Source organism: Antechinus flavipes, chromosome 3 (assembly GCF_016432865.1).
Source record: "Antechinus flavipes isolate AdamAnt ecotype Samford, QLD, Australia chromosome 3, AdamAnt_v2, whole genome shotgun sequence".
In the NCBI taxonomy this organism is placed as follows: Eukaryota; Metazoa; Chordata; class Mammalia; order Dasyuromorphia; family Dasyuridae; genus Antechinus; species Antechinus flavipes.
This window is the reverse complement of record NC_067400.1, coordinates 21,849,012-21,921,100: the sequence shown is the minus strand read 5'-3', so window position 1 is coordinate 21,921,100 and position 72,089 is coordinate 21,849,012.

Below are 72,089 nucleotides of genomic sequence, written 5' to 3'. Positions count from 1 at the left end.
TCTGTATTTCGTGACATCTTGTTTACCCCAAGATATATTTTTCTCTTCCTTTTCCTCCTTTCCCTCCTCCCCAGTATTTTGTCAAATAGCCCTCCCCTTTTGCAGCCCCACCTTTTTTATACCTTTCCCTTTCTACTTCCTTTCTACCTTCCATTAGCCTCCCCTGCTTTCTTTCCTCCTTCCCCTTCTACTTCCCTACAGGGTGAAATAAGCTTTTCTTTGAAGCTAAATGTGTCTGATAATCTATCATTGAGCAAAATCTGATTTGAGTAAGGTTTGCACAATGCTCATCTCCCTCCCTTCTTTCCCTCAGTTGCAAGAGGTCATTTTTGCCTCCTCAAGAGATATAGTTTACTGCATTTTAACTCCATTTTCCTCTTCTTCCAGGAGAATCACTGTTCTAAATTATTTTTAAATCATCCCAATAAAGTCAAATTATATCTACACCCTCTAAGTATACCCATAATAGAGGTACAGATCTCAGGAGTTAAACATATCATCTCCCCATATAGAATTTTTAACTTTTAAAATAAAGTTAATTTTTCTTTCCTTTTTACCTTTTTATGCTTCTCTTGAGTTCTGTATTTGAAGATCAAATTTTCTATTGAGCTCTGGTCTTTTCATCAAAAATAGATCAAATTCACCTTATTTCACTGACTTTCCATCTTTCCCCCTGAAAGATGATGCTCAATTTTGCTGGATAATTGATTCTTTGCTGCAATACAATTTCCTTCACCTCTTAGAATATCATATTTCAGGCTCTTCATTTTTTTTTTAAATGGAAGCTTCTAGGTACTGGGTAATCCTGATTGTGGCTCCTCTATACTTGAATTGTTTCCTTCTGGCTGCTTGCAATATTTTCTCCTTGATGTGATAATTCTGAAATATAGCTACAATATTCCTTGAATTTTTCATTTTGGAATCTCTTTCAAGAGGTGATGGGTAAATTCTTTCATTGGCTATTTTACCGTCTGATTTTTGGACATCCAGGCAGTATTCCTTGAAGACTTCCTGAAAGATGATGTACAGGCTCTTTTTTTCATCATGATTTTTAGGAAGTCCAATAATTATTTGCTTGTCTTTCCTACATCTATTTTCTATGTCAGTTTTATTTCAAATGAGGTATTTTCTTCTTTTTTTTCATTTGTTTAGTTTTGTTTGACTGATTCTCGAGGTCACATCGATCCATTCACTTCTATTTGTTTCATTCTTATATTTAGTGAATTATTTTCTTCAGTTACTTTTTATCTCCTTTTGCTTTTGGCCAATTGAACATTTATATGTTTTGTTCTTTGCATTTTTTTTTTCATTTCACAGATTTTATTTTTCAATGAATTAGTTTCTTTTTGCATTTATTTTGTAAGGAGTTATATGATTTTTCCCTTTCAACAAATCTGTTGTTTATGCAGTTTTCTTGGGATAATTTCTGTTTTTTTTTTTTTCTTTTCCACAACCTCTTGCAAAGATCTCATTTCCTTTTCCCATTTTTCTTTGTAGAGGGGCAGAACTCTGGAAAAGTGTACTTGAAACAAGGTTACTTACAACAAGGTGTTTACTCAGTGGAATTGATGAGATAATGGTTCTCTAGTTCACATATACTTAGTACTCATATACTTAGTACTTAGTATGGTGATGTAATGGTTCTCTATTTCACCCATATTTAGTGTGCTGTAATGGTATAATCATAATGAGATATTTAAGGGATGATCCTCTTGGTTGCTCTCCTGCCTCCTGCACTTTTCCACTAAGGTCAAGACTGGGTCAGACTGTGATAGACAAAGCCTGTGAAGGGGACAGACTGTGAAGGAGACAATAAAGACTTTAGACTCTATTCCTGTCCATCCTAGTGGTGACTATCCTGCTGAGACCAAGGCCTGTCCGGAGGTCCTCCAGAAAGCTAGCCTGGATATTACATTTCTTCTAACTCTCTTTTAAGATCCTTTTTAAAGTCTTCCAAGAGAATCTTGTGAAATGGGACCAACTTATAGCACCCTTTGGGACATCATCTAGAGTTTATTTGTCTTTATGATTCTTACGGTTTGAAGTCTGTTCTCTGTATCCATAAAAACTGTCTATATTCAGGGTTCTTTTTGCTTGTTTGCTCATTTAAAAAAAAGATTGAGATTTGCTCTTAAGGCAAAGAGGCAATATCCACTTTAGTTTGCCTTGGGGCAATTCTGCTGACTGACTTCTGGGGCTGGTTGAGCATGGCCATGTCTGGTTCTTCCAGCCTCAGAAGTTCACAATTTGCCTTTTGTATTGGCATTGGCATTGTCATTTTTTTACAGAAAATTTGTTTAACCACTAGCTTGCAACAAGGACAAAGTAGCCTAAGAGCTTTGAAGTAGATTTCCAGTTGCATGGACTCAACAATACTCTGGCTCCCTACCCCAGCTCCCTGCCCTGAGCTCCCTGTGCTACAGTCTGGGCTCAGCAGCCTTTCCCACTGCCCAATTGAAATAGATCTTTTCTGAAGCTTTTCCAAAGTATTTTATTTTGGAAATTTGTTGTACTCCAAATATTTGTGGGTTCTGTCACTCCAAAACTAGTTTATAGACTTAATCTTCCATTAATTTAAGGGAAACTCAGAGGAGGTCACAGAAAGCTGTGTCTGTTCTTCACCATCTTGGCTGTACTCCTATAAAAAGACTATAAAGGAAAAAGGGAGACAGATTATGAAGGAACTGGAAAATCAAATAGATGTTAAATCTCCTTCTGAATACAAAAAGGAATCAATGAAGTTTAGTGAATAGAATTGGTAACAGGGGTGACAGGGGTAGGCTAGTGCTTAAGGAAAATAACTGAAAACTGAGTGGAGAATGTTAGACTGCAGTGGGAAAAAAAAATTTAGGAGGAGCTAATATTATTGTAATAATCTGAACATGAGGTGATTAGGATCTGCTCGTGCTGTAGCCATAGCTTGCTTCACATTAAAAAAAATTAAATGGAACAAAGAAAATTATAAATATAGACTTTTAACTGTAGTGGAGAACTTAACCAATAGATATTACTGGACCAGATTGCACTCACTAAATTGCAAATGATAGCAATCTATTAGTAACCACACTAAATAAAACATATTGAAAATACTTAACAATATATTTAATAGATATTGTTATTCCAAATATGCATAATTTTAAGGTCAATTGTAAACAAGAACTTATTAAGTGCCAACTATTCCCAAGCACTGAGTTATGCACTGGTGTTACAAAGAAAGGAAAAGACAGTTTTTACCTTTAGGAACCCACAATCTAAAGAAATAAGATCTTTTCAAAATAGCAACATTTAACAGAGAAAAAGAAAAGCATGTGTGAAATGGATGATGTATATATTATTTCTTCCATTCTACTATAGAAATGTTTTCCATGATCCCATAAAGAATGACTATATTCCAATAGTTTCATTTAACTCCAAATATCATTGATTTTATCCACCTGTGCTAGAATACAATAAAATATTAAAACTAAGATAATGTCATGATGATGAATTTCACCTGGATTCTTTTTATCTAAACCCAGTTGCAAAGGATGGAAACAATAAGATAGTAAGAAATAGAATATCTATGTATCTATCAATTCACACACACACACAAACACATATAAATGTGTACATACACATACATCCTGAGATTTACACACCTGTATGATATAAATATAAATGCATATATATGTGTGTGTATGTGTGTGTGTAAATTTGTTAAGACTTTTATGTGAATTACCTTATTTGGCTCTCAGGGAAATCATGTGAGATGGTCAGTATAGGTGTTATAATGTTATAATCCTTTCAATATTGAGGCAATTGAGGGTCAGTAAGCTTTAAGCAACTTGTCCATGGTCACATAATTTGTAACAGAGATACAACTGTTAAGCAACTGCATAGAGCATAAATTCATTGGGCTGTAAATATCATTCAAAAGGCGAAATGTACTCTTGCTAAGAAGACTATATAATGGAGAACTTACATAAGACAAATGGTCACAAGATGGTCATATAAAGCAATACAAGAACACTCTCAAGGTCTCTCTTAAAAATTTACAAATGAATGCATGACACCAGGAGATACATGTAAAGGACCACCCACCATGTCATACCCTTATCAGAAGAGATGCTCTGTTCTATGAGAAAAAATAAAAACGACTTAGCTTAGGAGAAATGTGACATATGCCAAATTAGATAAATTACCTCAAATGTTCATAGTGACTATTTGTGTCTGATCTATGGCAGAGAATTCCAAACTCACATTGGTCTGATCATGCACAATCAAACACACTCACTTGTCTGTAACAAAGTGATGTTATTCTGACACTCTTCAAGAATGAAAGACAACAAACAAACAACCAGATTCATGTCCATTTGACTTCATACATCTCATTCAATCTTCTATTTTTAACAAACTTTCAAATTATGACATAATACCTTATGGATACATAGAGAACACATACATATTATAGGGCAGATTGTAATAATTGGAAATACATACTTCCAACCATGGGTTTCTTTAAAGCTTTTTTTTTTTTTTTTTTTTTTTTTGCATTTGGCTAATTTCTATTGAATTGGTTTCAGGTTAACTCTATGGGCCAGGTACTTTTGTGGGAGGGGAGAGGTGTAAAGAAAAAGGAAAGGAAAAGGAAAAGGAAAAGGAAAAAAAAGGAAAAGGAAAAGAAAAAGAAAAAGGAAAAGGAAAGAAAGAAGGAAAGGAAGGAAGGAAAGAAGGATTGGAGGAAGGAAAGGAAGAAAGAGAAAGAAAAAATAACTGAGGGCAAATGATGTGGACCACTGACTTGTAAAAGTTAATATGAACATTAATAGGAGATCTGAGGTAAGTAACTAGGTCTTCTTATTCAGGTTTTTTTTTTTCCCCTTCATATTTCTCTAAGGAAGCTCATCTCCTGACTCTCTAGAATTTTATATCTTTGCCACAACTGACTCTTCATCTTAAGATGTCCTAATCCTTACAGCCTCTACCACTTCTTTTCCAAGAGCAGCAATTGCTTTGTTGTTATGCCTACTTTCATTTTCAATCTAAGAGTCAAAACAGAAAAATAACCTAGAAGAAAAATAATGCATGATGTAAGGGACTGATCACACATATCTATTCATAAGCCTCATCCTACACATGCATCCATCTTTTGACTCTGGGCCTAAGTATCATTGTAATTAAGTTCCCAGTGATATTAATGGAATTTTAAGTCTTATCTCATTTTCAGTGTTCCACTCTACCATCATTAACCTTCAACCTATGCAGATATGAATATAAACACACTAATTGCAATAAATTTCCAAGTAGAAATATAAAGTTTTTTTTCTTTAATTTTAGAGCTTGGTGTTAGCATTACATCAGTAGAACACACTGAATCTACCATCTAGATATTTCAGTCTTTATCAGAGATATTTCTTTCACTTGGTCCACTCATCCCTAGAAGGTTCTATAGTTTTCTAATGCTTTAAGGCCTTGAATACAAGATGCTTTATAGAAATGACCAAAACAAAAACAAAAACAAACCAAAAGGTACAAAAAACTCCACAAAACTGGAGCTTTATCCTTTTCAGAAAACAAAGAACCAACAATAATGAAAATTTTGCCCTGCTTAGGTGATTTAGAATGCCAGATAGAATGCTAGTCATGGATTTAGGAAATCCTAATTTCAATTCTCTACTTTCTCCCTAATCAAAATGAATAAAAGACTAATATAATCATGCTTAACTCAGAGATCTTTGATTAACTAAAAAGAAGATGAAGTCATAGTCAGTGGGGAGGAGGGTATAAATGTAATGGTTTGCTGAGAAAAGCCAAATGAAATTCTATATTTTTTATGACCCATACCAAAAGTAGAGATCTATGGGAAAGAGTATGGTGTGTTAGAGGACTACAGAAAAAAAATTAATTCTAGGGAACACAATAAAAACAATAATTAATATCAGGTCTGATTATAAAGAACTTTGAATGCCAAACATAGCTACACACACACACACACACACACACACACACACAGTTAAAGTTCTGTTTTATTAAATCTTAGGGGGAAATTGAAGGGAATATGTATAAAAATTTGTACACTAGGAAAAAAGACTAGGGATTGTATTTAGAATTTTGTAAAGGGCTGAAATTCTTAAAAGGTTTTCTTGAATCAAACAGCCGAGCACTTAAGGCTAATTACCTATTGGACAATAACTCTATTAGCATATGTTTGGAATTTCTCTTCTCCCAGTTGATACTAGCTCAATGCTTGGGGTTAAGAGAATTGTAGATAAGGATTATGGGGTGGACTGAGAGAGGCAAGAGGACTTCACTTGGTTGCAGGACAGGGAGGAGAAAAGTGGAGATTCTGAACTCTAGATCCTTGGCAAAACTCCTGGCAGTTCTGTTCCTCTCCTTCACTCCTTCCCTTAAAAACTAAGGACTTTTGCTTATCCTGACTCTGGCTGACCCTGAGGCCGCCAGGGAGCTAGCCCAGACTTCACAGAATTTGTCCTTAGAGACAGCCAAAAGAGTGAATTAACTTTCTAAAAACGAAATTCTTATAAAATATATTCTTGGGGTAGGGAAGTGGAGCCAAGATGGCAGAGAGGAGACATGGTTTTTATATGAACTTTTTCTGATGTCCCTCAGATCAAAACCAAATCAAGCCTCTAAACTGGTTCTGGAGTGACAGAATAGTTGGAGTGTGACACATTACCAGCAAAAGAAATTTTGGAAGAGCTTCAGAAAAGATCTGTTTCAATTGGGCAGAGAGGGAGGCGGCCAAGCACAGGCAAAACACAGGGACCAGAGAGGGGCAGGGTCTTGGCCCCAGGGAATCTAATTGGAGAAATCTATAATAATGAGGATTGGGACATAGCTGTGAGACATTCAACACAAATACAAAAGGCAAATAGTGAGCCCCTGAATAGTAGAATAATGAGGGATCTGACCATGCACACACAGCATGGGAAGTTAGTCAGCATTGACCCAGCAAGCCACTGTCACCTGTAAAGGAAGCTTGGACAATCTGTCTTTTGCCCTAAAAACAGATCTCAACCTTTTTTTAAAAAAAATGAGAAACACAAAAAGAACTCATCCAATAGATAGTTTTTTTTTTGTTTTGTTTTGTTTTGTTTTGTTTTAATGGAGAAAGATAAGGACAAATCTCAAACCTTGAGGGCACTAAAAACAGATCAATTTCAGATGAAGCCCAAAGAGGGTAATATGAGTTGGTTCCCATCCCACAAGGCTCTCTTGGAAGGATTCAAAAAGAATCTTAAAAGAGAGTTAGAAGAAAAATGAGAAAAGGAAATGAGAATATTGCAGAAAAATTTGGAAAAGGAAACTCACAAATTATCTAAAGAAAACTCCTTACAAAATAGATTTAGTGAAATGGAAGAAACATATAACTTTTCACAAAATAGATTTGACAAAATGGAAAAAAGAAAACACTCCTTGAAAAACAAAATTTGTGTATTGGAAAAAAAATTTATTGATCAAAACAACTCATTTAAAAATGCATTGGTCAAATGTAAAAAAAAGCTAAAAAAAGGTAACTGAAGAAAAGAAAACAATTCACTAAAAATTAGAATTGAACAAATAGACATTGATGACTCAAGAAAACTCAAAAATCAGTCAAAAAAAAAAGAAAAGAAAAATAGAAGAAAATATAAAGTACCTTATTGGAAAAACAACTGATATGGAAAATAGATCTAGGAGAAACAATCTAAGGATTATAAGACGTCCCAAAAACCACGATGAAACAAAAAAGCTAGATATCATCATTCAGGAAATAATCAAGAACAACTGCCCTGATGTCTTAGAATCAGAAGGTTAAAAATAGCCAATGAAAAATTCACCAATTAACTCCTGAAAAAGACTCCAAAATTAAAACTCCAAAGAATATCACAGCTAAACTTCAGAATTATCAGATCAAAAATAAATATTGTAAGCAGCCAGAAAAAATTCAAATATAGAAGTTCTCACAATCAGGATTACCCAGGACCTAACAACTTCCACCTTAAAGGACCAAAGTGCCTGTAATATGATATCTTGAGAGGCAGAGGAACTTGGATTACAGACAAGAATCAACTATCTAACAAAAATGAGCATTGCCTAATAATGAAAAAGATGGACATGCAATGAATAATACAGGTAAATTTCATTTATTTTTAATTAAAAGACCAGAGCTGAACAATAGCAACAAAATGATCTCCAAATACATAACTCAAAAGAAGCATAAAAAGATAAAAAACAGGGGCAATTAGGTGGTGCAGTGAATAGGATATTAGCCCTGAATTCAGGAGTACCTGAGTTCAAATCTGGCCTCAGACACTTAATATGTCCTAGCTGGGTAACTCTGGGCAACTTACTTAACACCAATTGCCTCAGCAAAAAAAAGAAAGGAAGAAAGGAAGGAAGGAAGGAAGGAAGGAAGGAAGGAAGGAAGGAAGGAAGGAAGGAAGGAAGGAAGGAAGGAAGGAAGGAAGGAAAGAAGGAAAGAAGGAAAGAAGGAAGGAAGGAAAGAAGGAAGGAAGGAAGGAAGGAAGGAAGGAAGGAAGGAAGGAAGGAAGGAAGGAAGGAAGGAAGGAAGGGAGGAAGGAAGGAAGGAAGAAGGAAGGAAGGAAGGAAAAGAAAAGAAAGGAAGGAAGGAAGGAAGGAAGGAAGGAAGGAAGGAAAGAAGGAACGAAGGAAGGAAGGAAGGAAGGAAGGGAGGAAGGAAGAAAGGAAGGGAGGGAGGGAAGAAAGGAAGGGAAGGAAGGAAAAGAAGGGAAGGAAGGAAAGGAAAAAGGAAAGGAAGAAAAAAGAAGAAAAGAAAAGAAAGGTAAAAAAACTTTTCTTGAAAACTATATCTCTGTTATGGATATGCTTAGAAAATGAATATGTAATTGGATTTTACTGTGATGACAAAAAAGAAACTAGAGATGGAAAGGGGATTGTACTGGGAAAAGAAGAAAATGGAGGTAAAATGAGGTAAATTACATCTGAAGAGGGAAAGACATTATAATTGAGGAAAAGCAGGGAAGGTATTGAATTTTGTGTGAATCTTACTCATCAAATTTGGCTCAAAGAGATAATATTAAATATATTAAGGTTTACAGAGAGATTTTTCTCATCTTATATGGAAGTTGGAGGGGAAAAGGGAAAGAAAAAGGGGAGCCTAATAGAAGGAAAACAGAAGTTGTAGGGAAGAAGTATAAGAAAGGGGGAGGTGATATAAAGAGAGAGGGCCATTTGAGGGAGATAGTAGTCAAAAGTAAAATGCTGGGTAGGAGGAAAAGGGGAAAGGAAAGAGAAACTTGGGATAAATAAGGTATCAGGAAATAGAGAAATAGTAATTTTAACTCTGAAAGTGAATGAGATGACCTCTTCCATAAAACAAAAGTGGATAGAAGGCTGGATTAAAGTCAGACTCTTACAATATATTGTTTACCAGAAATACATTTAAAGCAGAATGATGCATACAGAGTAAAGGTAAAAGGCTGGAGCAGAATCTATTATGTTTTAGGTGAAATAAAAAAAAAAAAAAAACAGGGGTAGTGATTCTGAACTCAGATCAAGGAAAATCAAAAATAGATCTAATTAAAAGAGATAAGGAAGGAAGGTATATCTTAGTAAATGGTACTATATATAATGAAGTAATAGCAATACAAAAATATATGCATCAAGTGGTATAGCATCCAAATTCCTAGAGGAGAAGGCGAGAGAAATGCAAGAAGAAATACTAATGGGGGATCTAAAACTTGATCTCTCAGAACTGGATAAATCAAACAACAAAATGAATAAGAGAGAAGTTAAGGAAGTAAGAATGTTAGAAAAGTTAGGTATGAGAGATCTTTGGAGAAAATTAAAGGGAGACAGAGAGGAGTATACATTTTTCTAGGTGTTTCATGGAATAGATACAAAAATGAACCAAGTATTAGGGCTTAAAAACTTCAAAAACATATGCAGAAAAGCATAAATAGTAAATAGATCTTTTTCAGATCACTATGCAATAAGAATTATATGTAATAAAAGACCAGGGAAAATAAACCAAAAATTAATTGTAAAGTAAATAATCTGATCCTAAAGAATGAGTGAGTAAATGTAATATTCTTCTCTAAAAGGTAATATTCTCTGGGAGCAGGTTTCTTGGAGATCTTCTGGAGGCAGCTTTCGTTTCAGTTCAGTAATCACAAGTGCAACCAGTGATTAAAGTCCAAATCCTTTATTGTCTCCTTCAAAGTCTTATCTCCTTCATTGGAGATAAGACTTTGACTTGGCTTGGCTAGTTTTCTGGAGGCCTTCCAGATCTTTCAATGTTTCTGCATAGGATAGCCTTGATACCACTTCTCTGTCTTCCTTAGTTCTGCTGCCTTCTCTAGCTTCTGAATCTCCTCAACTGAATCCTGACTGAGGCTCCAAGAGCTTCTAGTGGACTTATCCTTTCTGGCCCTGACAGATCTTCCTTATATATCCCAAACTGAGTATACACCAATCATTATATCACTAGGAAACCATTATTTCTTGTAGGATTGAATCAATGCTAAAGTAGATTTAACCACTGTCTCCTCAATTCCACTTACTTAGCACCTTATTTCAAGTTCTGGCCCATAAATCATAGACACAATTTATAATTTCATCCAAGAGAATGACAATGATAAGACAACATGCCAAAATTTATGGGATGCAGCCATAGCAGTATTTAGGGGAAGGTTTGTATCTCTAAATGCTTACTTATATAAAAATAGGTAAAGAGAAGATCAATGAATTGGGCATTCAACAAAAATAGCTAGGAAAAAATAAATAAATACCAAATGAAATTCTGAAAATGGAAGGAAAGTTTAATAAAAGTCAAAAATAAAAATAACAACAACAAAATAGATAAACCTTTAGTTAATTTAATCAGAAAAAAGGAGAGAAGAAAATCAAATTGCTAGTATAAGAAAGCAAAAAGAATGAACTTTCCATTATTGAAGAGAAAATTAGAGCAATAATTAGGAAACATTTTGTCCACCTGTGTGCCAATAAATATGATAATCTAAGTGAAATGGAAGAATATCTACAAAAATATAGTTGGCCCAGATTAAAAGAAGAGAAAACAAATTACTTAAATAGTCCCATTTTAGGAAAAAAAAAAGAAATTGAACAAGCTATTAATCAACTCCCTAAGAAAAAATCTCGAGGGATGGAGCCAAGATGGCAGAGAATGTACACGTGACTTTCTCAGCTTCTCTCATACCCTCACTACCAATTATTAAATTCAGCCTCAAAAGTAGCGCTTGACTGGTAAAATTCATGAAGGTTGGAAGTGCAACAACTTACCAGCCAAAGATAATCTGGAAGATCACCAGAAAAGGTTTGTCCTGAGCAGCAAGAACAGACCAGAACAAACAGGGATAGAACCAGAGGCTAGCATATTGAGCAGACTGGGCAGGGGTGACCTCCGTGGTTAGAAAATTTACAGATAGATCTCTACCATAAATTGGACTGTTCTGCTTTGGTTGCAAAGCAGTAGACCAGCAGAGAAATTTAAGCCAAAGGTAGAGGGTACTCTTAAAAAACATCAAAACCTAACAGGTTCTGGCTATACTACCCAAAACCAGAAGTGACTCAGCACAGACCACAGCACAGCTGTGCAGCAGCATTCTGCAGCATGAGGCTCTAGCGAGGTAGTCACAAATCTGCATGGCAGGGGAACGCAGCCCGGGACAGCCTCTAATCTGCACAGTGGAGGGCTTGGCCTGGGGCAATAGAATTTCCACAGCATGACCGTGCTCTCCAGGGCAGAGACACTTCCGGTATCGTGCAGGGCTATTCTCTGGGCAACTGCTAATACCCACAGCCCCACAGCAGGCTTTGGCTTGGGGTAGTGACACTTTTACTTCCTAGCCTCTAGCTGTAAAACTAGTATGTCAATTATTTTCTCTTTGAGCCAGCTCTGAGAAGAGTAAGAATCACGCAATGTTCCTCCCCCTCTCTAAATTCCCTCTGATATGATGTTTCCTTTGCCTCTTCTTAGGATGTAGTTTCCCTCTTTTTATCCCCTCTTTCCCCCTTTTCTGACACTATCCCCTTTCCATTTCTATTTCCCTTTTTTATGTTATATCAGTAAAATCAAATTATACATGTAGTCTTTTTGTATATCCACAACAGAAATGCAGTTCTCAAGAGTTTATTTTACCTTTTTCTGCTTCTCTTGAGTCCTATGGTTGGAGATCAATTTTTTTTGTTTAGTTCTGGTTTTTTTCTTAGAAACAAATGGGATTCTTCTGTTTCATTAAATGTCCATCTTCTTCCCTAGAAGAAAATGCTCAGCTTGACTGGGTAGTTTATTCTTGGCTGCATTCCAAGTTCTTTTGCCTCTCAAAATAACAGATTCCAGACCCTTTGATCCTTTAATGTGGAGGCAGCCAGATCTTGGGTGATCCTTATTGTGGCACCTCGGTAATTGAATTTTTTTTTTCCTGGATGCTTGCAATATTTTTTTCCTTAATCTGATAGTTCTGAAATTTGGCCACAATATTCCTTGGAGTTTTTATTTCAGGGTCTTTTTCAGAAGGTGTTAGATGAATTTTTAATGCCTATTTTACCTTCTGATTCTATTACATCTGGATTGTTCTCTTTGGTGGTTTCCTGTAAAATAGTATCTAGACTCTTTTTTTATCATAATTTTTGGAAAGTGCAATAATCCTCAGATTATCTCTCCTAGATCTATTTTCCACGTCCATCATTTTTCCAAGTAGATATTTGATGCTTTTCTCTAATTTTTCATTTTTTTGGTCTTGCTTGATTCTTGATGTCTCAATGAATCATTGATTTCTATTTGTTCAATTCTGATTTTTAAGGAGTTATTTTCTTCATTAGCATTTTTTACTTCTTTTTGTATATGTTCAGTTGAGTTTTCAAATGAGTTGTTTTGGTCTATGGACTTTTTTTTCTATTTCACTAATTTTTTTTTTTAGTGAATTATTTTATTTTTCCAATTCACAAACCCTACTTTCTTGCGAATTCTTTATCTTTTCCAATTCACAAATCCTACTTTCTTGGGATTTTTTTACATTTTCCAATTCACAAATTCTGTTTCCCCACACTTCCTGGGATTTTTTTACCTTTTCCAATTTATATTTCAGGAAATTGTTACTTTCTTGCAAAGCTTCTCTTTTTTTTCCCCATTTTTCTTCTAACTCACTTTTGAGACTCTTAATGGTCTCTTCTAGGAGAGCGTTATTTAAAGGGAACCAGGTAACATTCCCTTTTGGGGTATTGTCTGGAGACTGTTTGCTGTTAGTCTCTTCAGGGTTGCAAATCAGCTCTTTTTCTGTATAGAAGCTATAGATTGTCCTTTTGATTTTTTTATAAATTTTTAAAGTCTTTAGTTTCTGCCTTCAGGGCAAGGGGGTTACCAGCTTCTTCTGCAAAGCAGGGAAAAGTATAAACAGGCTGCAAGCAGCAAAGTATGGGAGTGCTCTGGAATAAAGTTCCCCCCCCCCACCTCAACCGGAAGTGATTCAGCAAGGCCGAGCTACGGAAGTGCCCAGTGGAGAACCCTGCTGTGTGGTTTAGCAACTGCCCTAAGGCTAGAGACTAAGCAGTGAAAGTGTCACTATCCCAGGTCAAAGCCCCTTGTGGGGCTGTGAATATTAACAGCTGACCAGCAAATGGCCCCGCTCAGACCAGAAGTGTCTCTGCCCCAGAAGCAAGTTGCACTATGGCAGTTCTATTGCCCCAGGCCAAGTCCCCCACTGTGCAGATTAGAGGCTGCCCAGGGCTGTGCCCCCGTGCTGTGCAGGTTCATAACTGCCCCAAAGAAATGCCCCATAATGTGGGTTGAGGCTGCACAGTTGTGCAGTGATTTGTGCTGAGTCACTTCTGGTTTGGGGTGGGTAATAGAATAGCCAGATCCTGTTAGATTCTGGTGATTTTTAGAGTGGCTTTGCTTTCTCTGCTGATCTACTGTTTTGCAAACAGGGCAGATTAATTAGTCTATACCAGTGTTGTCTCTGAAATTTTTCTAACCACTCCCACCTGGTCTGCATGATATGCTATCCTCTAGTTCTCTCCCTGCTTGCACTGATCTTCTCCCTGGCCCCTAAGGACAAACCTTTTCTGACAAAATTCCAGATTATCTTCAGCTGGTAAGTTGTTGTACTTCTAGTCTTCATGGGGTTTACCAGTCAAGCGCTATTTTTGAGGGTAAATTTAATAATTGGTTGTGAGGACATGAGAGAGCTTAGAAAGTCGCGTGTGCCTTCTCTGCCATCTTGGCTCTGCCCCTGACCATCATTTGCATTTTTTCTTTAATTCCATTGAAATTCCTGACCTTTTGTTCTCCCAGAGGAACTATATTATTATTTTTTTCCTAGCTCTGTAAAGTACTTTCTTGGCAGTTTGATTGGGCTAGTATTGAATAAGTAGATTAACTTAGGTAGAACTGTTGTATTTATCATATTAGCTAAGCCTACTCTCAAATGTTTCATATTCTTCCAATTGTTTAGATGTGACTTTGTATAGAGAGTATTTTCTAATTGTGTTCATATAATTTCTGACTTTGTCTTGACTGGTGCACTCCTAAATGTTTTATATTATATTCAGTAATTTAAAATCTAATTTCTCTTTGTATTTCTTGCTGCTGGGTATTGTTGGTAACATATAGAATTGCTTATCATTCATATGCATTTATTTTTTATACTGCAACTTTGCTGAAGTTGTGAATTGTTTCTGGTAGTTTTTTAGTTGATTCTCTAGGCTTTTGTGAAATGCTTTTTCTGCTTTATTGAGATAATATGATTTGTTAGCTTGGTTATTGATATAGTCAATTATGCTAATAGTTTTCCTAATATTGAACCAGCCCTGGAATCCTAGGATAAATCCTTTTAGATCATGGTGTATTATCCTTGTGATAATTTGCTGTAATCTCTTTTGCTAGCATTTTATTTAAGCTTTTTGCATCAATATTTATTAGAAAACTGATCTATCTTTTTTTCTTTCTCTGTTTTGACCCTACCTGATTTAGTTCTAAATACCATATTTGTGTCATAAAATGAATTTATATCTCTAGATGTTTACTTGCATAAAGTGAAGACCAATGAATTGGTCATGCAATTTAGAAAAACTAGAAACTCCCCCCAATTAATTACCAAATGTGAATTTCTGAAAATAAAAGGGGAAATTAATAAAATTGAAAGTAAGAAAACTATTGAACTAATAAATAAAACAAAGAGTTGATTTTATGACAAAAGCAAAAAAATAGATAAACCTTTAGTTTACATGATTAGAAAGGAAAGAAGCAAATCAAGTTGTTAATAACAATAATGAAGAGAATGAACATTCCACTAATGAAGAAGAAATTTGGGCAATAATTAGTACCTCTTTTTCCCAACTGTATGCCAATATATCTGATAATCTAAGCAAAATGGATGAATACTTTCAAAAATATATAGATTGCCCAGAATATTAGAGGAGTAAATAAATTACTTAAATAATACTATTACTTTAGAAAAAATAGCATCAGTTTTCCCTTAAAAAAACTGTTTTGGCTGTATCCCATAAATTCTGTTATGTTGTCTGATTATTGTCATTCTCTTTGATGAAATTATTGATTATTTCTATGAGTTGATCTTTCACCCACAAGTTCTTTAGTATTAGATTATTTAGTTCCCAAGTAATTTTAGATTTATTTTTCCCTGGAACTTAATTACATATAATTCTATATTACATCATGATGTGAAAAGGATGCATTTACTATTTCTGCCTTTCTGCATTTGATTTGAGGTTTTATCCCCTAATACGTGGTCATTTTTTTTTGTATATTCTATGTGTTGTGAAAAAAAAAAAAAAGGATATTCCTATTCACTTTTCTCCAAAGGTCTATCATACCCAAAGTGTCTAACATTCTATTTAACTCTTTAATTTCTTTCTTGCTTATTTTGTGATTCAATTTATATAGTTCTATTAGAGTGAGGTTGAGATGCCTCATTAGTATAATTTTGCTGTCTATTTTTTCTTGCAGCTGTCTTAATTTCTCTAGGAATTTGAGTGCTGTACCACTTGCTGCTTATATGTTTTGTATTGTTATTACTTCATTATGTATGGTACATTTTAGTAAGATGTGGTTTCCTTTGTTATCTCTTTTAATTAGATCTATTTTTCTTTTAGTCTTATCTGAGATCAAGATTGCTACCTCACTTTTTTTTTTATTTCAGATAAAGATAATAGATCATGCTCCAGCTTTTTTTTTTATCTTTACTCTGTATTTATCACTCTGCTTTAAATGTATTGGGTTTGGGGTTTTGGTTTTGATTTTTGATTTTCTTTTGGTAAAAAAAAAAAAAAAAACATATTCTAGCATTCTGACTTTGAATCCAATATGCTGTCTACTTCTATTTTATGGGAGAGTTCTTTCTTTTCACATTCACAGTTAATAATATAATCTTGCCACCATCTTATATTCCCCACCTTGTACTTTTGTCTTTCCTTTCCCTTTTTCCCTCCTCCCCAGTGTTTGGCTTCTGACCACCACATCTCTCAATAAGTCCTTCCCTTTAAAATCCTTCCATTTTTGATCCCTTTCCCCTCCTACTTATGTTCTCCATTCTATTAACTCACCCTTTCCTTACCCCTTCCTTGTCCTACTTCCCTATTAGATGAGACAAAGTTCTATATTAAATTAAATATGTCTGATATTCTATGTTTGAGCCAAATCCAATGAAATTAGGATTCACAAAATACTCATCACTTCCCTTCTTTTCTTCAGCTGCAATAGGTTTTTTTTTTTTTTGCCTCTTTATGTGATGTAATTTACCCTATTTTACCTCCCCTTTCCTCTTCTTCAAAACAATCCCTTTTTCACTTCTGTTTTTTTTTATATCATCATTGTAAAGTCAATTTATACCTATACCTTATAAGTATACTCCTAACATCTTTTCCCCTGAAAGATAATGCTTAATTTTGCAGAATAGTTGATTCTTGGCTGCAGTACAAGTTCCTTTGTCCTCCAAAATATCATATTACAGGCACTTCATTTTTCTTAAACGCAAGCTGCTAGGTCTTGGGCAATTTTCAATATATGAATTGTTTCTCTGTTTGCATTATATTCTTGGAGGTTTCATTTGGGGGCCCTTTCATGAGGTCATCAGTGGAATATCTCAATGACCTTTGATTCTAGGACATCAGGCAGATTTTCTAGATAATTTCTTGGAAGATGTTGTCTAGGCACTTTTTTCATCATAGTTTTCAGATATTTCCCCAACTGATAAATAATAAAAGGATATGAATTCTCATCTGATGATGATTCTCATATGATGAAATTAAATCCATTTATATGTATATGAAAAAACCTATAAATCACTATTGATTAGGGAAATGCCAATTAAAACAATTCTTAAGTACCACCTCACACTTCTCAGATTGATTAAGTTGACAGGAAAAGATAATGACAAGTATTAGAGGAGATGTGAAAAAATTGAAGTACTAATGCATTGTTGGTGGAGTTGAGAAATGACCCAACCACTCTGAAGAGCAATCTGGAATTATGACAAAAGGTCTATGAAACTATTCATATCCTTTGACACAGCAGGGTCATTACTGGGCCTGTATCCCAAGGAAGTTATAAAGGAGGAAAAAGGACCTGCATGTGCAAAAATGCTTGTAGCAATTCTTTGGGGGTAAGAAACAATTGGAAAATGACTAGTTGCTCATCAATTGGGGAATAACTGAACAAGTTGTTGTACATGAATGTAATGGAATATTATTGTTCCATAAAAATGATGAATAAGATGATTTTAGAAAGGGCTAGGAAGTTTTACATGAACTGATGCTGAGGGAAACAAGTAGAATTAGAAATACATTGTACACAATAACAGTAAAAATGTAGATTATCAACTATAAAAGACTTGGTTCTTTTCAGTAATTTAGTGATCCAAAGCAATCCCACTAGATTTTCGATAGAAAATGTCATCTGCATGCAGACAAAGAACTAAGCAAACTGAATATAAAGTAACACATGCTAGGAAGAACTCAGACAAAGGTCTGTCTGGTCTCTTCCATCTTGTCTCTGCCCTGAATTTCTTTAGGAGTTAGTATTTTCAAAATAAAAACTGTTTACCAGAAGCTACATGAGTTTGTCAGTTTATCAGAAAACTTTTTCTTTAAAGGTATGGGCTAAGCAAGAAGACATCTGTGCTTAATCTAAGCAGGGAATTTTCTTTTTCTAATTGAGGCTGTAAAAGACATTGCTTACACATAATTTTCTAAACTTAATATTACTATATAAATATGATATATGACATTATGATACATAGACATATGTGCTATATTATATATATGTTGTATAATATATATTATATATTGATACATTGTACATTTGTCTATATAAATATAATTGAAAATGTATTATATAAATGAAGGTGGTGGTAATGATGATGATGATGATGATTTTGGTGATTGTGGTAATATAGAATATGGAAGCTTAAGAATGGAAGCCCCAGGCAGACAAATCTGGGTAAAGGAAAGAAATAAGTTAAGTAGATATAACTTTACACCATATTTGTTTCCTGTTACTTACCAGTTATTCCCTACAATCAGCATTATGGGGAATGTTGAACTTTATCAACCTTAAAGAAGAGACCATCTTTAATAAAATTCAGTCACCAATAACTGAGAGATGACAATATTTAGATCCAATCTGTCTTCGTGTTATCTATACCAACCTTATCCGATTGAGTTTGTAAAAACTTTTGATTATTGATTTCTCCTGGTTTCACCATACCTTTTAGAACAGATTGCTTCAAACTCCACATTGAATGAATGCTGATTAGGACAGTCTGTTTACTGTATCACTACCTTGGAATGATAATGAATCTTTGATGCTGAAGCTCTAAAATCTTTTTTTAAAGAATTACAATTGCAGAAAAATTCAAGGTTAAAACAGATACTAGGGAAAGAAATTTAAATGAGAGAAGTTAAGAATTCCTTCCATTTATCTAAACGTCTATGGGTAGTTTGTGAGTGAGGATGGGAAATGACCCAATATCATGTCAACATAATTCATAGTACATTATAGCAGGTGAGATTTCTTGTGAACAACATGTAAATAAGGTTTACAAATGAATCATAGAAGCTATCATTAAAAACTTTACAATAACGTACATAAAGCATGAATTTTGGAGATAATGTTTGCTATGTTCATTTGGTGTATTTAAAGATTTGAGTCACTTTTATTTTTGTACTTTTTCAAGTTTTATATGTATTTTGATTTATAGAACATCATTCTTTAAGTACAATCTTGTATAATAGATAGAATGGGAAAACCTTGGTGAAAGTTCTGTTTCAAATATCCCATAAATGTGGGACATTCACCACACCATAAACCTAAGACAGATTGATTTAAAAATGGAAAAAAATACCTGGGCCTTGGCATAGGAGGACTTGATGCCAAATCTGGTCTCAAAAACTTATTCTGTTGCCTTGACTAAATCATTTAACCTCTGACTGCCTCAGTTTCCTTAAATATAAAATGGGGGTGCTGATAATAGCACCTACCTCTCAGAGTTCTGATAACATTGGTAAGTTCTCTGTCCTCTCTTCTTGCTGTTTCCCCCCAAATAAATGGAAGATTAAAATGGCATCTACTTCATTAGGTTATCCTTTGGATCAGTGTTAACAATCAAACTGTGAAGTAGATGCAGAAAGAAAAGGGTAAGCAAGAAGCAATCTTGGAACATTAGTTAGGTGTCAGGCAGTGTGCTTAAGTTCTTTACAAATATTGTCTGCATCTGGTAAAATTATTAAGTTCTTAACTGGAACACAATTCTAGGAAGGCATATGGAGAAAGCCATTTCTATTGTGAAGAGACAGTGAATGCAGGAAATCCTGATTAGGGAAGGGAAAATAATGGCATTGTTGATTGATTAGTGTTCAGAGTTTTAGCATATCATCTGGGGAAAGAGAAGAATGTGAGAGTAGTATAGCCTAGAGATGGCTAAGAAGTGGCACCATTATGTCTAGGTACAGGTAAAATGAAATAAAATGAGGCTTCATCATTATTCATAAGTCTAGGATCAGAAGAGTGTGTGTGTGTGTGTGTGTGTGTTTCAAACTTAAAGCCTTCTAAAATGTGTCCATCCCCAGTGAACTCAACCTAAAGTCAAGAAAATTTAAGCAAACTGAACAACGCAATGCCTAGAACTTACAGTGTATGTGACATTCTATATCCATCTCTCTTCTACCCATCACCAAACTCTCAACTTAAAAAAATGGACATTTTTGTGATTTATTCTCTGAAACCCTAAATGATCCTTACAAGTGTTTGGAGAAAGGCTACCTTTAAAGTTTGTTTTCATTTACATTACTATTGTCATAATAGCAAGTACCATAAAACACTAGCTGCTATTATTATTATGGTTGTTATCATTTTTAATAATATCAAACCTGTGCTATTTCTTTTCATCAATATATGCAAATATAAAAACGTTATTTTCTTTTGTTTTGTTTTGAATTCAGCAGTCTTGAAATTTCCTATAATATATCTATATCTAAATAGATAGATTTATTTATTTATATTTCAGTTTACATTCATTTTTTCCATACTTCCTGATGTTCATGTTTGGACACAATAATCAGAACAAAAGGGAAAAATCACAAGAAAGTATAAAAAAGAAAAAGGTGAAAATAGTGTGCATTGATCCACATCCAATTTCCATAGATCTCTTTCTGGATGTGATGGTGGTTTTCATCCAGGGTTTTTTGGGATTGTCTTGGATCACTAAATTGCTAAGAAAAAACAAATCTATGATACTTGATTATCATACAATCTTGTTGGTGCTATGCAAATGTCTTCCAAGTTCAACTTGTTTCACTCAGCATCAGTTCAATGATAAGATATTACTCTTCAAATTAGTATACTACAATTTATTCAGCTATTGCCCAAATGATATATAAATACTTTGTTTCCAGTGAGTTTGGAACAACATTTTGTGGAATACAGAGCCATTTCAAGAACTTGCTACCATTTGAAGCTATTACCAAGATTTCAGGGCAATCTTAAATATTTAAGTATATTCTATTTTTTACCATGACATTGATAAGTTTAATGCAAGCATTGGCTAGCTTTTCTCTGAACCTATTTATGTTTTTTATGGACTGTAAGCAAAGAAGGAACTGTAGTGCCAACCTTGCGAGGAGTTTTGTTACAGGATCAAAGTTAGTGAGATAGGAATCTAGGCAGAACACTGGACCCATAACAGGAAGATGACCCCAATTTCTGCTTTATATATTTACTGTGTGACTCTAGCCATATTAACCTGGCACCATCTCACTTTCTTCATCTGTAAAATGAAGAAAATAATGCCATTTATTTCTCAGAGTTGTAAGGCTCAAATATGACAATATATACAATGTTCTTTGAAAATTCATAAAGTAATATAAAGCGCTATTATAGGATCATAGAATTTGCATTGGTATAAGCATTGACTTGGTATCTAGTTCAAATTCTTTTATTTCATATATGGATATACTGAGGCCCAAAGAAGTGTTTTGGTTACCTAAGGACATAGAAGAGTAATTTGAAAAAAAATAAATTTGATCTACAAATTTACCCTGTCTTTGTGATTTTATTCCTATTACCACACATAAAATGTTTGCAATGTAAGGAAAACTGGTACACTAATGAACTGTTGGTGGAGCTATAAACTGACCTAATCATTCTAAAGAGCAATTTGGAACTATGCCTAAAATGCTGTAAAACTGTGCATATACCCTTGATCCAGAAATGCCACTGGGAATGTTATATTCCAAAGACATAAAAAGGAGAAAACATGTATTTGTAAAAAATATTTATAGCAGCTTTTTTATGGTGTTTAAGAACTGGAAAACAAATTAATGTTCATCAACTGGGAAATGGATAAACAAGTTGTGATATATAATTGTGATTGAATATTATTGTGTTATAAGAAATTACATGCAAATTAAAATTCTGATATACCACCTCACACTTCTCATATTGGCTAAGATGACAGGAAAGGATAATGACAAATGCTGGAAGGGATGTGGGAAAACTGGTACACTAATGCATTGTTGGTGCAGTTGTGAAATGATACAACCATTCTATAGAGCAATTTGGAACTATGACCAAAGGGCAATAAAACTCATACATACTCTTTGACCCAGCAGTGCCATTACTGGGTCTGTAGCCTGGGAAATCATGAAGGAATAAAACAACCCACATGTGAAAAATATTTTTAGCAGCACTTTTGTGGTAGCAAGTCATAAAGGAGGGGAAAAGACCCATGTGTGCAAAAATGTCTGTAGCAACTCTTTTTTTGTGGTAGCAATGAATAGGAAAAAGAGTCAATGCCTATCAATTGGGGAATGGCTTATCTAGTTGTGGTATGTGAATGTAAAGGAATATTATTGTTCTATAAAAAGAATGTACAAGTTGATTATAGAAAGGCCTGGAAAGATTTATATGAACTGATGCTGAGCAAAACAAGCAGAACCAGAAATGCATTGTACACAATAACAGTAAGAATATGCATTGATCAACTATGAAAGACATTGTTCTTCTCTGTAGTTCAGTGATTCAAAGCAAACTTAATGGAGTTTTACAGAAAATGCCATCTGCAGTTAAAATAAGAACTAAGGAGATTGAATGTAAATCAACACATACTTTGTTCACTTTTTTCTGCTTTTTAAATCTTCCTGTTTTTTTTTCCCCTTTGCTCTGATTTTTCTCTCACAACATGATTTATAAAATAATGTATATTAAAAATAAATTTAAAAGAAAAAGAAAGAAATATGTTAACATTAGAATGGATGTGTATTTATTAATGGAAATGATACTAAAGAAGACAAGTTACCATCTATTTGCTTATGTTACTTAAGGACACAGTGCTTTTTCATCTAATTTGCATCTCAAAAAATGTCCACACATGTTATATGCACTTTTTAGTATGTTAGCTCCTTGAGAGCAACAACTATCTTGTTTTTCATTTTGTATCCTCAGCATTTAGTACAAGTATTTGCATTCAGTAAGTAGGTGACAATGTTTTTCCCTTTAATTCTTTTATATACAGTAAAGCTTTTTAAACTGTGGGTTGTGACCCCCATATGGTATTTTGTAACTGAATGTGGGGATTGTGAAAAATTTGACTTTAAAAGGCATCAAATATTCCACAAACATTTAATTATTTCTGTAAAAATAACCAGGTATATCTACCTGATAAGTTTGCAAATTTGTTTTCATTTTTAATAAACAGTAAAATTTTATGTATACCAAATTTTTTTAAAAACAAATTTCTATGTGATTTATTATCAAAAAAGAAAAAAAAATGATAAGCAAGCTGATTTCAGAAAAAAATGGAAAAAAAAAACTTATATAAGCAGATGAAAAGTGAAGTGAACAAATATTAGGAGAATTTTACAAACAGAAATATTATACAATGAAGAATTGTGAATGAATTAAAAATGCAATTAAAGACAATCCCAAAAGACTAATGATGAAGCATATTATCTTTTCCAGAGAAAGAATTGACTTTGCTTGAGTAGAGACTGAAGCATGCTATTTTTCACTTTCTCTTTCCTTCCTTTTTCTTTTATTTATCTGTTTGTATATAACTGTGTGTGTATATATATATATATATATATATATACACACACATATATAATAACTAATATGTAAATATTTTACATGCATGCACAGGTATAATTCATATCCAATTACTGTCTCAGAAAGAGAGGAGGGAAGGCAGGGAGCGATAAAATTCAAATTTTAAAACAATAAAGAAAACAAATGTTTAAAATTGCTTTAACATGCCAATGTGGAAAAATAATATGTGTGTATATACATATATGTTTATATATGTATATATATATGTATATACATACACACACACACATATATATATATACACATACACACACATACACATATACAAACACATGTGTGTATATGTTTATGTATATATTAAATTTATGGAAGAATCTACCCTTTTTCACATTTTATCCCCTGCACTTTCCCAAACACCTTTATTTTTATATCAACATTGAGGAGTAGTCACTTTTCAGAGGCTCCAGAAGACTTTATCTTATGTCATAAAACTTATGCAAGGGGTGGGGAACTAGTGAAGGCAAGATGGTGGAGAGCAGACACAACTTTCTGTGACCTCCTCTGACCTTTCTCTCAAACCAACAGCAGATTAAGCTTCCAAACTGGTTTTCAAGCAACAAAACTCACAAATATCCTGAGTGCATTACATTTCTAGAAAAAGATACCTGGGAAGAACTTCAGAACACATTTGTTTTAGTCAGGCAGGGTTGCAGTCTACTGAGTCTAGACCACAGAACAGGGAGCCTGAGACAAGGAGCATTTGCAGGAAGCCAGAGCATTGCTGTGTCCTTTGACAAGAAATAACTAGAGAGTCCTGGAAAGATTTACATGAATTGATGCTAAGTGAAATGAGCAGAACCAGGAGATAATTGTACATGGCAACAATAAGATCATACAATGATTAATTCTGATAAACACGAATCTTTCCAACAATGAGATGATTCTAACCAGCTCCAATAATCTTGTGATGAAGAGAGCCATCCACACCCAGAGAGATGACTGTGGGAATTGCATGTCGACCACAACATAGAATTTTCACTCTTTCTGTTTTTGTTTGCTTTCATTTTGTTTTATTTCTCAGTTTTTTTTCCCTTCTTGATCCATTTTTCTTGTTCAGCAAGATAATTGTATAAATATTTATATATGTATATATATAAATACTTATACAATATATATTGGATTTAACATATACTTTAAAATATTTAACATGTATTGGATTACCTATCATCTACAGGAGGAAGTGGGGAAAAGAGGGAAAATTTTCAAATGCGAAGTTTTGCAAGGATCAATGCTGAAAAATTACCTATGCATATGTTTTGTAAATAAAAAGGTTTAATAAAAAAAGAAAGAAGGGAGATATATTTCTAATAAAAAATCTTGGTGAGTTGTATAAAAGTCAAAAAAGAAACTTATAAACCTATATACTCCAAACATATCACACTATTCCTTCATCTAAAAGAAAAAAGAAAAATAGAGATGAATTGCTCAAAATAATGATAACAAGAAGATATGACTTTCTTTCATGCATTTTGGCAAGTGGTTTACAAATTTTATCTCATTGGATCCTCACAGCCTTAAGAAGTTTTGTTTTTGTTCAGTTGTTTCAAACATGAGCGCCACTTTGTGATTTCTTTTGGAGCTTTCTTGACAAAAATAATAGAGTGGTCTGCCTTCCCTTGTTCAGCTCATTTTATAGATGAATAAACTGAGACAAAGAGAATTATGCGATTTGCCCTTGGTCATACAATTAATAAGTGATTTAGGGCAGATTTGAGCTGAATAAGATGAATCTGGTTGATTCCTTGACCGGCACTATATTCCTGTGTCAGCTTTTTTTTGTCTTGTGAGATATCATCCCCATTTTACAAATGAGGAAATAGAGGAAGACAGAGGTTAACTATTCAGACAGAATCTAAGGACAGATGTAAAATCAAGTCTCCCTGACTCTGGGCCAGCACTCTATCTAAAGCACTATTTAGCTACCTATAATGAACCATGCTTAGCAAAAATCATTATCATGTATTCCTCCCCATCCTGGCTAGGAAAATTTTCCCTTTATGCCATAGAACATTAAATTAGGCCACCAATGAAGTAGTAATGTAATAAACTCTTTTTAGGTTGAAATTACAATATCAAATTCATCAAGGCAAGCAAAAATTCAAAGAGGTTAATCAGACTCCTTTCAACCTCTTGGGTCAAGAATTACCTCTTAAAGACTACATGCCCTAGAAGGAATCACAAAGAGATAAACTACTTTTGTTTTTGTTTTTTGATACATTAAAGATCAGTGCATAGTTCTAGGGCTCTTAATCACCCCTGAGAATGAACAATTTCAGGTACCTGCACATGACAATGGAAAAGTCTTTTTTGTCTCCATTAAAGTATTTTAAAGTTAATTTTAGGAGCAACAGTGTTGAGGGTACTAAAATACCATTGATCAGAATCTTAATTTATCTTTAATGTACCTCATCCTTCTAAGAAGATTAGTATTGATTGTTTTATTTATTTATTTGTTTCTGGGGAGAGAATGACATTTTAAAAATGTAGTCTTTGATTAAAAAGAATATAAAGTTTCATGATCTTAAAATACACCAAAAAAGAATGAAAGAATAAAAGTATGCTGTTGATATTCCAGCGGCAACACAACAAAACAAAACAGATTCTCTCTGAGAGAGAATCAGAACAGAAACAAATTGGTTGAGTCCAGGGGATTTTCAATAGTTGTTAGATCAAAAGATTCAAAAACTGAGAACTTTCAGTGACATATAAGAAATAAAAAATGAAAGAGTAAAGAAGTGATTGCTAGTGACAGGAAACTCAGTAGTAGGACACTAACGCCTAGACAAGGAAACAGTTTGGTATTGCATTCCTTGAATTGCTTTCTTAAGGAAACTGAAAATAGCAGCAATGAGAAGTGACAACAGATATATGATATAAAATAAAGACAGAAAATCTACTTGGAAAACACTAAAATACAAATTAAACCGATTGATTAAAATCATACAATTGATTTATATGTAATATTTTTAAATGGGCAAATGACAAAACCACTCCAGTATCTGCCAAAAAACAAAAGTAAATAAAAAGGTGGGGATGACAGTCAACATGACTGAAAACAATAACAATAACATAGTGTTAAATCAAAGGATATACAGAAAATTTTAAGAGTGTGGGAGGGTATAGGATGAGCCATAGAAAGATTATAGCAATATTTTTAAAAATTACTTTAATGCTTCAATAACATATTTTTCTGTCATTGTGGGTACCCCTATCATTGATTTGAATGGCAACCCTACTGTGGCTTTCTGGACAGAACTTCTTGAATTGCTGTGCTAAAATATTCATCTCTCTATAGTCAACCCAGTGATATTCATACTTGAATTCAAGAAAGCTCATCATTAAGATATCTTTCTTGGGTATATAATCAAAAATTTTCCCACTTGGAAGGCTATATTGTATAATGCATCCAACTGTCATATCTTTGTAGAATCTAGGGATATCTTAATAACATCAGGCATTGGAGTACAATTGCAGTGGAAGATTTTGTCATCGTCTGAAGAAAATAATGTTTACAATATGAAATTTCTAGATTTTAAAATGTATAATTTTTAGTATACATACTTCAATATTATCTGGATACTTCAAATTTTGTTTATGTTGTATTTCTTTTTACTTGGATCAAGTTGAAAAAATTAGAAGAGATCATTGTCCCAATTCCTTTTATTTTACTCCTATTTATTATATTCTTATTTTATTAATACTATAGTTGTGGTTACTTTTTTCCATCTTATTGAAATATATACAGTTCCTTTATTTGTAGCAGTAAAGAGAAATCATTCATATTTTTCATAATATATTACTACACATTTATTTTAGGAACTTGTAGAAACTCTAGCAGCAAACATATTGTTCTGAAAGGCTCATGGTAAGTTTGACTGGATAATTCTTGAACATAGTCCCTATATCTCTATTAGAACAAACTCATTACTTGAAAGCTTTTCAAGTACTGTAGAAAATTGAAATTAGTATAATAGAATCATCATTAGGAAATTCAAAAACATTCAGGCTTATGAGAGTGTTGTGAGAGTTATATAGTGCTATTCAATTATGAGGTGATTGGATTATTCCCCCCAAAAGATTTACACTACCAAGTAATCAATAAACTTGGGGTTATCTAAAACATTTACCATCCTTAGGTAATTATTCCTAATACTTAACTCCCTGGCCACCAATTTGCAGGTGGAGAAGGCATTCCTAATGGAGCACTTGAATTTCCTTGCCAATTGTTCTAATAACATTAATTGCTGACAGATGGTTTCAACAATAACAGCAAGTATTTATTTCACTGGGATAATGCTATCAATGTAAATGTGTACTAGGCAGGCTCATCTCCTTATTCTCATCTTCAGTGAAGTGAAATAGGGAGTGGTTGTTTGCTGCTGTTGGGATTCCAAGAGGCCTGAGGTTCTCTAATTTGATAGAATTCATTGCTCTTTGTTGTATATGGCATATACAGAAAATATAACAAATGAAAATAGAGAAGCAGAACAGCAGAGGATTCACTTTTGTTCTTGGTCTGTGGAGCACAATCCCAAGACCAGAAAATGTCAGCTCTTCTGTCCATTTCCTTACACTGGGTAGCTAATGTTCTCTAAATGAAATGGACATTATCCCTGTGCTATTTAAAATCAAAAGAAAATAATAATAATATTAAAAATCAAATTTGAAAGTTTAATACTTGTAGAAATGAATTGTAGTTGAACAGAACATAGCTGTAGAGTGATTATATAAAGTGTGGCTGATGCTACTTTCAGAGGCAAGGACACACTCCTCTGAGAATTTAACTTAACTTTTGGTTCTACAATATCTTTCTCCATTCCAAAATAAGTGCACATGTCAAGGGAAGATCATAGAATATCTTTGGTAATTGTTCACATTAAAGCTAGTGTAAAATGGGACCTTTTCTGATTCTTTTGAAACCTTAAAAAGTGAGGCTTCTCTTCCTCAAGATGTTTTCTCAAAGATTTATGAGTGCTAATTGGGCACGAGGCATATGGCTGAACTTCTCCAATTATGATTGTCCAGTGCACATTAATTTAACTTGGGAGTCAGTGCTTTACATTCTCATAATTGGCCTCTGACCATCAGTGACATAAAATATAGGCATCTGTGTGTTGGGGGAATCCTCTGATGGACTAGTCCGTCAACTTAATCTAAAGATATGGTCAGTCGCACTGTATAGCCTGGTCAGTAACAATATTCACAAATAATCTGAGAGTCATTTTTATAGTGGTTGCTGTCATCTTAGAGTGGTGGAGATAAAAATGTTCACAAAATATAAGATAAAATGGAAAAAGAAAAAAACCTGTTACAATTTTGAAAAGCAAATTTATGAAAATACAAGAACCCAACAACAACAACAATAAACTATTAACATGGAAGGAAAAGTTATTGTAATATTCAATAGAATAATTTATTTAACAAAGGAAGATGGTTTCCTAAAATGAGCATTGCTATTTAAGACAAATAAAAATAATAATAACAGTAATGAAAATAATGATGATGATGATGATGATGATGATGATGATGATGATGATGGTACAGATTGAATCTGTCACTATATATCTCTTCAGTATGAAGTGATTCATCTTGCCTTGACACCTTGCAATGTGTAAAAAGTCATAACCATCAATATCAGGAAAGCTTTCTTGGATACCCTTTAACTTTTCAATACTTCCAGGGATTTTTTTTTTAATCAGGATATCTTTTACTATGATCCACATTGCAACTTACCTTCTCATTCTATATAACTCTTGTCCATATTTTTCTCCGCCTTTAACAGTGGGTCCACCAAATTCCTAGATGGTATCCTCAAAATTTCTTGATTTTGAGGATGTTTCAATGAAGACCATGGGTTGTTTGTGTCCCTTACACTCGTGAAATAACTAATCTACTCCCTTTATATGGACATATCCCTAGGGCCTAATTCAGTGTTAGGTATATAGGCAGAACTCAATTAATGCTTGAAGAATGAACTTGATGTAAATAAAATGAAATTCAAAACCCTAAGAATTGAGGCAAGTCATAGTGGGAATGAGGACAAGGGATAGAACATTAAAGATGGTTAGATTTGTAAATGATCTGAATCCTCCTTATGAATAACTGCCACTGCTGTATGCCGGCTTGGCACCCAGGCATTTATAGCTCCAATATTGCTCAAATATATAGATACTTACCATGTATTTTGCAAATTTTCAGAAATGAAAGCCCTTTCTTCTCACTTCATAGATTGCACAAATGCCAAATTTTCAAGAAGTCTTAATGTCACCACCTTTTCTGATACTACTCTGAAACTGACATGTTTCTAAACATTTGAAATGCATACTGCATAAATCACCACTGGCTAGGCTACAGTGACAAAGCTGTGGAATTCTTTGGCTGCCTTCCCTTAGTAATGAACCTGAGTGATATCTACTCTCTCCTCAGAATAACTAAAGTGCACTAATGTGAACTTCGGTCTTTAAATTATATTTTATATGTAGCTGCCTGGTAAGCAAATTTGATTTCATGCAAATATTTTGAAGCAGATTAGTTGATGGAGAAACAGCATCTGAATGCTAATAATATGCATCTCTCCAGACACAGGGTGAAAACTCATTCAATCCAAGGAAAAGTGTCAACTTTAATAAAGCAATGTCAGGTTTTACCTCCCCCATAGCCGGCCTATATTGACATGAAAAATTATAATGGTGAGAAAACAGAACTTTTCAGATATAAATAACTTAACTGTTCTATGAGATTTTCATCCGAAAGGAATAAGTCTATGGAAGGAAATGCTCCAAAGAATATCATTGCCATCTATTGACAAGGAAGTCTTTTGAAATGATCAAGGCTTCCCTCCCCCCCACTAAATCAACTTATATAGACTTTTTTTTAAAGTAACTATGTCAATCAGGAGACACAAAAGTAATTTTGGCAAAGGAACATAACTTGGTGGATTTAGAGCCAGAAGACTAAGATTTGACTTCTACTTAATATTTGGGTGGACTTGACAGCTACTTTCCCTCTTTGACTTCAGTTTTTTTTTTTTTTTCAATTATCCAATGAGGCTATTGAACTAGTCCATTTTATTTCAAAATTCTAAGTCATAGATTTCTTTTTCTTTTTTGGGGGGAAAGGGCACTACAATAAAGGGAACTTTATTCAAACACCCAAAGATGATTTGATACTTGAATCTAAATGCCTGTGTTTGAATATTAATTCTTTCCTACCTATGTCCTAGCTTCTTAAACTGTGGGTCACAACTCATATGGAGTCTCATAACTGAATATGGGGTGCTTGAAATTAAGATTTATTATTACCAAATGTTTGTTTTTATATCTATTTTACATAGCTACATATGTGGACTCACAAACATTTCTTGGGTTAAAAGGGATTGCAAGTGGAAAAAGTTTAAGAAGCCCTGACCTGTGACCTTCTACAGAATTTCACAAATGGAAGAAACTTTTGTGACCTTTTTTTATGGCGCCTGTACTTGAAAAATAAAATTCCCAGAAGAATATATGATCATTCATTCTGCTTGAAGGTCTTAAATAAAGATAAATCCATGACCTTACAAGAATGCTCATCTAATTTTGGAATTGTCCTCTGAATATTAGATCCCTTCCTTTACAATAAGCCAAGATTTGAATCTTTGTAACTTCTAACCATTATTTCTAGCCTTGTTCTCTGAGAATTAGCAGGTTAATTTGTTCTATCTGCTCTTTTTCAGAGAGCAAAGCTAGAAGTAATGGTTAGAATTTATAAATGGGCAAATCTTGGCTTATTGCAAAGAATGGGGTCTACAATTTAGAGGTAAATCCCAAACTTAATCTGGTTGATTTCCTTTGAATAGTCTCCCCCTTAAAATTTTCCTACTATGGTCTGGTTATTGCAGAGCATAGTGGAAACACTAACTTTTTATTTCTAGCTGTTATGTCATTTTTCATATAGCCTAATTTCATATTAGCAAAGTTCTCAGTAAATAAATACTAATTAGGTCCGTACTATGTGTTCAATAATTTCTTGAGTGTTAGAGACATAAAGAAAAGCAAATGACATTTCAGATTCTTAGGTTACCAACATTAACTAAAATAATCCCTTAATTTCTGTCAACCCCATTGTTTATAACTATAAAATGAGAGTTTGGAATTAGATGACTTCTTAAAACTTTTATGGAACTGAAATTCAATAATATTTTGATCTTCCAGCACCAAAAACACTATAATCTGACTTTATTGCCTTTTCATTTTTTTCAGAATACTATTACTCAGTAGCTCTCAGTCACTTTCATAAATAAAATAATCATGATATTTAGATTTCCAAAAAAATAGCTTAAGTATTCCAACAAAACATTCCAAAATATTACATTTTGGACATATCCTAAATTCTAATTTTTAAGTATGATTTCAAATATAATGGTCACATTGAACATCTAAGTGCATAAAATGTATAATCAAGTAATTGCTCAGCAAGAATTTGGCTACACAATATGTTTTTGTTATATAGGTAAACAGTTTAATATTTAAAAAATCAAATTATTTTTAGATATGTCATATTATTTTTGAATGTCATCATTAGTCCTTTAATATTCTTTATTAATGAACTTCATCTTAATCAATACCTCCTTTTAATCTGATTTTTAAATAACACTTTGAAAAACTGGGAAAAATACAATGCTTTTAAATATATTTTGCATAAACTTGTTTTGCTTTCTTTTGAAATATAATTTTGTTAAAAGTTCCACAAGAGGGACCAACTTATAGCTGTGACACTCTTGTCAATAATTTTTATGCATTTTCCTGATCCCATATGCATTGTTTTGAATAGTTTGTTAGATCATTGCATCTATCCACAATAGCATATCCCAAATATTCTGCTAATATAGGGGATACAATGAGAAGTAGAATGACAGTCTTTGTTTTTATGTTGTAATGAAGGAAGACAACACATAACAGGGAACTGAAAAGAAAGTTGGGGAAATTGGTACAGAAATTCTTTTGGAAATGAATCATCCATGCAGCCTAGAGAAGGATGAAGACATTTTTGGCCACCACCTCTTTTTTAAATTGGACCTTCTGGGAGGAAGGGGGAAATTAAAAGGTGAGACCTTGAAAGTGGAGAGTGTTTCCAATATGACAAGTACAGTAGTAGAATGAACTTCCAGGGTAAAGAAATTTCTTTAGCATGGTAGCAAAAGTTCTGTGGAGATGAGTCAGGAGTAGAGCTTGGAGAGGAAGAAAGATATAGCTCTATACCAAGCCAAGTCAAAAGGTTATGGGGGTGAGCAAAGAAAGACAGATATAAAAGTCTCTTTTTGAAACAGCAGCCAGATTATTTGTTGGCTTATCATTATTTCTTTTTTAGCCCTTAGTTCATGGCCTAGGACTTATTTCCATATTCATCATGCAGAATGGAGATAGAATAATGATGCTCAAAGTTCATTAATATATGCATTTGTCATTCTTAGCCCCAGAAATAATTTAGCTGATGTACTTAAGTTCATTATAAATTTATATTAACAAAAATATATAACATAAATTACATCAACACAGCATAAAGGCTTGAAAGAAGACTAGGTCTAAAACTCCATCATTAGTTGGGCACTCATTGTCTTTCTTTAACTAAATATGTTCATTGTAAAGGCAATGAGGTTTTCCCAGGATATCCTAATTTATGTTATTGGATGCAAAAGACAGGTCTAATCACATCATTCTGTAGGTCAAAAAGCTCTAGTTTCTCTCACCTACAAGACAAAATATAAACACCATTTGATTTAAGGTCCTTGACAATCTTTCTCCAAGTTAATTTTCCAGAAGTATTATGTAATATTCTCCTTTACACACACTATTTTCCAATCATATGTACCATTTGATATTACTTTTAAAAATCCCATCTTTTATTTCTAAACTTTTGCAAAAGCTGCCTTTCATATATGAAATGTGCTACCTTTGAATCTTGAAATGTTAATAAGGTTTTTAACCTTATGTATTTTCATGTGCTTACATATCTTCTGTATATATGCATGCATACATATTCATTCAGATTCAGATCAAGGGCCACCTTTCCTCATTCTCCAGCTACTATCCTATATTATATCAAATTATTTTGAATATGCTTGTAGATATTTCCTATTAATTTTATTGTTTCTGTGGATTTCTAACTGTCCTCTTCTTTGCATACATCTTAAATATATTTCACAAACAAATTTAACTTTAATTTTTCTCTTAAAACGTATCCTCCTTGAGGACAAATAATCACTGGATAATATGACAGCAAAGGAAAATGAGAAACAATATGAGAAATATAAAGTGAATGAGAGTGTAGTGTTTCAACTACCCAGACAAGAGAAGATATCCCAGAGAGAATGATCAAAAGTATCAAGTATTAAATACTTTCATTTTTCCCAGGAGCTGTGCTAGATTACATAATAAAAAATAATAAATCCTCTTAAGGAGCTGGAAATAGCATACATATGCATACATGCATGCACGCACATATATGCATGTATAATATAATAAACACCATGTGTGTTTGTGTGTACATATGTCACATATCTAATATGTTGTTATATACCATGTATGTGTGTACTGCATGTTTTACATGTGTTCATATGCACACATGTGTATGCATGTATACAGAAGATATGTAAGCACATGAAAATACATATAAACATGATATCACATTTTTTAAAGTGAATAAAAACTGTTGGTTAGGAAGCAAGGACCCTAGAAGTTAGAAGGGGAATCAGTACCATAAATGGTAGTACTTAAATTGAACATTGAAAAAAAAAATGAGGCATTTATTTGTGAAAAACAAGGGATATGAATATATAGATGGAAATATTTTAAGGCATTGTGGATGGCAAATGAAACACACAGGTGTGAGATATAGTGCCATGCTTTACTATTATGGAGAAATTTGCCAAACAATTTAAAGAATATGTTACTTTTAATTGCCATTATAAAAAGAAAGTTCTTTTGAGTTATATGTATCATCCCTTCCCCCATGTAAGAATGTAAACAAATAAATCTTATTAAAGTCATGCATGCTTTTTTATCACGGTTTTCTGGAAGACTTACATATTAAATTATATCTCCTATATCTATTTTACAGGTAAATTGTTTTTCCAATAAGATGTTGTACATTGTTTTCTATTTTACAGTCTTTTGGTTTTGTTTTGTTGTTCCTTGATTTCTCACAAAACCATTAGCTTCCATTTATTAATTCCAATTTTAAAGAATTCATTAATTAAGAGTCTGTGTTTTGACCTTCCTTATCATCATGATAACTTTCTATAGTCAGAATCTTTTTCTGTTGTTTGTTCATTTCCTCAGCCTGTTACTTAGCTTTTAATTATTTGTTTAACTAGGACTCTATTTCCAGGGTGGAGGGTACAATGTCTCAAGCTTCAGGATTTTGTGCAACTATTCAGACATCTATCTAGGGACCTAGACTAGTTCAAATACTTTACCATCTGTGGGCTAGGAGCTTCAGAAACTACTGCTGCTATCGCTGCTATTGTTACTGTAACTACTGCTGCTACAATTGTTGTCATTGCTAATTCAGTGGCTTCCAAGGCCTACTTCTGCCTTTCTGATTTCACAAGGCCCTCTCAGCTTAGAGAGACTAACCTTTCCTTCTGATCTTCCAAATTCTCTGGGCTGTGATATCTAGAAACCATCAGTGTTGTTGCTGATTCAAAAATGTCAAGGCCCACTACTGCTTTGTTAGGGACAGGGCTGTACTGGTGTGATCTGCAACAGAATTATTCTGGATTCATAACCTGATGCAACAGATTGCTGACCTTCTAAATTGGCTAGGAAATTGTTCATCTCTATATTTGGGAGTTTTGATATTCTAAAATTTGTTTAGAGTTATTATTTAAAAGTATTTGGAGGATAATGAGTGAGATCTCATACAAACCCTGCCTTTACTTTGCCGTATTGGCTCCATCTCTTCAATTATACTTTTGATGAGGATTATTTTTGATATATTGCTTATACACATGGTTTGGCTACCACCTCAACCAGAGCAGACTGGATACCAGTCTCTCTTGAAACTGTCTCATGCTTTCATGTTGACATTTCTAGATTTTCAGAAGCAGACCAACATCACACAATTAAACTCAAATTTTCTCAGGGTCTTAGAGGTAACCATAGAAGAGATAGATATTCATTTTCTCATTCTAACTTTTGAGCCTCTCTTCTATAGATCTACTTAAAGAGGTAACACTGCAACAATAAAGTTTTTAGATCTTAAATGTAATCCTTAAATTAGTAATAAGGAAAATAGGCATCATAATAATAATGAAGTTGATGATGATAAAATCATAATATTTATATATTAATCAAATGCAGAGGTGGCATGACAATAACAAAATTGTATATCTTAAACATAATAATTAAATTAGGAAGGTAAATATACATGATGATAATGACAAAGATGATGATAATGAAATAAAAGTATTTATACATTAATCAAGTATTTTATTTATAAATGAATCAAAATCCATAAGTAAACCTGTGTTGTATTCTCATGCAAAATGGTCAAAATCTTTGGTTGATAATAGGCATAGGTGTACACACACACACACACACACACACACACACATACACACAAATCATGACAGGTATTCAAATGAGGGAGAAAACTAGCAATATCACAAATCCATTTAGGAACATTAACATCACAAAATCTAATCTACTTCACAACTAATTACTTATCTACTGCATTTTACACCTCTCTAGATGGGCAAATCTGTTTCTATTCTAAACCAAAAGTAGAATCAACAAATTATTTCAATGTCCAATTTAAATTTAATGTTAAATTTAAAATAAACAAATAGATGAAAAATGAGTCAAAATAAGATAAAATTAAATTAAAAGCAAATAAACAAATATTCCATTAGGGAGTGTAACTTTTTAAGTTGAATAGCATTTTCCTTTCAACCAGAGAACTGCCAAGTTCAATAAGCAGGATAAGAATAAGAGTAGAATATCAAATCATTTACCCATTCAATTATTAACCATTAAAACCTTAACATTAGTTGACTGCTTTGCTATAAATCTTTCTAATGTAGTCAATATAAAATACTTCAAGCCTCTTACTGCTTCTTCCTATCTCCCATTCTTTAATTTTCAACCTATTCTTCTCTCTTACCATTTACTTTTTTGAAGTTTTCAATGGCTCAAATCAGAGCATTCTGGTAACTCACTTTGTACTTAAGAGGTGTTAAGTCATCAAGCTTCTTAAGAGTGAGCAGTGTTCTTGATCATACAGCATTAACAGATATTTACATGATTTCCAATTTATTTTCATTTTACATTCCTAAAAAGTGTTTGCTTCTTTCATCTCTAACATTTAGCACAGTACTTGAAATATAGATCTTAATAAATATTGCTGACTTGTTAAGTTGAAAAAGTCACATGAGTGCCATGATTTTCTCCAGATGCTCCAACATTTAATTTTATCATTGAATTATATTACTTCATAATCTTTTCTCAAGATTTTAAAAGTAAATTAAAATTTTACCAGTTTGAATAAACAAGTCATTCACTTACAAATGAGAACTCAAATTATACCTTTAAAAATGATCTTGGTTCTTTATATCTATATCACATTTTACTTTTAGTCCAATGTTCCTCAAGTCCTAGATGAAATCTACTTCTTCAATTGTATATTTTTAATTATAAAACTAAAATTTATTTTCCTAATTTGTTTAGGCATCAAAATTTTATTATAATAACACTATTTATTTTAATGATTCATTTTTTACATAATATAGTTTTTTTTCCTTTTTCCATTTAACTGTTCCATTAATAAAGATTATTAAGAGGATAGTCATGTAAATTAGGTTTTTTCTTCTTATTTGTATTCTGTCATAAAGGACTTGAAACTATGGGGTCAAAGAAAATAAAAGATAATGATTTTTAATATTAAATTTGATTAGTTTAAATGCACAAAGTCAAAAAAGAAGATTGTATTGATTTTGATTGTGGATTTTCTAATAAAATATTTTATTTTTAAGAGGTGCAGAATAAGAATACTTATTTTGGTTCCAAAAAACTATAGTTCAACATTGACCTCTGACACTTGTAACCTTTCTTTATGCTCTTAGTCAAGTCACTTAATATCTATGGGTATCAATATTCTCATCTGAAAAATTAAGAGGTTGATTTAAATGACTTTAATCTATGATGTATCCATAATATATAATATTATAGTCTAGGCCCTACAAATGTGAGGTGACTGATGATGAAACTGCTTAAATATGAAGGAAGTCATGAGATTGGATAGGGTAGATGAAAGTGTTCAGAGATAATTCACAATTATGAAAAAAGGGAAGACAACTGGTAAGAAACAGATACTATGTGTCCCATACCAGACATTATTAGTACCAGTACCATTATCAATTTTATAACAAATACTGTGATTTAGGAATAAAGTATAGATTAGTGTGTAAGAAAGAAATTTCAGTTCAGGTAAGTGTGACTTTTCCCTCCTGAATTATAACTATAAGGAGGACTCTTTTCTTTTATTATATATTTTTACAAGAATTTTTAGAAATGAAGGCCATATTTCATGTGTTCAATGAATATCTTCAGATCTTTAACAGGGGCATTAAAATCCATTGTTCTTTTAAATCTTCATTTTGCAATTGATGCTGTGATTAAAATTGAAAGTCATGTCAACTTCCAATTTAATGGTGAAATAAGATGAATAATAAACTAAAATAATCCAGAGGAAGATTAAACTTTTTTTTCAATTTTTCAATTCAATGCAACAACAATTTGCAATAAAACTTAATTAAAATTGATGAAAGTAAAGTAGTCAGACTATGGAAAAGTGAAAAAAATGTACAAGAAAATGTCTCATTAAAATACAAAGAACAGACATAACTCTAAAATAATAGGACTTCTTTTCTAAGAAATATCCCAGAAAAATATAAACAAATGAAGTCTTTCTTTCAGATCATTTGCTTTGAAAGTTGAGAAGTCATTGGACTGATGGGACTATTGATCCACCTAAAGTGGGAATTATTCTTTTGATATTGCCTTCAGGCAATAAAAAAGTTGCTAAGAAAGTAGTATGACTCACAGCTGAGAAAAGAAAGTCCATATTCACTTCATCGGATAGTAATCAAGTAGTAATCTACACTTACTTTTCAAAATCAAATGATCAGACTTTTGAAAATAGTTCAGAAGAGTTTGACATAATTATTCATTTAGAAAAAAATTTTAAAAAGTAAACCAATATTGCATATTGTGCAGAAAACAACAGTCAGAAGAGCAACTCTCAGAGTTGATTTATCAGTATACACATTTTGATGCAAACTAAGCTTAGACAATTATATGATCCATAACTGATGAGGTCAAAAAGAGTGAGCTGGATTGTTTATGAAACATTGATTAGTAATTTTAATTAATGCTCCCAAATTTTTCTCCCTGGAGCAAAGCCTTTTTAAAAAAATGAATATTCTTCTTGTTATGTTGTATGGAATACCTTAGTCTCAAAATAATTTGGGTCCAAATAGCAGAAAGGGCATCAAAGAGATAAATAATGATGAGATGGACTTTGGCCAATGAAGATTACCCAAGAGAAAGGCTATAAGAGACTATCTAACAAAAATATGAAAGAAGATAGAAAAGTCACGCCATAAGAACTTGGCCCAAGCAATGCATGATTTGGTCAACCAATTTTTATTCACACACTGTTAAATGTTCTGGAGGCAATGCTTAAATATTAAAAGCTATTCCCTTCCATGAGTTTATTACATGGACAATAGTTAATTGTACCAGTAGAAGAAGAATTGAATGAATTGAGATCTTTATCATTTAGAGGAATACTCATCAATGAAATTATACATTCATCAAAATATTCTTCTCAATTTCAGCAAGCATTAATTTTTACAGTCAATATGAAATATTTAAATAAGAAAAAATCCACTAAGAACAAATTGCACAGAATAATTTTGGTGTCAAAGCTTCATAATAGTATTTTGCTCAAATGTTCAAATAAGTCTTGCCTTCTTGAATAGATGCTTAAGAGTCTTTGAAAGTCACCTCCAAAGTGGAAGTCCATAAATATTTGTAGCAAAGATATCAGAGTTGAGATAAGTTTAATACATATGAGAGCAAATTTAAATGATACACTTCATTTTGATATAAAGCAGCATCACAAAAATTATTTTCTTCTATTTATTTAAATATCAGGAAAATGAAGTTTATGTTTACATGGTGTGGGAAGAATAAAGTTTATGGAATCAGAGGATCTGAGTTTCATTTTATGTGTAACATTGAGTAAGTCACGACATCATCATCATCATCATCATCGTCATCACTATTTTCCCCTTCAATTACTTCTTCATCATCATAATCATCAATGATATTTCTATAAAATCCTTAAGGCTCATTATGAACATCATATAATGGGATCGTCACATCAAATCCACAAAGTAGGCACCACAGAACAATTATTCTCATTTTATGTAGGAGGAAACTGAAGCTAACTATTCATTTATCCCAACATTATTTTTGTCTTTCAAAAAGTGAGTATAATAATCTCTTGTGCTGTTACAAAAGTGTACTTAAGAAGCATCTAAATGGCACAAAATATAGTGCAGTACTGGTTATGGAATCAGAAGAATCTGAGTTCAAATCTGGTCTTGGAAACTTAATACTTACTAGATGTATGACACTGGCCAAGTCACTAACTCCCAAATGCTTTGAAAAAAAATATTCTTAGGAAAAATCTATGTAAATCACAAAATCCCATGAAATTTAAGTTGTTATTTTATTTAAAATTAGGATTCTAATTATTTTAAAGTTGATAGTTACTTCTCCACATTGTCCAACCTTCTTGACATAATGATCAAAATTATCAAATTCCAAAGGCTATAAAAATTAATTTCAAAGATCCTTGCACACAAATGCATGTTATGATTCACAACAGTGCCAAAGAGATTGGTCAGCTACCCACAAGGGGTTCAAGTCACATAAGCCAGGTAAATCACATTTAAGATTACATGGACAATTAAGTAATCTTTGGAGTAGGGAAGGCTTAAACCATTTCAGGGATTGAGACCTCTGAGAATGAAAGAAACATTTACAGACTTGTAAAGAGGAAATGTTCCATTATTGTTACTGTTGTTGTGCTTGATGCTGCTTATTTGTTTTTGTTTTGTTTTAAAGAGAATGAACTCTTTCAAAACAGGCCAATGGCCTGGACTTTGATTTCTAGAATGTCTCATTAAAAGGATGGATAATAAATATCTAGAAGAAAAAATATCACAAAGAACCAACATGCTTTAAAAAGAAGAGGTTATAGCACTTTGAACTGATTTTCATTTTTTAAAAGCATTGCTAGGGGGTAGCCAAGTGAGGAAGTGAAAATAAAGCACTAGACCTGGACTTACGAAGACCTGAGTTTCAATCCAGCTCATAGACTTCTGAGCTCAGTCTTGAACAAGTCAGTCAACACTAATTGCCAAAGGGAAGGAAAGAAGAAAGAAAGAAGGAAGAAAAGTGAGAAAGAAGAAAGGAAGAAAGAAGGAGGGTATGAAAGAAGGAAGAATGGAAGAGAGGCAGGAAAGTATTACTAGACAAGGGAGTATTATTGGAGTATTATATAACTAGGGTTTGATAGCTTACTATTAATAAAGCAACTGCTAAATCACTCATGTTATTCCAATGGAAAGAATAGATTTATAGATTTATTTGTAGTGCTCTTAAGTAGATTTGGAGATAGTTAAAGGACAAAACCAAGCTGAAATTATGTTGTGAATCAAATAGCTGAAATTACATAGGAAAAAAACCCAGAAAATTCAACACTTAAGTCAAAATAATCATCTTTGCAATTATAAGATATAAGGAACTAAGTTAAAATGAAAAAGAAGAAGAAGAAAGAAGAAGAAGTAGAAAAAGAAGAAGGAGGAGGAGGAGGAAGAGGAGGAGGAGGAGAAGGAGGAGGAGGAGGAGGAGGAGGAGGAGGAAGAGGAAGAAGAGGAGGAGGAAGAGGAGGAGGAGGAGAAGATTTTTGAGTATTTAGTAGAAGGCAATCTCAATATGCTTCATGTGTGATGACAAATTTAAAAAGCTAATATGATCTTAGACTGCATTAAGAGATACATAGTTTCTACAGCAAATTCAGAATTACATGACTACTTTTTCCCTGGTTAGACTATTTGGTGAAGATCATGTGAAGATCAGGACACTATATTTTAAGATTAACAAACTGGTGAGAATAAAAAACCAACGGTGAGGATAATGAGGCATCCATGCCTTAGAAATGTTTGTTGAAAGAATCAAGAGTGTTAATGTGGTGCCTTATGAACAAGAGAGCAGATGTTAAATGTGATTTTTTTTCAGTTGAATGAAACTTATTGGTGGGACCAAAAATTTTTGAGGCCATTCAAAAAGAATATATGCATACATATATGCATATACATACATATATGCATACATACCACACACACACACACACACACACACACACACACATATACACACACACATACTGTATGTGCATGAATTTCCAGTGTATAGTCAATTTTATTGGAAGGGTACTGATGTCACAAACTGTATATAATCCTGAGTATATAGGAATTTATTTGTATGTTTGATTACCTTGAAGTTCAAGGTACATGAACACAATGTGTTGCCACAGTAAAACAGATGAATTAGTTCCCTTTCCAATGCTTCCCTATCTACTTTCTCATCTGGACTAGAATTCGCATTTCTTATCCTTGAATGGTATTTATTTGCTATCTATCTGTTCTTATAGTATCACAGAAAACATTGGTATATAGTTATTCTGTATTCTAACTCTCCCACATTATGGCACCAAATCATGTTGCCACCTATAATTAAGAAATTTGGACCATATCTTTGGTGTATTTATTATAGAGGATATAAGATTGTCTCACTCAATGCAGGTCAACACTGGGGCTTCAATGAATTGTCTTAAAATATTCCTTGGAGGAACTGAAAGCTTCAGTAATCTGCTCAATGTCTCAATGTCTTAGTAGGTCTCAGAGGCAGAGAATCAGTCCATGTCTTTATTGATCTGAGACTAGCTTTGAGATATGCTAAGTAAGGATGCCTCTCCTGTTCAGGAAAGATGAGATACAATATTTTATTTTGATGCATGGATATTTGAATAGTACAATAAATAATTTATGTGATATCATCATGATAAGGCCATGTAGTAGAGGATATGAGAAAATAGCCTTGAAATCTGAAATATCTAGATTGAAATATTGTTTCTGGCCACTTATTTAGTTAGTGGCTCTGTCACTGCACTTTTATCTCAGTTTTCTCATCTGTTAAATAAGAAAGATTAACTGGATAGCATCTAATATTGTATTAACATATAATTTCATATTAATTCAATCTTGTATTGTTTTCTTGTATTAATATGCAATCCTTTTATCATATAGTTTTGAGGAAAAAATAGAGAAAAATGCACAAAACTAGAAATCTCAAAGCATTTTGGATCCTCAGTAACTTTTTTAAAAAGTGTCTGAGTTGGTGATGGAGGGAAGAAGCTGATATTATTTCCTGAAGACATTTAAAAAGAAAGTCAATTGAATATTTTATCTCTTATTTTAAGAAGGATGGCTACTGTGGTCCCTGCTGTCCTATAGTGCTGTTGATTCTATGTGACTTAAGGGTGGAAATGAAAGATGCATGCTTCAAAAATAGCCAAATTGACTAAAGTAGAAACTATTTAAGTTCTCAAAAGTGTACAATCAGCACTACTCCTAAACTTTTGGCAAAAATATTTGAAGCAGAACAACACAAGGCCAAGGATATTATTAATGAGTATCTCACTCCTAGGAAACTTATTCTACTCTAACTTATTAAAGAATTCAAAGTTGTTTCCATTTAGTAAGTATTAAGGCAAAATATATGAAATTAATGGGTTAGTCTCAGTTATATTCATGCTGATTCATACAAAATCTAATGATCATTATTACAATTGACACACTAGTTGGCAGGTTTAGCAGAGAGAGTTTGAAAAATAAAAATAAATAAGAAAACAAAAACATGGAGGCCAGAAATATCTGTTGATTTAAAAAAAAATGCTATTGTGAAGGGATGTTAGCAGGCTAAAGTAGGGATGTTCGCACTTCTATGTCTTGTACTAGTATGTGTATAGTCAAATGTCAATCTGACACTTATCATAGACAATACATTTCAACAAGAAAATTGGAAGTATCATAGGGGGGAAAAGATACTTTGACCTCAGAAAAATGACAGAGGAACCACTGAACCATCTCATGCTGTAACTATCCCAGTAAGTATCCATTTCTTTTTTATGATAAGATTACAAACTAGTGATATGTGCTGACAGCATCCAGTTATCAAACTTCTTGTAAGAAGTGGGGAAAAGGGCAAATCTTACTGGAACTTTTCTCTGGCAAAATAAAATATATTATGTAATAATTAGGGAGCCATCAGTGGATTAGTTCCAAGAAATTCATCTAAATTTATTAACCTATAAAAGCAAGTATCAGAAGGCTAGACATGGTGGTTTTTTTTAATCATTCAATAGCCCATCGCATAGAAAATTCAGTTATTATCATAGTAACCTCAAAATAATTGCCAATATTTTGATTGAAGACAACTATTATTGCTACTCATTTATGAGAAGAAGAAATTAGATTTTTCTTTTAATTTGGTAAAAGATGATCTGTATTGTAAATACATTATAGAGCTATTAACCACTGATTTTTGTATAGCTTTTTCAGACTTAAATATCCAGTGAGTGCATTGTTGCATTTATGGTTTAGAACAATATTATGAGGCAGTGCCTAAAGATAGCTTTCTTATTTTATGAATTAAAAAGTTTAAGCTCCAAATAGTTCAATAATCCATACTTGATCAAACAGCTAATAAGTAGTAATAAGAGAATTGGAACCCCAGTTTTCCCCAATTAAAATCCAATCAACATGAAGAGATATAATATTTGAGTGTTTAATAAATTAATTAAATATATTAAGTTTGATTAAAAAAACTGTGATTAAAGACAGAAAGATAATCTTATTTATGATATCAACAACATCATCATCATTATAATCATGATATAGTAGAATCATTTCCATAAGTCACAATCTTTTTTTTACTATTTGCTTATGGCTAATATTCGACTAAATTAGATATTTCCTCTTTTTGAGCAAAACTATACAACCAAGACACGGTTCCAACCATTCTACAATGACAGAATTTGGTGAAAAAAGATGTCGACATGACACAAAGCACAGATCTGTATTTGTCATCATTTTCCATGCACGTGTTGTTCTGAAGATATACAAAAATCTTCCATTTCTGGGGATACTGTAGCTATAGCTTTATAGTCAAGATGACAATTCACAAAAGAAGAGGAAGATCTAAATGGGAATTTTGTTGGGCAGAAATTGCACTTAGTCTTAACAGTCCTAGTCTTAGTTTCAACTTACTTTTTCTCTAATTAGCAGCAAATGAAAATGGACAAATATTTAGTTCTTTTCTGACTTTTGAAAAATGCTACATCGTTCATTCCCTCTAGAAATTGCTTCTCTAGGAACAAGGAGCTTAATGCAAAGTCATCTGGTAACAATTTAGAAAGTTATGACTTAGATTCATTTTAAATGTACAGTTTCATATTTGTTTTATTATTATTCTTTTACATGATATATTTGGTTACAAGAGTAACCCAAGCCTAGACCCTATATTAACACAGCCACCTGTGAACATTATCCCCAAACTTCAAACTTCTACTGTAATAAACAATATTTGTTGAAAGACAACATTGCATTGTATAAACACCTCCCAACACACACACACACACACACACACACACACACACAGACATACACACGCAAACACATATGTGTATGTCCAGCATTGGCAAAAAGAATAAATGGTAGTCAAGACCATCTCCACAGCTGGTATTTAGCAATTCAGGTCATCTATTTCCTGAAATGATACAATAGCATATAATGATTCATACAAAGTAACCTGTCATCTATTGTTCCTATTCTTTATGAAATAATCACCAATGACTTTGTTCAGTAAATCCCTCACCTACCTGTACCCCTTCCAACTTCTTTAACAATCATGAATATGCAAGTGAAAATGCCCTCTCCTCTAACTTCTCCCTTTGTTATCAGTTAATACAGCAAGAAATCACTAAAAGGAATTCTCTTCCCATCCAATGCTATCTATCAGAACACCAAAACCCAGTATAGGAAATTATAGGTAAAAGAGTCACAAGAAGTGATGGTGGAATCAAGTTGGTTTTAAAATGATGTCATATAAGATATAATATTAAAGCATTTTTGGAGGAAACATGTATCAATTTTAAAATATTAAATATTGTAACTATACAAATCAATATCAGAAAGAAATTGATGTTGCTTGAGAAAAATTCAAACATCATTAAGCAAATTAATGGCAGATGCCATCAAAGAAAGAAATTAAGTAAGATCAGTCTGTTGCATCAATCAGATTTTACTTGAAAACATATAGTATTTGGAAATAAATTGGGTCTGTGTCTTTAAAAATTGAAATAATAGCTACCAGTGGGCTAGCTGATTGCCAGAATATTTACCACTTTATGATATCAGCAACACGATGACATTTTTAAGAAGAGAAATTGAAGATTATTTTCAAAAGTCCCAAAGAGATCTATTTAGAAGATGTATTTCCATGAAAATATCCAATTGATTCAAAATAATTTCAAGGGACCTTGGTATGGAAACAATTTCTCAAAGCTGAATTTTTCACAATTCTATCCCACAATTCAGAGAATGTCTTTTTCATTGAACTTTCTAAGGCCATTTTTTTTTGTCTTTTCTTAAAAGAAAGGTCAAGTTTTAAACACTTCCTCTCAAATTCAATTTTTGATTGACATGTGCATCTTCTTCTTTCTGGTAACTTTCTGAATGTAAATAAAAATAAATTAGCAAATAAATGCTGAATTCAGTACTTGAGAAAAGCTTTGGTCTCTAACCCTTTGCTCATAGACAATGGGTATCATATATTTTCTTCTTTTCCAAGTCAAGCACTTTATTTCACTCCTCTCATTCAAACATTATTTAAATCTCTCATCACAAGAATTCTCCATCTTACTTAGGATGCTCCCTATGCCTACATTTCCCCCCTTCTTTTTCTTTTTGGTAATAAATTAAACATTTTAGAGAAACTGTATGCAATATAAAAATTATACACAACATGTTTTACACAGATTCACTTTGTTCATTCATGATCCTCCCTACATTTTAATCTACCCAGCACAGATGAACACAATGAGCCACAGGAGGTTCTATATACAATATATTCTAGCCAGAGATTTTTCACCAACAAAATCCACAGGTTCTAAACATGAGGTAAGTTACAGAAACCTCATCCTCAATAGGTTAAGGATGAGTATGATAAATAAACATGAATAAGTCATTTCAGGTATCCCTTCCCACTGTCAAATTATAGCTTATCTGTTCATCCCTGCTCTGCCTCAGTCAGTTCACTAAAAAGAAAGAATACCACATAGGCAGCATGGGCCATTACCTAACAAATATCTTTTTTCTCTACTTTTCCCCAACATACATAAAAATGAATAGCCTGGCAGTTCTTCCCTATAATTTGTTATTATTATTATTAAATAAATAAGCTAAGAAGCAAAGGCAATAATTTGGAACTTGAATTGTAATCCTTCAAGTAATTGTAATCCTTCAAGTTGATTGGAGCTATTTTCCTTCCAAAAATACTTCTATCTCCTTTCTCCTCTCAGTGTTCTCTGATTCTCCTTCTTCCTTCCTCCTCCATTTACTTTTTTCCTCCCCCACTTACTTTTTTCCTCCCCATCATCCTTTTCCTCCTCTTCTCTTTGTTGTTTTTCTTTCTTCTTTCTCTTTTTCTTTCTTCCTTCTTTTCTTCCCTCTTCCTTCCTTTTTCCCTCTTCCTTCCTTCCTCCATCCTTTCTCTCCTTCCTTCCTTTCTTCCTTCCTTTTTTTGCTTCTAGCTTTCTTTTTCTTTCATCATTAATTCATTTATTCTTTCTTCATCTTTTTCTTTCTTCCTTCTTTTCCTCCTTCTTCCTTCTTTCTTTCCCTCTACTTCCTTCCATTCTTCCTTTCTCCTCTCTCCATCTCTTCTTTCTTTTTATTTCTTTGTTCATTTCTTTCTTTGTTTTGTTTGTTTTTCTGTTTTTTCTTCTACCTTTCTATTTTATCATTCATTCATTTATTTTCTTCATCTTTTTCTTTCTTCCTTCTTTTCCTCTCTGCTTCCTTCCACTCTTCCTTTCTCCTCTCTCCATCTCTTCTTTCTTTTTATTTCTTTTTCATTTCTTTCTCTGTTTCTTTGTTTGTTTTTTCTCCTTTTTCTTTCTTTCTTCTTTCCTTATTCCTTTCTTCTTTCCTTCTTTCCTTCCCTCCTCCATCCTTTCTTTGTTTCTCTATCTTTCTTTTGTTTTTTTCTTTCTTCCTTCCTTTCCTCTCCTTTATTCCTTCCTCCCTTCCTCCTTCTCCTTTTTTCCTCCTTCTTCTCCTCCTCCTCCTTCTTCTCCTTTTTCTCCTCCTCTTTCTCTCCTCCTTTCCCTCCCTTCTCCTCTTCCTTTTCCTCTTCCACTTCCTCCTCCTCTTTCTCCTCTTCCTCATTCTTTTTCTCTTTCTCCTCCTCCTTCTCCTTTTTTTCTTCCTCCTCTTCCTCATTCTCCTTTTCATTCTTCTTCTCAATTTATACTGCCCAAGAAAGAAGGTGGCATGACCAGGGACTTATTAATTGAGAGAAAAGTATCAGAGAAAAGATAAACTGGTCTATCAGTAGAAAGAGTGAATTGATATGGGAGTGAATTTATCATAACTGTGATAGCTAAGAGCCTATCTTTGTTTGTTTGTTTGTTTGTAATTCGAACCTTTTATATACAACATCGAGTTTCCACTCAGTAGCTGATGATAAAGGTATCACTTCACCTGAAGCAGTTACAAGGCATACTTGATAAAGTACTAGACTTAGAGTTAGGGACATCTGAGTTCAGATTTAGTCTTCATCACATAATAGCTACTTGACCCTTGCAAGTTATTAATAGGAAGATAAGAAAAACTATATTTCCCAGGATTATTTTGAGGATAAAATAAGAAAAAAAGCATTTGTAAAGCATTCTGTAAATCTTAAAGCAAAATATACATGTTGGCCATCATATTTCACTTGCAATAGATAGGAAGCCATGCAAGAATCTAACTACCCAATGCACCTGACAAGACGCATGGATGATGTCACCAAACTTAGGGGGTGGGGGGGAGGGGTCCCAGTACTGAGTCCACTTTGTTTAGTCACCATACATCTATATTCCCTATGACATCACTTCCCCCACCAGAGGATGTCCATTATTATTCTTATCTTCCCAAGCCTTGAAACATTTATAGTAAAGAATAGAGACTATACACACATATGTATACCATGACTGTGTATATTATATATGTGTGATATGTTTATGTATATATACATGTGTATCTGTATGTATACACATATGTGTGTATATATATGTCCAAGTTAATTTAATTAACTTGTTAGGAATAAGGTCAAGATACAACTTATGAACAGAACCAGTGCTACTGCGGTACCCTACAAAATGAAAATATAAATCAATAAAAGCCTTGATGATATTGGGCAGATTTTTTGGTATATTTCTGTGATAGGGTTGAATAGTATACAAAAATGTTAGAAGACACAGGGTATTGCTTAATCTCTCAGTGCCCTCAAACAACTCTCTATGCTCAAAAGTTGTAGCGCAAATGACAATCTGCATTGATAGCAGAGATTTCCACAACTTGGAATAATCTAAATGATTTGAACAAGAATTCTATGTCCTATCCCCTCATGCTTCAGTTTTTAAAGTGCCTATATTAACCATTAATAATGTAAAAGGGGAAACGACAAAAATTAACAGATAATCAGGTTATTTTCATAAATCATAAAGAAATAAATATTTTAAATTGGGAGTTTCGAATAACAAATCAAGGTAGAAAATTAACTAACAGAATCCATTAAATTTAAAAAAAAAAGAAAATTTTGCAAATTTCCAAATTTTTAAGTAATAGAATTACTAATTCAGCATATAAACAAGACATTATTTTATTTCCAAAATCTAAACATCAGTAGACCCAAGTTCAATTCCATGCTATGGCATTACCCGTGTTGCCCTCTGGATGTTATTTATCTTGCTCGCGTATCAAATGTAAAATGGTGGGCTTGAATACAATGACCTCTTCCCCTTTAAAATCCTGATCTATTCTGTGGTCCTTCCAAGAGTACTAGCTTCAGCAATTCTTTCCTAGGAAACTATTTAAAATTGAATGAATAGAAAATGGATTGCCCTAGAGAAGAACAGTCAAAATCATTTCTCTTTTCTGCAATGACAAGTATAAGAGTACTCTCTCAGAACAAGGTAGAATTACTACTATATTCCTCATAATACCGAGAGTCGATTACTAACAAATCCCTATTTTCCTGCCCTCTTATTTTCCATAGTGTGACATAAATAAGAATTCCTTTCAGTATTGATTTAAGCCGATGAGCAATTTGTCATTTGTGTAGTGAATTCTTTGCAATATCTGAGTTTTTTCCACTAAGGGAAGTTGTGAAGAACCAGGCTTCCTCACATCCTTCTTCTCTAGAAAGTCTACCAATTCTTTGGCATCATGCTTAGTTTATTGCAATTGCTGGCTTTTTAAGTTTCTTTTTCATCCAATTCTATTTGTCAAATGAAACAATGTCAACTAAAAAAAGAAAGAAAAAAGAACTTGAGTAGAAGTCAGGAAACAGAGATCAGTTCTAAAATCTTATGTAGCAATATTACCTACTTAATAGTGGCAAGCCATTTAACTCCTCTGAGGTCAGTTCTTTAAAATGGAATTAATAATGTGATATTGACCTTAAAGAGATGTGATATATGTTAGATATTGCAAATTTTTTAAAATTCAAAAATTCAAAATGATTACTACTCTCAAAGCCATAATATAATAGCTAATATTTGGTAGGCAGCTAAATGACCAAATGGTTTAAAGCAATGAACTGAGGATCAGGAAGAGCTATATACATATGAAGCCTCAGATACTTACTAAGTCAGTAAATCTGACAGGTAATTTCTATCTCTCCACTTCAGGTTTTTTCATTAAAAAAAAAAAAAGGTAAAAATGGCATGTTCCTCACAGACTTGTTGCAATAATTAAATCAGATAGCACATGTATAGATGTAAACCTGGAAATCATATATGAATGCTAATTATTGGGAGATGACTTATGTGAATTTCTTAGCAAATCATAAACTGTATAAACGTTAGCTATTATTTTATTATTGTTATAACTCTGTAAGAAAATATCCTTATTCTCTACTGGATTAAATCCAAACTCAAGACCTGCACATTCCAAACTTTTTACCAATTCCTCCCTTTTTTCTTATTCCTCAGACTATGAGACCAGAATCACAATTTTTCAGGAAGGAATGGAATCATAGAATTTGAACCCATTCAAAAATAAAAAAAAAATACATCCTCTATTTTTGTCCCTAATGTCCCTCAGAAATGGTCACATAGTATTTTCTTTAAGCAATCTAGAGTGGAGAAATATGTAATTGACCAAGGTTTTCTTCCTTACTTTGTGAAATCCAAATCTTATCTTATTTTCTTTGATGTGAGGTCTAAATTTACTTTTTTTTGTAATATCCATTCATTTCTCCAAATTATGCCTTGCAAAGATAAACAGAAGAATATCCCCCAAAGATAGCCTTTCAAACCTTATGGAAGTTTTCCTGCATGTTCTAACAAGAGTGAAATATCGTACCCTTCTACTGATTCTAATATGACTGACTGTGGTAAAATATGTCTATTTTATTGTAAATCTTTAGACATGACTTTTTCAAGACTATTCACAATTGTTGTTGTGGTTCCTTTGTTGTGGTTCTCAAGGAGGACCAGTAACAACGTCTTGACTTGTGTGTATATTGTATCTAAGTAAGGGAGCACTGTGTAAAATCACCAGCCTCTTTTTCTTCTAGAGTTATCAAAAAGGCAAGAGAAAAACCAAGATGGTTGACAATGACCCAGACCATCTATGTAATTCTTCCTTGGATACCCTCCATCTGTCAATGTTCTTTCTTTATATGTATAGCTGGTATGGAATACATTATTTCAGATATGATCTGATCAAGGCAGGAAATAATGTGACTAACATCCTGTGTTTTGTAGATAATGTTTGTCAATGCAATTGAAACTTACATCATCTTCTATGACTATTATATTGCACTATTGAAACATAATAAAGTTATATTATAATGATTTATAAAAACAATGAGTATTAAAAATAAGTAAACAGTACAATTAAAAACACATCTTAGATAAAACAAAATGGACAATAAAAAATAAAGTTATAGTAAACCATATCAACTAGTTGTAGTCATTTCCCCCCATCATGTTCTTGTCAAGTTGATTAAAATTCATTATTATATTTTCATCATTTGTTCATGTATAATCATGATCCTCCATGAACCAACATAAGATTTGATTTAATTCAATCAAAATTAGTAAAAAAAAAAAAAAAAAAACAAACAAATCAAGCATGTTCCAAGTCCATTGTTAAGCACTGGTAATAAAGAATCAAAATGAAATAATTCCCTGCCTCAAGGAGCTTTGAAGTTCCTCTCCATAACAAACAACAAGTCTTCCTTGTGAGTATGCTTAAAATACATGAACCATAAGTATAAAGCAATTTCAAGGGGAAGTAACAAATAATTTAAAGCTGCAAAGTGAGCAAGGTATTTTACATATGTTTTCACATTTGATCATTTTGTATATTTTGATGAGATTCAAATACAGATATCACATCAAGTCAGCATTTATGCTTTGTCAAGCTTATCCATGCATACCAGGTTTGATTCTTTAATAAAAGAACAGAAATCACATGCATTAGGCTTTGGATGACAGGTGGATTCATTTGCAAACTATAAAGCTTGTAAATTATTGTTGTAAATGAGACCTATTTAGAATGTTGTTATATACAGATAGAGCTTTGCTTGATTCAGTAAATGCCTCAATGCTTATGAAGTTAGTCATTATAAAAATACAAAATAAAGGTCAAAAATACCATTCTGGCAGAAAATATTTTTTTGATAGGACAATTGCATTTTGGTGCTAAGTTTTAAACTTGCTTATCCTTGAAAATTAATTTTTTTCTCTTTCTTCTTTCCTTTCCATTTTTTTAAATATCCCAGATGACAAAGAGCAAGCTGCCTGTGGCCACTTGAGCTCATCAGCATTCTAGGATGACACCTGCCAGGAACCACTCTGGGTATCATAACTGAAGATGCATATTTCTGCACTGGAGGAAGAAATGGAAGAAGGCAACCTCGCTACTCTGTGCACATACTACTTCTGGATTTTAGCTGAATCTTTTTAAAATCAATCAAATGTTAATTTTAAGAGTATAAAGTGAAAGATATCATTTTCCTAATTTACCAAAACATCTCTGCAGAGATGTAGTATGCTATTTGATTAAGTGGAATGGCCCCTGTTGATTCTTAGGTGTTTGAAATGAATTGCTTCAAAAGGAATTAGTTATAAAAACTCATTTTCTTCCCTAGACTCTTTACATAAAACTAAGATTGGGGGAAAGGTTGGAGACTAATAATTTGAAAATGATATTCTTTTAAAAAGTATCTTTCCAATTACATGTAAAAATTTTTGGGTTTTTTGTTTGTTTTACAATTTTGAATTCCAAATTCTGTCCTACCATCCCTGTCCTCCTCACTGAAAAGGCAAGCATTTTGAAAAATGTTCTACATGTACAGTCAGGTTAAAGATTTTTCCACATTTGTATAATTAAGAAAGAAAACAGACTAAATAGAGAATAAATAGAAAGTAAAAAAATGATATGCTTCGATCTATTTTCAAATCCCATCAGCAAAAAGTGGATAGCATTTTTCATCATAGGTCTTTAGTAATTTTCTTGGATCATTCTATTACTGAGAAGAACTTATTCATAATTGATTATAGAATAATATTGTATACAATGTTCTCATGGTTCTGGTCACTTCACTTTTCATTACTTCATATAAATCTTTTCAAGTTTCTCTAAAAGTATGCTGTTCATCATCAGAAATGATGCTATTTTTTAAAATCATTGACAAAAAACCTTTAAATTCATCTCTCTATGCACATATAATATGTATATATACATATATTTCTATACAAATACCAATGCATTTGTTCTTGGCATGTATATATATGCTCATATATACACTCATATATACATATAACCTATGATTTCAATAATATAAGTCCAGCAATACATTTTATTTCCTCTATAAATTTTAGCCTTAAGGAGGTTATCCAGAGCACTTGCTGAGGGTCACAAGGCCAGAAATGTCAAAAGGCCAGTATTATATTCATCAAAAAATTATCTTCTTGCACTCCCTCTCTCTCTCTCTCTCTCTCTCTCTCTCTCTCTCTCTCTCTCTCTCCCTCTCTCTTCCTCCCCAGGAAATAAACTATAATTTTAACAAAGCATTTTATTATGTTACTTACTGATCTTATTAGCTACCATGAATTTAATTTCAATGTCTTTGCTAACCTATTCTGTCCTCACTTTTCTGCTGACCTCCAATCTCTTATCTCCAACTATTTATTAGCTATCTGAAACTGGATGTCAAGTAAACATGTCATATGCAAAGAAATCAAAAAAATTCATGCACCAATACTCCCTCCACTTTAATTCTGCCTTGTAGCCTGGAAGTTGAAAATTTTACTAGCAGTTTTGTAACTGACTTTGAAGTATCAAAGTACTTGTCTTCATTGAAGGTGTTTGACAACATGATTAAAAATATCATGCTAAAAAGTATGAGCAATCACACAAACTTTATGTACTCCATTGGCAACTGGGAAAGCTCAAGAGCATTGTTCATTGTCCAGAACCCAAGAAAACATGCCATCATGAAATTTATGAATTATATTCATGAACTTCTCTGGGCAACCAAATTTTGACATGAACTAGAAGTGAGTTCAGGGAAGACTAGTGCCTCTAAGGTGAGGGCTGCCAAGCAGTTCCAATGTAATTGCCAGGTGATGAGGAGAGATTTAGAAAGAAGTGAATGGAAGGGACTAGACAGGTTAACTACTTAGAGGAAAGGGTTTGCTTGTTTTTCTACACATGGGGAAGGAATCAGATGGGTGTGATCAAGCCATATTTGCCTTGTCCATTGGAGAGAGACAGAAAAAGAGGAAAAAACCTCAAAACAAAGGAGAAGACCTAAGAAGCATCTGGCTTTGAAAGAGCATGGCTGATAATAAGACTGTTACAGAACTTTAAAACCAGCAGGAATCATTGGATTTCCTAAGATGAAAAATTGTGATAAAACTGTTGCAGAACTCCAAAAGCAGCAGGAATCATTGGATTCCCTGAGACTGGATAAGACTGATACAGGACTTCAAAATCTGCAGGAATCATTGGATTCCCTGATACATAAAGAGACTATTCCAGGACTTCAAAAATTGCAGGAATCATTGGATTCTTTAACACATGAAGTAATGGACAATAGATTGGTTTTGGATTATTTCTAGGACTTATAGACATGTATAATTCATCATGTTGATTCATGTTATTTGTTATGTAATCCTGCCATGTTGATGGATTTATGTATACTGTTTCAAGTGAGACTTTTCAGAAACCCACTAATCTGGTTTGATTCCCCATTTCCTTTGGTGTTTTCATCTCCCTTCCTGAGATATCAGGGAGGGCATGATCACCTTCATTTTTGGTGTTTTCATCCCTTTTTCTGAGAAGTCAGGAAGGATGTGATCACCTCCTTTTTGGGGTTCTCACCTCCCTGAGAAGACAGGGATGATATGACCACCTATTGTTCTGAAACAAAAGAAAGCATGAGATGTTATGGGCCAGAACTCTGAACTTGAAACAAGGATTCTTACAAGGTATTAAGTCAGTGGAATTGATAAATACAATGGTTATCTAGTTTAGCGTGATGATTAATAGTTCTCTAAGTTCAGTATGATTGGTTAAATTTTACAACAAATAATGATTTCCTAGTGATATAATGGTTGTTTTATACTCATTGTAGAGCATATAAACTGGGACAAACTCAGCCAGAGTCAGAGCCAGATTCATTCACTTCATCTCACAGCACCTTGGTGGCTGATCTCCTGTACTTTCCCTACTGAGACAAAGGCCTGTCTGAAAGGCTCTCCAGAAAGCTGGCCCAGGGCCCCAGGCAAGGAAACTAGATCATGAAGGAGATAATAAAGATTTGGACTTTAACACTTAGCTATTCTTGTGGTGATTACTGAAGCAAAGCCTGGTCCAGAGACCTCCAGAAAACAAAACTAGGACATTACACCCAAACTCTCTTAATTCTATTGTCTTCCCTCCCATATACATATATGTGCATACACACATACATATATGTATGCATATAAATACATATATAGAGATAGTTATATATAATATACATATATGTAAACATATATGCATCTATATGTATACATATACATACAAAGTATACCTTATTTGTACATATTTATTTGTGTATTATCTCCCTCACTGGGCAGTGAGCTCCTTGAAGGAAGGTATTGTCTTTTTATGTCTCTCTGTATGTACATAATCTGCACTTGATAATTTTTATTGACTGATTAAAATGATTCAAGAGTTCCTGAATTAAATTAGTGGATTGAATTAATACATGAAATATTCATTATATTCCAAATCTCCTGCTCCAATAAATTCTGGAATATAACAATTTTGATCTGGTATTACACTTTGAAAATTAATTTTGATTGTCATGATATCATTTCAAAAATACCTATAAAATATGAGTATGACTATTTCATATGAGAGTGACTATTTCAATATGAGAGTGACTATTTCAAGGAGGAAAATAAATTCCTTCAACTAGAGAAATATTTCTTCAAAATATAACTTTTTATTGCTTATTATTTATATACCAAATACAATGAATTTAGTTTTTTCAATAAACCATATTTGTACTAAACAAATGACTTTAATAACTGAAAAGACTAAAGGGAAAGAATTTTCCATTGTAAACATTTCAGTAGATATCCTACATAGAATTATAAGTATCTCCAACACTCATATTTATGACATGCATAATAAGTGTTTGTGGTGGGGTATTGGAATTTTAATCAATCTGTACATTTATTTTTTTAGGGACTTGCCCTTTGCTTACTATTAATATAAGTGCATGAAATATGAGTACAAAGATGGAAACAATACCTACTTTCAGTGAGTATATAATCGAATAGTATCAACTGGAGAGAGAGAGAGAGAGAGAGAGAGAGAGAGAGGAAGGAAGAAAGGAAGACAAACATATATATGTATGTGTGTGTGTGTGTGTGTGTGTGTGTGTGTGTGTGTGTGTAAAAATTTATACTAAATAATTAAATACACAGTACTTTGAGTGGATTGTCATATGAGAGGATCAGGGAAAGCTTCATAGAAGGGGGCCTGGGCTGCATTTTAAAGAAAAGGAAGAATCTAAGAGGCAGAGAGAGGGAGGGAGTATACCATATCTGAAAAGGCAGAGGGATAAATGATGGATTCTTGTGTGTGAAAAACTGAGAAAGGTTGAGTTTGGGCAAATAGCAGAGTGTGAAAGGAGGGTTAATTTCCTCTAATCTTCATCTATGTGGATTCGTGTTTTCAAGTATATTTCATCCAAGGCTACTATCTAGAGATGGAATGTTAGTGTTCTAAGAAAGCTTGAAAGCTTGAATAAATTGAAATTTATCTATGTATTTAATATTTTCCCCAGTTATAATCAAAACATTTTTAGATTTGTTTTTTAAGATTTTTGAGTTCTAGGTTCTATCCCTTATCCCTAAGAAACATTAAGAAACCACATGTGAAGTTATGCAAAACATTTCCATAAATGTCCAGTTGTGCAAGAAAACATACATCTCCCATGCTAAAGAAAATAAAAATTTCTGAGAAAGCTTTAATGTAAAACTTTATCAACAGAATTCATCTAACAAATTCCCTTCACAATATTTTTCTCCACATGACCATATAGCCTTTGAGGGTAGATCAAAGTAACTAAAGAATGAAAATATAATGATAATTGATAAAATATTTCTTTACATGTCTTTTTTTTACCTAATTGGTTTCCTTTGACATAATTTTGCCAGATGTTGCTTCAAAATGTCACCTGAAAATTTTTTTGCTAGTGACTCTATTAACAATGACTAGCACATACATAGCATTTTCACATTTACAAAGCCCTTTCTTACATTATCTTATTTGTGATCTTATGATACTGTGGGAAGAAAATTTTCGCAGAGTTCTATTCTGACTCTGGTCCAATTCATTGTGGAACTTGTAAGTTCCTTCAATTCACTCTGACTTCCATTTCCTCTATGTTCTTGAAATTAAGAGAAATTTTCCTGACCTTGTATTTACTGTATCAACTAGCTGTCCATAATAACAATAATTTAGATCTATATAGCATTTACAATTTTTGAATATTTTTTATATTTAATTTTATTTAATAATAACTTTGTATTGACAGAATCCATGCCAGGATAATTTATACACAACATTATCCCTTGCAATCACTTATGTTTCATTTTTTCCCCTCCCTCCCTCCTCCCCCCCCCAAGATGGCAAGCAGTCCTATATATGTTAAATATGTTGCAGTATATCCTAGATACAATACATATTTGCAGAACAGGGAGAATTGGATTCAGAAGGTAAAAATAACTCGGGAAGAAAATCAAAAATGCAAATAGTTCACATTCATTTCCCAGTATTCCTTCTTTGGGTGTAGCTGTTTCTGTCCATCATTTATCCAATGAAACTCAGTTAAGTCTCTTTGTCAGAGAAATCCACTTCCATCAGAATACATCCTCATACAATATCATTGTCGAAGTGTATAATGATCTCCTGGTTCTGCTCATCTCACTTAGCATCAGTCCATGGAGGTCTCTCCAAGCTTCTCTGTATTCATCCTGCTGGTCATTCCTTACAGAGCAATAATATTCCATAACATTCATATACCACAATTTACCCAGCCATTCTCCAATTGATGGGCATCCATTCATTTTCCAGTTTCTAGCCACTACAAACAGGGCTGCTACAAACATTTTGGCATATACAGGTCCCTTTCCCTTTTTTAGTATCTCTTTGGGGTATAAGCCCAATAGAAACACTGCTGGGTCAAAGGGTATGCACAGTTTGATAACTTTTTGGGCATAATTCCAGATTGCTCTCCAGAATGGCTGAATTCATTCACAACTCCACCAACAATGCATCAGTGTCCCCGTTTTCCCGCATCCCCTCCAACATTCATCATTATTTTTTCCTGTCATCTTAGCCAATCTGACAGGTGTGTAATGATATCTCAGAGTTGTCTTAATTTGCATTTCTCTGATCAATAGTGATTTGGAACACTCTTTCATGTGAGTGGTAATAGTTTCAATTTCTTCATCTGAAAATTGTCTGTTCATATCCTTTGACCATTTATCAATTGGAGAATGGCTTGATTTTTTATAAATTTGAGTCAGTTCTCTATATATTTTGGAAATGAGGCCTTTATCAGAACCTTTAACTGTGAAGATATTTTCCCAGTTTGTTGCTTCCCTACTAATCTTGTTTGCATTCGTTCTGTTTGTACAAAGGCTTTTTAATTTGATATAATCAAAATTTTCTATTTTGTGATCAGTAATGGTCTCTAGTTCATCTTTGGTCACAAATTTCTTTCTCCTCCACAAGTCTGAGAGATAAACTATCCTATGTTCCTCTAATTTATTTATAATCTCGTTCTTTATGCCTAGGTCATGGACCCATTTTGATCTTATCTTGGTATGTGGTGTTAAGTGTGGGTCCTTGCCTAATTTCTGCCGTACTAATTTCCAGTTATCCCAGCAGTTTTTATCAAATAATGAAATCTTATCCCAAAATTTAGAATCTTTGGGTTTGTCAAACACTAGATTGCTATAGTTGACTATTCTGTCTTGTGAACCTAACCTTTTCCACTGATCAACTAATCTATTTCTAAGCCAATACCAAATGGTTTTGGTGACTGCTGCTTTATAATATAATTTTAGATCAGGTACAGCTAGACCACCTTCATTTGATTTTTTTTTTCATTAATTCCCTTGAGATTCTCGACTTTTTATTGTTCCATATGAATTTTGTTGTTATTTTTTCTAAATAATTAAAATATTTTCTTGGAAGTCTGATTGGTATAGAACTAAATAAATAGATTACTTTAGGGAGTATTGTCATCTTTATTATATTCGCTCTAATTTCCTCTTCGTTAGTGGTGAGTTCTCCCTTTTCATTTTTAAGACTAACAATTTGATTTTCCTCTTTCCTTTTTTTAATCAGATTTACTAAGGGTTTGTCTATTTTGTTGGTTTTTTCATAGAACCAACTCTTAGTTTTATTAATTAATTCAATAGTTTTTTTACTTTCAATTTTATTGATCTCTCCTTTTATTTTTTGAATTTCAAGTTTAGTGTTTGATTGGGGGTTTTTAATTTGTTCCTTTTCTAGCATTTTTAGTTGCAAGCCCAATTCATTGACCTTCTCTTTCTCTATTTTATACAAATAGGCCTCTAGAGATATGAGATTTCCCCTTATTACCGCTTTGGCTGCATCCCATACATTTTAATATGATGTCTCATTATTATCGTTTTCTTGGATGAAGTTATTAATTATGTCTATAATTTGCTGTTTCACCCAATCATTCTTTAGTATGAGATTATTTAGTTTCCAATTATTTTTTGGTCTACTTTCCTGTGGCTTTTTATTGAATGTAATTTTCAATGCATCATGGTCTGAAAAGGATGCATTCACTATTTCTGCCTTACTGCATTTGAGTTTGAGGTTTTTATGTCCTGATATATGGTCAATTTTTGTATAAGTTCCATGAACTGCTGAAAAGAAGGTGTACTCCTTTCTGTCCCCATTACATTTTCTCCAGAGATCTAACATATCTAATTTTTCTAGTATTCTATTTATCTCTTTGACTTCTTTCTTATTTATTTTGTGGTTTGATTTATCTAATTCTGAGAGTGCAAGGTTGAGATCTCCCACTATTATAGTTTTACTGTCTATTTCTTCTTGCAGCTCTCTTAATTTCTCTTTTAAGAATTTAGATGCTACACTACTTGGTGCATATATGTTTAATATAGATACTGCTTCATTATTCATTCTACCCTTTAGCAAGATATAGTGCCCTTCCTTATCTCTTTTGATTAGATCAATTCTTGCTTTAGCTTGATCTGAGATCACGATGGCTACCCCTGCTTTTTTGGCTTTACCTGAAGCATAGTAGGTTTTGCTCCAACCTTTTACCTTTAACCTGCATGTATCACCCCGCTTCAGGTGTGTTTCCTGTAAACAACATATTGTAGGATTCTGGCTTTTAATCCATTCTGCTAACCGCTTCCTCTTTATAGAGGAGTTTACCCCGTTCACATTTATGGTTAAAATGACCAATTCTGTATTACTTGCTATCTTGTTAACCCCGGTTTATGCTTTTCTCCCTTCTTACTCCCTTACCCCCCTTCCCAGTATTAAGCTTGTGAGGACCACTTGCTTCTCACAGCCCTCCCTTTTTTAGTATCCCTCCTCCCTTAGAGTTCCTCCCCCTAACTTACCCCTTTCCCTCCCAGTTACCGTATTCCCTTCCACTTAGCTTATTCCTTCCCTTTTCACTTTTCCCTTCTCACTTTTCAATGAGGTGGGAGAAGTTTCACCATAGATTGAATATGTCTAAAATTCTTCTCTTAATGCCAATTCTGAAAGCAGTAAAATACTCACTATATTCATCCCTCTCCATTCTTTCTCTCAGATATAATAGGTTTTCTTTGCCTCTTCATGAAATGTAGTACCCCCACTTTCCCTTTTTTCTGGTACAATGTCCTTTCCACATCTAGTTTCTAGAACAAGGTATACATGTATTCTTTATACATCTTTATAGCCAAAATATAGTTCCCAAGATTAATCTTTACCTTTTTAGATTTCTCTTGAGTTCTGTGCTTGTAGATCAAATTTTTTGTTAAGTTCTGGCTTTTTCATCAAAAATAGGTGAAATTCGCTTACTTCGTTGAATGTCCATCTTCTTCCCTGGAAAAAGATGCTCAATCTCGCTGGGTCAGTTATTTTTGGTTGCATCCCAAGTTCCTTAGCCTTTCGGAATATCATATTCCAGGCTCTTCGATCCTTTAATGTGGATGCTGCCAGATCCTGGGTGATCCTTATTGTGGCTCCTTGATACTTGAATTGGGTTTTTCTAGCTGCTTGCAGTATTTTTTCCTTCGCCTGAGGGTTCTGGCATTTGGCCACTATATTCCTTGGTGTTTTGATTTTAGGATCCCTTTCAGTAGGGGATCGATGAATTCTTTCAATGTCTATTTTACCTTCTGTTTCTATGACTTCTGGGCAGTTCTCTTTGATAATTTCCTGGAAAATAGTGTCCAGGCTCTTTTTTTCATCATGTTTTTCTGGAAGTCCGATGATTCTCAGGTTGTCTCTCCTGGATCTGTTTTCCAGGTCTGTTGTCTTCCCAGAAGGTATTTCACATTCTTTTCCATTGTTTGATTTTTTTGGATTTGCTTGACTGATTCTTCTTGTCTCCTGGAGTCATTCAATTCCAATTGTTCGACCCTGATTTTCAGTGAGGTATTTTCTTCACTCACTTTTTAAAGATCTTTTTCTAATTGTCCAATTGAGTTCTTTTGTTCTGTGGAATTTTTTTCCATTTCGCCAATTTTGTTTTCCAGTTCACCAATCCTATTTTTCAAGCATTTGGTTTCTTTATCCACTCTCTCTTTAACTGACTTCTCCAGGCTCTTTTGCCAAGCCTCACTCTGCTTTTGCCAAGTCTCCCTCTCCTTTTGCAAAGCCTCCCTCTCCTTTTCCCATTTTTCTTCTAGCTCCCTTGTGAGAGCCTTTTTAATTTCCTCCATGAGATTCATCTGTGCTGAGGAACATATGATCTCCTCCTTTGGGGATTCACCTGGGGACTGTTTGTTTTTAGTCTCCTCAGGATTTGGAGTCTGCTCTTTATCTGTATAGAAGCTGTCAAGGGTTAAATTCTTTTTCAGTTTCTTGCTCATTCTGTCTAATAATCAAAGACAAACTATCAAAGAAACAGAAGAAAAAAAAAACCTTGAATGGAGGCTGCTTTCTTTGGGGAAGGGGCAGGGTAGCCGTGAGGCACGGGTCCTACTGTGCTACAGCGCCTGCGCTCTGAGATCCGAGCGGGCTGAGACACTGCGGGGGGGGGAGGGGGGGAGGGCAGGGGGAGGGGCGGCCAGGTCCCGAGAGACTCCAGCTCTTTGGGGTTGTATTCTTCACCCTCGGTGTTTTTAGCTTCTCTGCTGGGCTGCTGACTTGCTGCCAGAGCAAAGTATCTAATCCTGTAGCAAAGCTCTCCCCTCAGAGATGGCTGTGATCACGCCCCACCCCCTCTCCGCTCTGCTCGGCTCTGAGCTGCTTTCTGTGCTCTCGCTGCAGCTGCTGCCCGCAGACTGCTTCCGATCTAAATACCGTCCCGGCCCTCGCGCAAAAACAGACCTTTCTTGACGAGTCTCAAGGATGGTTTCTCTTGGTAAGTAATTGTATGTTTTTTTTCAGTCGAGCATTAATTCAGAGGCATGAAATGAAATGGATAGTGAGAGAAAAACACGGAGGTTACACAGCAGTGGGCTTCCTCTCTGCCATCTTGGCCGGAAGTCCAATTTTTGAATATTTTTAAGAATATTATTTCATTTTAGTCTCTCAACAGGCTTAAATGTGAAGTACAAAGTCACTAGTAATATGAGAAAAATGAAGAAACTCAGAGGGTTAAATGACTTACACAGCTAGGATTAGAGTTGGCTTCAAATCCAGATTTCTTGTGAACACAAGTCTAACATCATACACTAAGCAGTCTCCAAAGTAGAATCTATAATACGAAGTAAATGGGATTATTGTACATCAAAAGTATTTTGACCAGTGAATCAAAGATGGGAAGAGAGACATAGTCCCTACTACTAATAGTTTGGGATTTATCCTCAAAGTGAACACATCTGGCATATCTCTCACAATTTTGCCCTGCTGCTAAGAGAGAAGAAAACTAAAGTTTAGAGATGTGATGTGCATTCTTCCAGGTAACACAATTTATAAACAGGCATTAACATCCAGAGAAAGATCTATAGAAACTGAATGTAATTCTTCATCATTGTGATCATCGTAGTCTTCTTCTTCTTCTTCTTCTTCTTCTTCTTCTTCTTCTTCTTCTTCTTCTTCTTCTTCTTCTCTTCTTTTTGTCTCAGCTATTCTTTTTCTTATTGTTCTTCATCCTATTCTTCTTGTTGTTGTTCTTTGTTTTCTTCTTATTCTTCTTTCCCTCACCCATTCTTCTACTTCTTGTTGTTGTTTTTGTTATTTTTTCCTGTTCTTCTTGCTTTATGTGTTCTTGTACTTGTTCTTCTGCTTCTTCCTCTTCTTTTCCCCTCCTCTCTCTCCTTTCTTCATTTCTCCCTTTCTCTCCACATTCATATATATATGGAGTTATTATATAAACTCCATCCAAAGTTTTTATTTATAGTTGATCAAATCTGGATTTTGCAGCCCACCCTCCTTTCTCTTTGCAATCCTACCTGGTGTCAATTTCATAAAACAAGATTACCCCAAACCATGTAATGAGATAGCTCAGTATTCCCCACCCCCCTTTTTGTATCCTCTTTTCTTGAGTTGCCTTCCATCATTAGAGTATAAGTATATGAACTGGAACTACATTTTCTTATTTGTATCCCTAGCACACAGTATAGTAGTTGGTACATAGTAGGAACTTAAGAAGTTATTATTGGAATAAATTGAATGATTATTCATGAAGAAGATGAAAATGATAACAGCAAACTTTATCATCACCATTGATGAACTAATAGTATAGCACTTTTGCTTTCAAACTGTTTAATTGTATATTTTTTCTATTTTCTAGTTCCTCACAACATCCTTCTGAATTAAATATTAGGAGTCTTACCATGCTTTTTTTTTTTATAAGGGGATAGTAAATATCCAAATGTAGCTCTCTGCATTCACGTTCCATTGCTGACTGAACAGAGATAACATTGTTGTCTTCATATGCAATCTTTTCCATAATCTGTACCTAGATGATTTTTTCAAATTCAATTCCTTTTGACTTCAAAACTAAAGCTCTTTGGATCCCTAGATCTCCAGCCTAGTCTCCCTTATATCTCTCAAACATAAGTTATCTTGAGTTGATGTAGTCATGTTGAGATTCAATGAAAACCCCCAAAATGTTGGGAATGTGGACCAGTGTCACAAGATATATAGGCTCCAGTTACACTCAGACCTATCTCCAAGGCAAGGAGCAAAGTTCATTATATTTGTTATACCAATTAAAGGAAATTGAGTTAGCAACAACTAGGACAAGTAAATTCAAAGGGAAAAATTAGAGAGATCGAGTGTTTCATGTCACTGATATACTATTTTATGGCTTAAACATAGAGTTAAAGAATGGTCTGGTGCAAGATACAGTCACATACTTCTCTGGGCAGAACTCATGGGGGACATCTTCAGAGGTATTTTTAAGTCTAAAACATTACTAATTCAAGTAATTGATGCTCAATTTAATTCTACACTTGCCTTAACTTTAAGTCTCTCATTATTGTTACTCATTAGTTTTAGAAACTTCGTTATGACTGAACAACAGGTTGGTATCTGACATCCAGCAATATTTGTGGTCTTAGCACCCTGGTCATATAAAATAAACTGAAGAGGGATAGCCTAGGGGAAGAATTTCTAACTATATCATTTCTAACTACATTATTCCCAAGGCCAAGTGATCTCGAGATAATAGATACATTCTTCCTAAAGTCTGCACCACATCAGTCAGTGAAATATTTATAGATGTAGTGGATCTGCAGTTCCATCTACAAATTTGAATAATCGTAGGGTTTGTGATTTAGAGAATAAGATAGGAATAATGATTGTGAAAAATGTATTGGTTAATGACTTTACTTTGATTTGCTCAAGTTCTTTTATTATCCAGAAGAAGCCAGACAGAACTAAGAATCAGATCAATTTTAGTTTCCTTAAACTAGGCATATGGAAAATTTCTTTCAGTATATATGCTCAGAATTTCCTTGTGGTATCAGCATACTGAACCCAGAATCTCTTTACTACTCCAGATAACCAACTTAAACTGATTCATATCAACTCCCAGTTCTTTTTTTTTTTCATAATTATAACTTTTTATTGACAGAACCCATGCTTGGGTAATTTTTGTTTTTTTTACAACATTATCCCTTGCACTCACTTCTGTTCTGACTTTTCCCCTCCCTCTCTCCACCCCCTCCCTTAGATGGCAAGCAGTCTTATACATGTTAAATATGTCACAGTATATCCTAGATACAATATATGTTTGCAGAACCGAACAGTTTTCTTGTTGCACAGGAAGCATTGGATTCAGAAGGTAAAAATAACCCGGGAAGAAAAACGAAAATGCAAACAGTTTACATTCATTTCTCCATGTTTTTTCTTAGGGTGTAGCTGCTTCTGTCCATCACTGATCAATTGAAACTGCAACTCCCAGTTCTTAAAAAATAACCAAAAGATTATCTGATAAGCCCACTATGTGATTACAGCAATATGCTCTGTGATTTTTATCTTTATAAATTTGGCTGCCTTTGCTCACTCTGAGTTCAGTTCTAAATATGGTCCCATATATACATGTCCACCAATTTCAGTAGAATAAGCCATTGATACAACCTAATTGTTTTTTTTCTCTTTTAGACCAAAGCCAGGGAGAAGATTGATATAATATAGAATGGAACTTTGATTTTATTAGTATGGGATATTTCCACATGAGGAAAGTTCTTTAACCAACATAGGTCAGCACTTTCTCTACACATATAATCTTAGAGATATTCATAAAGCACAGAAGTATTTTATGTCTTACCCTGAGTTAGACAGTTAATAAGTATAAAAACAAGATCTGAACCCAAGTTTTTTTTTTCTCCTTGATCTTAGCTCTACACTATCTCACAAGAGAGTTGGAGAAAAGAAACTCCTACTTTCCAGAAGAGATATTGGAATGATTATGGGTTAGACTGCATGATGTAATGGGTACGGTTTCTTGCATTCAGAAAATCCTCACACCAAATATGACATCATAAACCATATTAACTCTGAACAACCTGGAGTGTCTTTATCTGTAAAACTGAGATAATAGTAGTACCTAACTCAGGGCTATTGTTAGATGAATCAAATGAGATAATGTATGTAAAATGTGTTGCAGAGCTAAAAGATAAGCAAAGATAATGATGGTTTACACTCAAATAGTGATTTAAGACTTTCAAAGAATTTTTCTCATAATAAAAGCACATTTTGAAAAAAGCTGAACTATCCCACATTGATATATTTTTTTAATTATACAAAAATGGATTTTTTAATAATCTATTTCTTCTCATGATTTATCTGTCACTGAGCAGTAATGATAGAGTCTCTGGACCTAAAATTCCAGAGCTAAAGTGGTTACATCTCCCATTTAGAGTTCTAGTATTCCTTGAGAGGTTCAGGTACCTTTTTTAATGCTATAAGCTTGAGCTTCCATTCTATTATATTCCCTATAACATGCTTTGAGCCACCAATGATTAATATTCCAATTTTATTTAACTTTGTTTGGATGAATTACAAAAAATAAAAATTACTGAGAGGCTATACTAAAACCAGAAGAAAAAGAGTTTCTCCAACACTCGGAGAAACCTCCACCAAATTCACTTCAGTCTTTGGTGAGAATAATCCTCAGCAGTTTCTAAATAGACCTTACCCTATCAAGAACTCTTCCACATATGACAATAGATACTTAACCTTAACTGCAATCAAATGTCTTCAAATGTTTTTGTCATTAGTGCTTGGAAAGGTTTCACTATCTTGGGGTAAAGGTACAGTATTTCTAGCTGTGGCCCATCAGGTCAATATGGGCCCAGAAAGTTCTATCACAATTCCAGCACAAATAATCCACATGGCGATTTTGAGTAGAGATTTCTCTAAATTTGTGTATATCACATTTCTTTTGAGCTACTACAATTATGTTTTGCTCATAGAATATAGTAACTTCTTTTATGTAGGCACACCATGCTGGTAGGTACTGTGCCAAATCTCCCTTGTTTCAAAATCAATTACAAAATTCTTCAGAGTGACCTTGAAAGTGCCTTTGGATTGCTTGTTCAGAACTCTGTTTGAGCACTTGTGTGAATTCTTTCTAAAATAATCTTTTAGGGAAACAAACAATTGGCATTTGAAAAAGAAGGCCAGTCCATTGGAGTTGCAGTCTCTGTTGCAGAAAAGTTTGAATGCTTTCAATTCAGCTTGTGGAAAAATCTCAATGTCCAGAAATTATCTTGTCAGATGATCTTCAGAGTCTTCCTAAGATAATTCACATGTAAGTGATTCAATTTCCTGGAATGATCCTGATATGTTACCTGGGTTTCACAGGCATAAAAAACGAAATAAGCTCAATTGCTCTATTAAAAAAATCAGCTTGTTAGTCAATTCAAAACAATCTTTTTTTTCCATACTTTTCTTTTGAGCCTCCCAAACACTGACCTCACTCTGACAATGTGTGTGTAGACTATATCTTACATGTACATTCCTGGAAAATAGATTGCCAAATTGAATAAATTTATCCACAGCATTCAAAATTTCTCTATTTCCTAAAATCAATGATACTCAATGCCATAGTCCCCCTCCTCTCCATCCAATCATGTAAACAATAAAAGGGCCATTTCTGAATTTCATTCCTGGCACATAGTAGGTATTTTTAAATGTGTATTGATAATTAATTGATAACTGCTCCTCTATAAGATCTTTTGAATCAAGACTTTCTAGTGTGTTTTGAATGTGCCTTAGTCTAGCTTCACAGCCCTCCTCACCAAATGTAATTAGATGATGACATCCATTTACAAGTTGCTTGTACACACTCCAAATCAGAGGGCAGAGAAGTTCAATTATATATTATCATGTCTTTTATGAAGTAGGGTCTCCAGCTTCTTTTACACAGAAGGGTACATAAGTCTCTATTGCAATAGAAACACACAGAAACTTATCCTTTGTCTTTAATATGGCCATTCTAAATAAAGCTCCAGAGCCAAGGATAAATCTTGACTCCTAAGTGCTACTTGAACAATCCAGGTTTCCAGACTAGAATAATTTGTGTTATGATTACATAAATCCCAACTTGAGGATCTTTTTTTTTTATCTGGCATCATTCCTTTCTGGAAGAAGGCTCCCAGACTATCTGTTATAGACTTAGCTTCTTCTTACCACTTTCCTATCTTCAGACATATGCAATATACTGATTTATTATGACTCAGGAAAAAATGAATACTTAACCCACATTGAAAGATGGCTTACCATTTCCACAAGTAGGCAATGTCATTTCTTTCCAATGAAATCAATTTTAAGTCACCTTAATTTAGACTTGAAAATCAGAATTAATGAAAATGGCTTTTATTTTATTTTATTTTTAAAGACATAGAGTCAATTAATATTATAATCAGAGTGTATTGGTAAAGAGCCCAGATTAAGGTGGTTTGGCAGGAAGCCATAATATAGATGAGGTTTATTTCTCCCATTCATTTCTATTGCATATGTGTAGGAGAATTATAAGTACCTGACAGTAGATGACTAGGAGTAGGGACAAAAGAAAAGATGCTGACAAAGTATATTCTGTAGTGAAGAGGCATTGACTATTTTTGAACTTTGTGATTTTTTTGATTGCTCAAATTATAGCATGAGAAATATATACATGATGAAAGGAACACTATGTAGATTCCATCTCAGTGCATGTAAAATGTAATGTTCAATGATATGTCCAGTTTCATTCTTGTAAATATATGTGCAAAAGATTATAACATTGTTACCACATTATCATTTATGAACCTATTTTTCTTACTTCAAAGGGGGAAAAGAGATAGACACAATGAAGATATATGTCTATCTTGTAATGTATTTTGTCATAATTTTATATGAAGACAAAACTTTTAAAATATTAAGTCATCACTCAAAATGATAGGCAAACAATAGAGGCATCTTACTTAGCTGATTATAGTATGCCATAGTTACCTGTTCTTAGAAGCAAATAATGAGTTTTTCCTGGAATAATTACATGATATATCTCTGCTAAATTATATGTTTTGCTACATTTCCTACATTTTTTTCATTTATTTCCCTTTTCTAGAGAAGTGATATAAGGCATATAGATAGGCATATTGATATATGTTGTGTGTATTAAATCAAATTTAAACTGACTAGAAGAAGAAATGGATAAATTTTTATTGTGATTATTTACATCTCAGAAATCAGCAAATACTATGTATCAGGTCTTAATTTTGTTGTTTTCTTGATACTTTAGACTTAATAAAATGATGGAGGAAATTATATGTCAAATTAAATTTAAAGGCATGTCCTTTGTAGGTATGGATATATATGTATATATTTATGTATATATGTATCTATATATTATATGTATTTATGTATCCAGAAAATGTATTTATATATATTTACATATCCAGAAAAACCTGTTGTTAAAACATTTAGTAGGGCACTTCACAATAAATGCTTCTACATGATTTTTTAGTAAATGGCTTAAAACTGGAGAATTTTTTAAAAATTAAAAGTACATAATTGATGTTGGAATTAATGCTATTTGAGAGACTGAAGCCAGAATATTACTTGTTTTTTGGTAGTTTGGCTAAAGAGATAGGAGATCCATTATAAGTCTGATAACAATATAGAGGATTCTAGTAATAGGGAGTCATTAAGCTGAATGGGAGGATAATACTGCTCCAGGTTGGGGGGGGGGGGGGGGGAGAGGGGAGGCCTATGAGTAGTTATTGTGCTTTGAACTTGGATGTGATATGGGGCTATCTTTCACCTTGATCTTGCTATTTATCTATATAGTTCTATTTTTTCTAGAGATAATTCCGTTTCTCTAGAGAGATATTATTTATACCTACTTCATCTATACATGTTAAAATATATAAAGATAAACAATAGATAATATATAAGTACATATATGATGATAAAATTATATCTGTATCTCTAACTATATATATATACATATATATATATATATATATAAATGATAGAGATAAAAATGATGATAGAGGTAGAATTTGAGATTTATAATTATAGGTGTATAGGTATCTATATATAGAGAGAGATATAGATGATATAAATGTAGATAGAGGTATAGAGATGATAGAAATGATATAGGTAGATAGTGATAATGTCTATATATGATATAGGCATAAGTATGTGATAGAACATAATAAAAATAGGTGATAGAGATAGGTAAACATGTAGATAGATATATAGATCTATAGACAGAGGTACGGAAAATGGAGATACAATAGATATAGGTAAAGCTACAAATAAGCATAATGTAGATACATGGATATGCATGATATCAGCATATGTATAGATAATAGAAATAGGTATTTATATATGTATAATTCACACACATACAAACATACACACATAAATGCTGGAGATAGAGATGATGATGATATATAGGCAAAGGTAGATGATATAGCTATAGATGATAAATATAGGTAACAATAACAGAAATAGAAATATAGATATAGAAATATAAGTAAAGATGATAGATATAAATGGGGCTATAAGTGATATGGATATGGATATAGTTATGGAGCTAGTCCAACCAAGTGTTGAAAGTGACAGATAAAAGGCAACAGAGAGAATCTGAGTGTTACACTCATATTCATCTCACTGATCTGGACTAATGATTTTTTCATTTTATGAAGCTGTTCATGATAAATGAATATCCCAAATCTCCCTCTTTCGAACTTCTTACAATTTCAGAAACTCTCTGGGTACATAAATCTTAACTAAATTAATTTAAACAGATGATAGTGATGTTTGGTCTGGCATATGCTTTTAAATTTAATTGCTATTTTTAGAAATTATTAAAATTTTAACTTCAGAACAAAATAAACATATATTGGGAAAATGCACTTGAGGAAACACACTTTTCTATATTATTTCTATTTAATTCTGTCAATATAGAGATATCACCATACCCTTCTTCCAAAGAAGAGCCAATAATGTTGCCAAATATTTTGGTGACCTTAATTTTTTTTATTATTATTATTAGAGGAGAATGAACAACAACAACAAAAAAACTTTTGGAAGACTTTTCTTACTCCTTAAAGGATAATAAATGGCTTTCCTGGAACTACTACAAAACCTTGAATTAATTAGTATCAAAATACACATTAGTGGATTAGAATGAACTTTCAATCTCTTTTCCAAGTTAATTGATTTTCAGGTTCTAAGACCTAATTTTGTTTGTAAATGAAGGAAACTGTAAATTGTTCAAATTCATATTACTATTAAAACTTATATTCATAAAGAATAAGTGTAAATCAATTACTGTCTCATAATGCATACTGATTATTTTAA